Source organism: Chrysemys picta, chromosome 6, assembly GCF_011386835.1.
Source record: "Chrysemys picta bellii isolate R12L10 chromosome 6, ASM1138683v2, whole genome shotgun sequence".
NCBI classification, from domain to species: domain Eukaryota; kingdom Metazoa; phylum Chordata; order Testudines; family Emydidae; genus Chrysemys; species Chrysemys picta.
In genome coordinates, this window is record NC_088796.1 from 117285207 (window position 1) to 117357295 (window position 72089).

At 43.7% G+C, this 72089-nt stretch overlaps 2 protein-coding genes across 2 annotated transcripts; one reads left to right on the forward strand and one right to left on the reverse strand.

Moving 5' to 3' along the window:
* Positions 1-8489: 8489 nt before the first annotated feature.
* Positions 8490-18227, forward strand: TMEM215 (transmembrane protein 215). The gene has a single exon (XM_005294768.3). It carries the CDS (start codon positions 9779-9781, stop codon positions 10484-10486), a length of 708 nt encoding a protein of 235 aa, XP_005294825.1. The 5' UTR covers positions 8490-9778; the 3' UTR covers positions 10487-18227.
* An 8013-nt stretch (positions 18228-26240) lies between these two features.
* LOC101939273 (atrial natriuretic peptide receptor 1-like) lies at positions 26241-55457 on the reverse strand. Its single transcript, XM_065550577.1, has 18 exons — positions 55326-55457; positions 52819-52923; positions 52051-52153; positions 50372-50517; positions 47140-47212; positions 44685-44832; positions 42807-42893; positions 42402-42545; positions 41313-41434; positions 40019-40160; positions 35695-35743; positions 34446-34547; positions 32724-32843; positions 31715-31808; positions 30638-30725; positions 29519-29658; positions 28199-28351; positions 26241-26383 (listed from the first exon to the last, which is right to left on the reverse strand). The coding sequence occupies exons 1-18, from the start codon at positions 55455-55457 to the stop codon at positions 26241-26243; spliced, it is 2091 nt and encodes a 696-aa protein (XP_065406649.1).
* Positions 55458-72089: the final 16632 nt, after the last annotated feature.

Here is a 72089-nt window from a genome sequence, read left to right on the forward strand (position 1 = left end):
CACTAGCCCTTTCTGAAAACTTAGACCAAGGCATCTTGAGCTGGGCTCCCAAACACTAACATTAGTGACCATTTTTGAAAGTTTCAGCCTAAATTTGTAAAACTCTTTGGGATGAAATGTACTATGTAAATGTCAGATACCGCTTAATGATTCATTATTATTCTATCATAGACCTTGCATGTTCTTTCTATATAATTGCTATATTTTTGTATGAATAATGCTATACAAAAATTGCCTTTTCTGTTACCTGCGGTGTATGAAGGGCCAGGTGCAGACTCCTAGGGAGAAATCCTGCTCTTATTGAAGTCCAACGCAGCCAGGATTGAGATGGGAGTGCAAGTTTAAGGCCAGATTCTGACACAACTCATTTGGGTAGTATCTTCTCCACAAGTAGCTCCACTGAAATCAATGAAGTCACTTGAAGAGTAAAGTATCACTCAATATCAGGGTATCAGAATCTGGTTCCAGTAGTGGACAACCTATTGTTAAACTTGTTCTGCAGAACCTGTAAGCTGAGCAGGATTCAGTTGTGTACATTTTATCATTAGTTTGTTACAAGGATTTTCATCAGAAAATTACTTTAATCAGCAACGCTTCGTCATGTCCTACCCCAAGGCCACTGTGCCAGCAAACAGCTGTCACGCTCAGTTGATTTGTGGTGAAGATTCAGACTGAAGGGAGCTATTAAACTGTAAAGCCCTGAACATTTCTCCCCAGGTTTAACTCATGAAGTGTCAGACTCAGATGAAGTCTTCAGAGGCATGCCCAGGTCTCTTGAAAGAGCATAGGTGGAGTTGCAAAGCCTCAGAATCAGGCTAGAAGTCAAAAACAATGCAGGTATGGGCATTTCTATGCCCCAGAACATCAGCTGAATGGGTCACTGCTTTTCCAAATGGAGAACGAGCTAGATAGACTGAAGAACGTAAGGATGGAAGCTGTGTCTTTGCAATACATCAAGGGACACCCGTGATTGCTTTCCTTTTTAGCCATGGCTGAGAAACCATGAAATAAGAGTGAATTGGAAGATGGATGCTGCAGTCTGCATTCGCCTCCAGGGATGAGATGGAGGCTACGAAGAAAAACTTTCTGAGACCAATCTTCAGCTGGTGTAAACTGGCATAGTTCCGCTGACTTCCGCTGTGCTAATCTGCGTTTGACAAAATCATCAGCCCACATACCAAATCTAGGAATAGCTTGCAACCTAGACGTCCCAACCCACAGAGAGCGCTGCAAGATCAGCCAACATGCTAAACTTCCAGATTGGACAAAGAAATGGAATTTCACCAGCATAAGGCCTATGCACCACTTAAGTCCTATCTTAAGGGCTGAAATGTGAGTTTGCTAGGATACATTTCACTCAGACCAAACTGAGTGATAAGACCTGTCAAATTGTATTGATTTTGCTGACCTCAGCTGGGTACCTTTAGAAGTTGGAAAGGCATATTCAGTGTTACCCCTGCTAACTTTGATGAGTACTGTGAATTTGGCTTATGGAGTCTTGGTACTTGTGGGGGCAGTGTGAGATGCTGTATCTGGGCCCACTGCCAATTGCAACAGAATAGCTTAAAACTTCATCTATTATAACTGCTTCTCATCAGGGACTTGTGGAAACACATTAAGCTGAGGACAGTTGGTTTACACGGTTTTGCCAAGTCAGCGGTATATGCGGGTTATTAATTCCATTTTCATAATATTCTAATGAGACTCAGTAGTGGCTACAATTGAAATCAGATCTGTGAAACAAAGGTTAAGATGAGGAAAAAGCATGCAGGAGGAGATAGGAAAATGTAAATAAATCCTTCACTCAACCAATATCCCTTTTCATTACATCTACTTCTTTTTCCCTGTGTACCATGAACCCAGCATACTAGTGCAGTCAAAGATATGAGCAGTGCAACATTTATAAAAAGAATATTGGTGTTTCCTGTAGACAGCTTGAATCAAATAATTAAGAAGCAGTTTGCCATTTGGTCCAGTGCACAAGTTAAAATTGAAACAGTAATGATTTGGAGTTGATTACTCTGTTCAGTTCCTCAGTTTTTCAGGAGGATTATAGTTTACCAGAAAATGTACTTTTGATAAAATGTATGTTTATTCATCTGCCAACAGTGCACTGTACATTATATAAGAGTATGTGGTCCCTGCCTCAAAGATCTTATATCGAGGTTAAAAAAAAAAAAAAAAGGCAAATCAAACACAAATTATTCTGGTCCAGGCTCTCAGTACCTCAGAGGATTGTAAGGTCCTTGTCATCCTCAGATCGGTGTCCAAAAGCTTTTATTTTAGGTGGGTCAACGTTGGTAGACCAAAGTAGTATCCCAAGATGGAATTTACTCAGAACACAAAAGCTAATATCCCTACCAGAGCAAAACATCTATGGGGTCTTTAATGATCACAAGTGTCAAGACCTTAGTTTTACTTCTCCAAAAGCAATTTTCTCCTCATGGCATACTGGGGCATTGCCGCACTGAACCACCAATACCACTTCCTGCAGAACCGTGGGTTTTCTTTGGACATCTGTCTTCCAAGCACAGACCCAGTCCAACCCTCCTTAGTCTGGAAGAGCTGACAAGATCACAGTTTGAAGTATGAACTTTTATTTCTGTAATGTCCAATTTCCATTTTTTTCCTGTGGCTTCCTCTAATAATAAGCAACAATCAATTATTTGTATTGCAGGCCAACAAGCCCCTGCAATGGTATGGGACCCTAATGTGCTAGGATTTGCACAAAAAACTAACAAAAGGACAGTCCCTACCCCAAAGAGCTTACTTTTCTTCTTAGGTGTAACCTCAAGAGTAATTTAATAAACAATCTCAGTTGCTGTCACTTGTGTGAAAGATCAATGACTCCCTTCCCCCTCCCCACAATTTCTAGGTTAAAAATTCTTGGATAAATTTAGCAATTTGATCAGGGGTGGTTTCTGAACAGTCTTTTGGGTTTCCCTCTCTACCCCATCTGGGAAATCTGTGATGTTTATACTGTTGTCCCTTCTTTGAACTGTTTTCTGAATTAAATTTGTCCTGCTTAGTTCCATCTTTGTTCTGACACTTTCTATAAACATGTTTCTGCTAAAAGCATCCTTGTCCTCTAAAGTGGCTATTCTCTTTTCCATCTCAGTAACCCTGTCCCTCAAATTTGAAGGGTCAGTTTTGCTTGTTTCATCTCCTGACATCCTCTGCAGTTCTTGCAGTATTCTGATAACATTTTTTTCTGCTGAGATCACTAATAGTGTCTAGATTTCTGCAGTCTTCTGCTCCTTTGATGCAGTTTTCCAGTTTTCCCTTTTTAAGAATCCCAGCCAAGTGGGTAGATAGGATAGGATCATGGCCAAGTTGTCATTCAGAGAGAGTTTTGTTTTTCTTTGTTTTAGTATTTTCTACATTAGGTGCTTTCAGCTCTGACGACTAATAACCATGAAATCATAACAGCCATTCAATATATATATTGTATATAATACTGGGCCACATTCCCAACAACTGTATTTGGGTACAGCTCCATGCATAATGCATTGGCTTCAAGTCAGTTGGACTGCTTACATGCTAAAAGGTAACCATGGGCTTGTTTTTTATGTCTCTCTATTGGTTTTAATGATGAAGTAGAAGTTCAGTGTAAGAATACTATGGGATACAAACAAGTAACAAATACGTGCTTCGCAAAAGTGTGAGCAAAGGGATTGGGCTCTTGTTTACAGTGCCAGAGGGTCAAATCCTGTGAAATTCCTGGTAGCAGAAGTGAAAATTAACTTACCTTGGTACATGGTGGATTCTCCATCATTCAAAGTCTATGAATGAAGACTGATGTAGTCCTAAAAGTTATGCTCTAGCTCAGCCAGAAGTTACCAACTAGCTGTAAGAACTACTCAGTGAGATTCCATGGCCTATGTTATGCAGGTCAGACTAGATGTTCATAATGGTCCATTCTGGATTTACAATCTTTGAAAAACAAAGTCCTGAATCACTGCATGAGTTTACCACTGCAACGCCTCCTTAGAGATCTCATGAACCTCTCACTTGTACATCCATGTTTCCTTTAGATAAGAGAAAAGTTCTTCCCATGTCAAGTGAAATTCTTCTGTTTCATCAACTTTATTCAGAAGCTATACACATGAAGCAATGGCTGTGATATCAATACATTAGTCTTTTAAAAAGGGGACACAAAACCTTTCCAACCTCCTAAGGATTCAATCTCTTTGCACAGCCAATGACAAATTGAAGTCTATTTTTAAAAAGATTTTGTAGTTCCATGTACTGAAGAAAAATCATGTAGCAAATATAGCCCTGGCTCAGCTGGTAGTTTATGAGTCAGTCCATGATAATTCTATAATATTTGACCCAGAATTTGCAACATTAAGACCTTGCCAAACAATATGCACTGAATTCTTACCCTCATTCCCACTCTATCAGCACACATCAATCTCAAGTGAGCACAGAAAATTATTCCTATGGTTTAAAATTGTTGGAATTTTATTTTAGAGTTTGATAGATCAGAAGCACTCTTAAAAAAAAAAAGACTCAGTTGTCCTGACTCTTCATTTCACTGGTGGTGCCCCAATCTTATGTACCTGTGGATGCTCTCATTATCTATACAAATATCTAATCTTCTGCTAAATTCTTGGCTTCAGCAGCACCTTGTGGCAATGAGTTCCATGGGTTAAGGGTGCATTGTATACAAAAAGCATTTCCTTTTCTCGGTTTTAAATGTGTTGCTCTTTAATTTAATTGAATATCCCCTTATTTTTGTATTTTGAGAAAGGGCAAATAGGAATGCATGATATACCTTCTCTGTTCCATTTATTACTTTGAAATAAGTGTTGATGTAAGTTGTGGAAAACTTTATATCATTTACAGAAAACCCCCTCTCCCACACCTGCCCCGCCGTAATTTTAAGCTTCTTCCTCTGTTAATTTTGGATACCCCTAGTTTGGATCTTTTTCACACATCAACAAAATCTAGGGTCACACTTTTGGGTGCTGGATTTGTTGAGAGCTATGGCTGCTTGACCTACTCTCATTGAAGTGTACAGCAACGATCCCAGTTAGTTGTATGGGAGCAGGATTGGGCCCTGATCAAGTCAGGTATAATAATGAACTACTTTGATGGGTGCAAACCATGTGGGAGAATTTTGTAATTAATGTATGTTTCACACAAGCCTATAATCTCAGTTTTGTCTACACTATATCATAGAAGATTAGGGTTGAAAGAGACCTCAGACAGTCATCTAGTCCAGCCCCCTGCTCAAAGCAGGACCAACACCAACTAAATCATCCCAGCCAGGGCTTTGTCAAGCCGGGCCTTAAAAACCTCTAAGGATGGAGATTCCACCACCTCCCTGGGTAACTCATTCCAGTGCTTCACCACCCTCCTAGTGAAATAGTGTTTCCTAATATCCAACCTAGATTTCCCCCATGGCAACTTGAGACCATTGCTCCTTGCTCTGTCATCTGCCACCACTGAGAACAGCCGAACTCCATCTTCTTTGGAACCCCCCTTCAGGTAGTGGAAGGCTGCTATCAAATCCCCTCCCTTACTCTTCTCGTCTGCAGACTAAATAAGCTCAGTTCCCTCAGCCTCTCCTTGTAAGTCATGTGCCCCAGCCCCCCAATCATTTTCGTTGCCGTCCGCTGGATTCTCTCCAATTTGTCCACATCCTTTCTGTAGTGGGGGGGCCCAAAACTGGATGCAGTACTCCAGGTGTGGCCTCACCAGTGCCAAATAGAGGGGAATAATCACTTCCCTTGATCTGCTGGCAATGCTCTTACTAATGCAGCCCAATATGCCGTTAGCCTTCTTGGCAACAAGGGCACACTGCTGACTCATATCCAGGTAGTGTCTAAATTTTGCTTCTTCATGCACATCTCCAAGAGCCTCCCTTTCAGCTCTACCCACACTGCATAAGTCCTAATCATCTTACACTTTGAATACCTTGATATCCTCCTGCCTGACCTCGATACCTGAAAATCTGCCCCCGTCAATTGCATTCCAAATGCTGCTGCCACTATCATCTTCCACCCTGGCTATGTTAACCCCTCTTCAAGTCTTTCCACTGACTCCGCCTCTTCTAATGCACCACACACAAACTTCTTGTCCTAGCCTTGAAAGACTTCCACAGTTTAGGCCTGTCCTATCAATCCTATTAGCTTAGCACTGCCAACCTTTGCTCTGCCAGTGATACCACCCCAATCCCGCATTTGTCCACATTTCTCACAAGCACTTTCACGCTTTCTCCCATGCTGCCCCTTACACACCAGACAAACTCCTAGTCACTTCTTACCAAGCTACTACTTCCTTTATGGCTCTCCTTAAACCTTACCTGTGTCACAGTACATAGAGAAGACTGCCATTTGATAACGGCTGGGCAGGTGGTGAGTTGTGATTCCTACTACAGCCTGGCTAAGGACAACAGCCATAAGCTTGTCCGGGCCAAAACAGCCTTTTATCTTGTTTTATCCTGTCCTGTCCTCCCCATCCCCACCTGCTTGTTTGTCTCATCCACCTAGGGTTGCCAGGTGTCTGGTTTTCAACTGGAACACCCGGTCGAAAAGGGACTCTCACCAGCCCGGTGAAAATGAGTGAGTGAGGGTGGGGGAGAGCGAGCGACAAATAATCATAATGCTGGGTGGGCTTTTCAAAAGCCTTCAGCCTTGACCCAGTGTCTGCTCCGATTGAAATCCATGGCAAGATTTGCACTGACTGTCATGGGATCAGCGTTCAGTCAGTGCTGTGTGCTTTTGCAAAATCACAGCAGGCGTTTGCAGGGAAGGAGGTTTGCCCAGCCACGAGGGTGAAGGGAAGGAGGTACACCCAGCCATTGTGGCACCAGCCTGGAAGCTGAGATGGTGCATCTATGCAGCAAAGTCAGGCTGGCCTCACAGTGATCCCCACATTGTATGGGGGGTGGAGGGGTCACTATCAAACAATATTAATGCCAATCTAGTTCTAGCGGCGCAAGAAGGCACAACTGTTGCCAAAGCCAGTGCATTAAAGGCCATGGAGGTCCAGGGCTGTTGTTCTCAAGTAAAGACTGCACGGTTGGATCCCACCAGCCCCATGAATTCCTCACGGGGCTCCCTGGACAGAAGTGGATCAGCATCGAGGGAGGGGAGATCCCACAGCCAGGCTGTATCAGGAGCTCATTGGCATCACTGCCCATTGCACTGGCAGCTCCCCCGGCCCCACGTGGCAGTTCTGCAGAGATCTGAGCCGCCCGCCAAAGCAGGCAGGAGCCAGCCCCCCACAGGCAAGCAGGACGCACCCAGGGAAAGCGACTAAGGGTGCCCCTGGGACTAGACCCTCCATTGTCTGTCCTAGAGGGGAGAGCTGGCAGACCTGAAGAGCTCTGTGGGGCTGGAAAGCTTCTCTCCCTCTCTCACCATCCAATTGGTCTGAGGGAAGATACCACCACACCCCCCTTGTCTCTCTCATACCTCTTGGCACAGGCCTGAAGCAAATGCCCCTCCCCTGTTTTCTTTATGGGGGGTTCATGCTGCAGAGGAGAGCAAATGCCCCTCCCCCATTTTCTTTGGGGGGGTTCATGCTACAGAGGGGAGCAAATGCCCCCCCGTTTTCTTTGTGAGGGGGTTCATGCTACAAAGGGGAGAAAATGCCCCTCCCCTCTTTTCTTTACGGGGGTTCATGCTGCAGAGGAGAGCAAATGCCCCTCCCCATTTTCTTTGGGGGGGTTCATGCTACAGAGGGGAGAAAATGTCCCTCCCCCGTTTTCTTTGTTGGAGGGGTTCATGCTACACAGGAGAGCAAATGCCCCTCCCCCATTTTCTTTGGGGGGGTTCATGCTATAGAGGGGAGCAAATCCCCCCCCCGTTTTCTTTGTGAGGGGGTTTATGCTACAAAGGGGAGAAAATGCCCCTCCCCTCTTTTCTTTATGGGGGTTCATGCTGCAGAGGAGAGCAAATGCCCCTCCCCATTTTCTTTGGGGGGGTTCATGCTACAGAAGGCAGCAAATGCCCCTTCCCCGTTTCTTTGTGGGGGGATTCATGCTACACAGGAGCCTGAGGAAGGAATTGGTGGTGGTGGGGGGGTACTACAGCGGCGTTGCAGCAAATACCTTCCCCCCGCAGGCAGCCAGCGCTGAGCGCAGCACCAGTGCTCTGCTCTGCCATGGCCCGGGGCACTCGGCGGAGGTGACCCCTGCACGAGCTGCCCGGGGCAGGCACGCGCCTTGTCACTGACACCTGTTCTAGGGTTCGGGGCTGCACCCCGCGCCCCTGCCTTGCAGCGGAGCTTGTCTCGCGGCGGTGGGGGGATGGGGTGGGGGCAGCGCCCCGGGCCGCCCCGCTGGCTTGGCAGGCGGGAAACGGGAGGGTTGCTATTCGTGGCGTCACACCGGCTGCATTTCGGGTCGCTGAGCTGGGGCTCCCACCCCAGCAGTGCCACGAGGCAGCGCTTCCCAGGGAGCGAGGTGTGCGGGGCGGGCTGTCCTTCGTCTCCCACTCCCTCCCTCCCTCCGGCGCGTCTGCCTGAGCCCGCGGGCTTTCCTCCGGCTGCGGGCGGTCAGCACCTCGCCTCTGGGTGGGGGCGAGGGGGACACGTGGGGTGCAGCTGAGCGACCCCTTGGCTCCTGCCGTCGCTCTCTGCTCATCGGTTTGAAAACTAACCAGCTTGTTAGTTAGGGGGGGAGGGAAGGTCTCGGATCTGAGCGGCACTTAAAGAAACAGGGGGTGGGAGGGGGGAATCCTATTCAAGCATAACTCCCAGAGTCTAGTGGGAATTTGCAGGGACACACACACACCCCTCTAGTGGGAATTTGCAGGGTGTCTCTCTCTCACACACACACACGTGGGAATTTGCAGGAACAGCCCCCGTGAGAATTTGCAGGGACCCCCCCCCCCCCGTGAGAATTTGCAGGGACCCCCCCCCCGTGGGAATTTGCAGGGACACGCGCGCGAGCTCAGGGCGCCCAGGGCGCCGCGCGGCTAGCAAGCTGCGAAGGTCACATGTCCAGCCGCTGCCCCGCTGTGGGTGCGTTGGCTCGGAAAGGGCGGCGATCACTCTCTCTAGCAACGGGATCGTGGCACCAGCAGACACCCCCTTCTCCCCCTTTTGGAAAAGCAAAGCTCTGGGAGGCATTCGCAGTGTTTTCCTGGCCGATGAGCACCTGCTCACTTCGGCACAACTCAGCTGAGTTATGAACTCCCCTGAGGGGCTAGTAAGCCCCCTCCCATACCCATGTGATGGAAGCTCCTGGGGCACTTCTATTCCCTGACCCATTTCTCCCAGTCCTTAGCCCGTTCCTGGGCTTTTCTTTCATCGGCTGTAACACTAGAAGCTTGGAGTCTCTGACTCTTTCCAGGATCTAAGTCCATCCCCCTCTGTCTCTGACATGCACGCACATATGCCCTATAACTCACTGCTTCCGTGTTTTATGCACTACAATTGCTCTTAATGCATCTCCTCTTGGCTGATCTGGCCTAGGATCCAAAACAGAGTCTCAGAGGCCCTGGGGGCTGTCCGTGTAAGATTACAAGGAGCTCTTTTAGCCTGGTGCAGCATCCTCCGGGGAAGCCTGCTCTGGCTGGCAGAAGCGCTGGGATATTTTTAGGGGGACTGCATGGGATTTCCCCATTGACCCATTTCTCCCTGGAAGACGGTGGCGAGAGAAACAGGATCTGCTTTTGGTTTTTTTATGGAAACTTTTTAATTGTGTGTTTATTGCAGCAAATCCCTCCAGAGGAAAGCTCTCAAAGGCAGGCTTATAAGCCTCCTCAGCTTTGCACTGCCTTTGAAGGAGAGCGGTCGGATGATCTGCATGGTGTGAGGAGCCATGAGACCAGACGACATTAACCCTAGGACGGGACTAGTGGTGGCTTTGGTCAGCGTCTTCCTTGTTTTTGGCTTCATGTTTACCGTTTCTGGGATGAAAGGGGAGACCCTGGGAGACATCCCCCTCCTGGCAATAGGACCTGCTATTTGCTTGCCGGGCATAGCTGCCATTGCACTAACGAGGAAAACAGATGGCTGCACCAAATGGCCTGACAACAAGCGTCCCTGCAGCAAAAAGGCGAAAGACAAGGAAGTGGTGGAGCTGCTGAGAACGCCCTCGGATCTGGAATCGGGCAAAGGCAGCTGCGATGAGCTAGCCAAGAAGGCATACCTGCAGGACAGGAAAGTGCTGAAGGGAGAGGACTCTGTGTCCATCTGCACCACCACCACAACCACCACCACCATGGGAGAATGCAAGAGTCTGATCAAAAGGGTGGACCAGGAGGAGATGCTGAGATACCTGGAGACCTGCTACCCGGAGATGCCAGGGAACGTGCTCGTGGGAGAGGGTCCCACTTACAGTGCCTTGGAGAAGAAGAGTTCTCCTCCCTGGGACAGTGCTGCCTGCCCTGACACAGAGGACAACATTTTTGTGGCTCCAAAAGACAGTATAATTGTTTGTTCCTACAAGGAGAATAGCCCTTACGACAGATATTGTTGTTACATAAACCCTACTGGAGTCAGCTCGGACCATGAGACTATAGTTTGAATGATGCACATTTTATATATCTCTATGTATTTTTACAGACTCTACATCTTTCAGCTCTTAATAGGGGAAAGTAGCTGATTGCACTGCATGGAACACTCCTCATACTATTACAAATTTAACCTGGTATGTGACTGATGCTCAAACCTTTTGTGCCTGAAATACTTTCTGTAAGTAAATAAGCATGTTTAAGGCTCAGAACTCCTTCTTCTTTGTGAAAATCAATTTTAATTATTTAAAAAAATGTCAGTGCTGAATATTTTGTCCAGACACCCCCGCTCCCAAGACCTGAGCTCCTAGACAAGTTGGCAAGGTGAAGGCATTGACTGTCAGCTAAAATCAAGGCAAGAGTCAAAAGTCTGGAGCTCGCTATGTAAAATAACATGCAATAAGGATGAGTGGATCTTAGGAATAGTGTCGCTTCCTTTATTTCTGAAGGAATTGATAGAAGTCAATGTGCAGTTGAATTAGTTGGCTGCCTGATGTTAAGCTGTTAGAAAAGCTTTTCAGTTCAATCAGTCTTAGACTCAGGCAGGCAAAATCAGGGAGCCAATGTCTGACTTCAGTTTTCTGCTCTTATTAGATTTTACATGACCTTGTTTTAGGAAATCAAAGAGCAACATTGTAGGCTATTACCCTGCCAGCCTCCTGAGTCAAGGAAGGGGACTAGGATAGAGAGAATTTTTGAAGGCAAATCTATCAGCAATCATATTAAAGGTACAAGTGTTAGGCTATTTTGCTTCATTCTTATTTGTTAATGAATCCACCAAAGTCTTTCAAATATGTTTGGCACTTACCGCTGTACTTTATAGCAAGAGATTGATAAAATCATTGCAGAGACTTAGCAGTAGGGGGTCACTGGATTTGGAAGATATATATATTGGAGATTTAGGGCCTGATCCAACTCCCACTGAAGTCAACAGACTCCTATTGGCTGTAACAGAAGCTGGATCAGGCTCTTAGAGAAGTGTCATCTTCACATACCTCTTCAAAAACTCCAGATGTTTATCCATGGATCTTGAATAATGATATTTTATTCAATATTATGAAAGCCATTTTTAAGGTGGGGGAGACTAGAGAAATATGGTTGGCACGATTTTTCCACAACCATGCTGTATGTTTTGTTAACGAGTTCACTGATCACAGATGCATAATACTGGAACCATGACCTGAGTGATACGAAAGCATAGTGGTTAACCCTTCAGATCCTGCAAACTGCATACACATATATAATACAAATTACATAAACGTACTACAGATTACACATAATCTAACATATATATTACCATATGAGATAGTATAGATACAATATAATATATATGTAATCTATACAGCCAATCTAAGGGTTAAACTATTAGAAAAAATGTTTGCTAAAGCATAAAATAATGTTAGCATTTCACAGACAAAGCCTTGATTTCCATAACACAATGCTCAACACAGCTCTGAAAAGTCTCTCCGTGTTGGAAGTCTTAATAACAGTTCTTGCTTTAGTTATTTTTAATAAACCATAATTTGTACCAGACAGACTTATTGAACTACCAGTGTAAAAAGAAGCCACCCCTGGCTAACAGGAGCCTGGGAATATTCTGCAGAAACTGCTCTGGAATTTTCCACTGAGAGATTGAAAGCTGGACAACTCCTCATTATGTCTGTGCAATTATTTGGAAAATAAAAGGAAACCTCAGGCATCCTGAGGGTCCATCCATTTGGAAACTGCTCTCAAATTGTTACAGACAGTCAGCTCAAAGGAGATTGCCAAAGGGAGGTTTGGGAAGATTTCCCAGCGTGGGCTTTCTCTGCTTCTCTCTGGTGCACTAAACGTAACATTGTTTATTTTATTTACGCATTTATGTACTGATTTTTCACGCAGTGCCCATTGCTGTGGCATCAGGGTGCTATTCAGACAAATAAAACAAATGCAGGTTAGTCTCAGTCAGGGACAGCCAGTTAATATTAACACACCACAGGTCTTGCTGCTGGGGGATGTAGTTCAGGGACTCGTATTTGCAAAACTTGAGCTTTTGTCAGACTAAATGAGTCCCACAGAGAGAGACCCCCCAATTGAAAATGTTCAGCTTCCAGCCCTGGACAGAGACACCCCAGGGATTGTCTCCAAGAATAGCTCAAGAGATCGTAATCACCATAACAGAATATAGGGCCGGATCCTGCAAGGTGCTGAGCAGCTCCGGGATGGTGCTGAAAGCCAGATCCTGCTCCCATTTAAGTCAATAGCTAAAATCCAACGGACTCCCATGGTGCAGAATAAGGCCTTCTGCATGCCTTCAGCCCCCATAAGTGGGAGTTGAGGCTTAGCACCACTTGAGATCAGGCCCATCGGCAGAAAGGCAACCTCTCCGATTACATTGTAGTCTCTACAGTTCAGGACTCAGTTAACAACCCCTTGCATTGTGTTTGGTAGCAAATAAGTAGCCCATGCAGAGCACAGATTAGGACAGTTCTGCAAATAGGTATGAGGAAGAGGTTGAACGATTTTTTCGCTTAGTTTTAAATGCTGTCTGCCAAACCACACATTTGAAATGTAGTAGAAAGGTCTTTCATAAGGTTAGGCAATAAATTCTAGTGGTAAATGGCATGACAAAGATATAATATGCAATCAAGCAACTGTGAGTCATGCACTCTATTCCATTCTTACTGTTAGACCTTAGGGTTTTGCTTTTTTTATTAATGAAAGCAGATTTTTATGGCAGTGAAAGTTACGCATAATTTAAAAAAAATGAATGTTACAAATAGTGAAGATTATGGGTGGAATCCTGGCTCCAATGAAGTCAATGGGTCCAGGATTTTACATGCTAAGTTTAAAGAGTATTTATAGGTAATTTAACATCAGCACAAATAGGAATTTGAAACCAGAGGAATATGGACAAACCTTTTCTGAAATCTCTCTACTTGAGAATCTTTCCTTTTCCCATGTTCAGTATTACCCTTAATTAACGGAACAGAGTGAAATCTGGGATGAATCTGGCCATTTAAAAAAAAAGTGTCTCTAGGGTCTAATCCAAAACCCATTGGATTGACTGTGACCCTTTCCACTGACTTTGGTGAGCTTTGGTTCAAGCCCTTAGTGTCCATGAAAAGTGCCAAATTGATAATCCTGGAGATTAAAGCCCTCTGTTTACACGCAAGACAAGCAGAGCATAGGCAGCAGCAAGACTGTCAATGCGCCTCCCTCCCTGGTCTACACTGTCTCTCTTAAACCAGAGAGATGTTCTTGCCTCTCTTGCTGGTGAGTGTATTTTAAACCTGGACATTTATCTCTCAAGCAGTCATATTATGGTTACATCCTGTATGATCAGCCTTGATTTTGGTGGACGGAGGAGCAATTCCATTGATTTTAATGGCGCTGTTCCTGCTCATCTCAGAGCTGAATTTGTCTCATGGTCATTACAAATCTGGGTGTGATTCAAACTCGTGACTTGGAGGTGAGTCTCTTTATGTCATTGCCAGCTCAATAAAACACCCACACCCCCTGGGTTAAAATTTCACTTCATCCTTGATTTTTTAAGTGTCAAAGCAGTGAACATAACTGCAATGTTCTTCATCTCTTAGAGCTTAAGCCTGCATCTACTGATGTCAACAGCAAAACTTTCATTGATTCAGTGATGCAAGATCAGGATATTAAATTGTCTTTGTAGAGATCAGGTGATAAAGCACTTAAGACAAATTTCTAAGATTTATACAATATAATTTTTATGGTAGCATTTATTGTAACTTCTGCACTGATGGGTATTATTTTTTTTCTGAAGTAATGTAAAAGTGATGCACAGCTCAACTGTGTTCATTATATAGTTTGAAGTGTTGCATTATTTTATTTCATTTTGTTTGTTTGTAGCATTTTTATCCACACAGATTACATTACAAAACACCAGGCAGTTTCTTTAACAGAAAACCAGGAAACCTTTTCAGCAGCCATAATCCTCTATTACTTTTCTAGTCTATGCTCAAGTGTAATTGTATCTTCACCTCATCGTTGTCTAGAGAGCAAACAAAGGAAACAAAAACACAATGTGTGGCCTGATCCTAACAAGTGCTGAGTGCCCTCCACTCCTAGTTGACGTCAGTGGTGACAGTGCTGAGTCGTGCTCAGGATTGGGTCCATACAACTGATCTGAGTTTTATAGAAATATTGTTGTCCCAATGGCACTTTTCCCTTTCCCCTGGTGATTTTTGTGTTTGTTTGTTAATGTAATTTCTTCTCCTTCCCTCATCCCATGCCTTTGTTTTGAGCAGTCTAATTTGGCTTATTACATTAAGGGCCAGTTTCTGACACTCATGTTGAACGGCACCTTAGTTAGTGAACAGTCCCACTGATTTCTAGCTGACTACTCATAGAATAAGGGACTACTCAATGTCAGGGTGGCAGAATCTGTCCCAACATCATAAGCCTAGTTGAGACGGTGATATAAAATCATCACACTGGTTGAGACTGTCACTTCTTGGAGCATGGGCTATGTATTTTCCATGTGTGTGAAGCATCGTTCACAGCAATGCTCCTATGGACATTTTAATCACTAATAATAACTAGCAATCAAAATAAATAGATAAATGATGATCAGTAATTAAGTCACTTTCGGTCTCATTTTCAAAATGGTCATAACCACGCCTCATCAGGGGCTGGATTTTATGAGGTACTGAGTACCATTTGTTAGAGTTGAGCACCTTCAGTAATCCCTGAAGTCGCCTCCACACCTTGTTAATAAGCTTCAGCCACATCGTGTTGATAGAAACCATTGGTCTGAAATGATCCAGCTTTGTCCTCCCAGCTGTAAAGGTTTCTGCAAGTTGCTAACATCAGTGCTATTTAAAGAAGTGTTTTCTATCCAATGTAATAGGACTTTTTTTTTAGAAAGTATTGTGTCAACTCCCTGTGTGGGGCTTTCGCCGCATGCCTCATATTTTTAATCTGATTCTAATTTGCAGACACTGTACATGGGGACAGGTATATGTTGTGTGGATGTTTGTTACTTGTCTTTCCCATGAGATTATGAGACCAGAGGCTCTTGCATTCTGCATCCATTTTCAACGAGTGCAAAAATCCAGTCCAGGGTTTATTTATGATATTCAGAGGCGATGTTTTTTCTAGTGATGCCTGAGGTTACCCTGAGTCTGTCAGCCCCATAGAATGCAGAGGAGACAGAACTACATTTCCTTTACCAGCCAAGTGGATTCTAGCTCCCTTTGTTTTTAAAAGCATGGAAGGTAACACACTAAGGAGCAAGATCTGAAGCTTATGGGTATTGACCTGATTCTGCTGTCAGATGCACTCACAGACCTTTATGCAAGATTTGGGGAAGTTTAAATCCACATCCAGAATTCATCTCAACACTCCTGGTGCTTTAAAATCCCACCTGTCATTTAGGAAAGGAGAATCTCCTTGTAGGAATTCAAATGTTATTCAACAGCATACGCCTTGTCAGGCAGAATATCTCCTGCAGGACATGTGGAATTTAAAGGCTGCAGGACTGTACTGTACCAGTGATGAAATACTGGCCTCATTAAAGCCAATGGCAAAATTCCTGTTTTCTTCAATGGGGCCAAGATTTCACTCAAGATTTTCTAAAGTGCTTAGCGCCCAGCAATTCCCCTGAAAGCCAATCCCCACACTGTTCCATTGAAAACACTGGGAGCTGCTGAAGGTTTTGGCCACTTGCTCTAGGGGCCTGAATGGGAACTGAACTCTTTGAAAACCTGGCCTTTAATGTACTGTCCAGGTCGGCCAAAACCTGGAGCAAGTATAAATAAGGGGCAACATCCATCCACTAAGTGAGAGAAAGGGATACGTGGCTTCATCATTTTTTCTATTTTCATTGTGTCGGTTTCATCGTGTTCCACTCCAGTCAGTGGATTTTTGTGTATATGTTCCTTCTCTTTGCCAGATTCAGCAGCATCTGTATGCTTTTCTGGGCCGGGGCAAGGCCTTTCTTCTCGCCCTTAGGTGGAATTGGCTGGGGCAGGCCCCATTTTTCATCTAGTCCCAGGGTGACAGAAAGGGTTAATCCATCACAGATTGAATGTAAAATATGCATCTGATCCGCAGAGAGTGTGCCTCTTCCTTACTCCCATTTAAGTAAACTGAAATTGGGGGTTCTCAGCACCTCTCAGTCTCTAAGCCAACAACTGGTGCATCATAAAGCACCTGATGCAATAACACACAAGAAACAAAATTCTTTTTAAAATTCAGGGATGAAGGTATTTTGTTTTTCAGAACTCATAAATATGGCAAATGTCATCCTATGCTTTAATTCAGTGTCAAAATGTAATCTGTAAAAAAAAAAAAAAAAAAAACCTTGATAGCTCAGTGCTTTGAGCATTGGCCTGCTAAACCCAGCGTTGTGAGTTCAGTCCTTGAGGGTTCCATTTAGGGAATTGGGGTGGGAAAAAAAAAATCTGTCTGGGGATTTATCCTGCTTTGAGCAGGGGGTTGGACTAGATGACCTCCTGAGGTCCCTTCCAACCGTGGTATTCTATGATATGTGTATGGAGCAGCCCGCACTGATAGTCCTTCTACTAGAGCTTTGTGGCTTTACAAAGGACTTTGCTGCTCAGGCCTTTCAAGCCAACAGCTTCTACAAACACCAAACTCACAGAGCTGTTTTGAATGTGAAAAGGATTGATTTATAACTCTGAGGAGGAAAAGTGCTTTTGAATATTTGTTTTAAATCTAGGGATCAAAGCTCATGCCAGGGGTGTCAGTATGGGCCAGTTGCTCAGGGAGAAGAAAGGGAAAATACAGGAGGTAAGCGTACTTGGCTAGGACCAGGAAATTATTGGGGAGGGAGAGAGTGAGTGACCTGCGTGGCACCACAGGTCTGACCTTCTGGCTATCCATGTATAGAAAGCCCACTGACTCCTGCCTCAGGAGTTATCCACACAGAAATGGGGCTCCGTCCTGCATGACTGAAGCCAGTGGAGTATTACCATGGAATTGTATGAGAGCAGGATCAGACTTGTGCTGCATAGTCAGGTTCAGTCTGGCTCTGTAAAGTTTCCCAGAATGGTTGGAAGGCTCTTGACATTGGGTCCCTTCCTTTGGAGCGACTGCTTCATCCTCCTTATTTGGAGAGCTGCAGATCTGTTAGGGAGGCACTCTAGGCTAGGTCAACCTCCATATCCCAGAAGCTAAACTTTGCTTTTATAGTACCTATAGAAAATATCAACATGACATTTAAATGTTATGTAGTTGCTACCACGTCTTCAGTAGAAGCTAGGTGCTCTGTTTGAAGAAAGAAAGAAAGTTTTCCCAATGTTAAGTTTGACTGAATAAACTCTGGGAACTTCTAAACCTGGAAAATTGACTTACCAATAAAATTACAACATTGGTGATTATTTTATAATTTGACTGTTCCATCTACTCTTCAGCATTCACACAGGTTAGTTAAATATTACATCATTTTGTAATTCTTTTTCTGCTTTGTATCATGCTATTTATTTCCAATGCCTGTGTGCATCATTACCTGTACATAGCCTGTATTGAGATGAAATTGTAATAAATAGTCATCAGAATATATAATATATATATAAAATCAACACGTCATAAAAACAGAGTGGTATTCTTGTTGTCCGCATGTGCTGTTTTCCTATGACTGCAAACACGGAGGGCCCAATCCTGTGATGGGCTGAGAGCCCCCAGTAACAATGGAGCACCTTCACCTCCCACTTGGGAGAGAGTGTTGAGGGTGCCCAGCACCTCACAAGGGGTACTCCACACCTCTCAGGATCAGGCCCTATCACTGGAAATGCTCAGTATCCATCTACTTTCAAATTTAAACATGCAATAGATATTTTAAGAAAGAGGAGGAAAATATCACCGACCTATATAAGTGTAACATCTATTGTGTCCCCTTTCTACACAAAAACTTCAGCACAAGCTGATTGGTCACAGATCTGTGTCATAGGAGAGCACTTAGCTCTTCAGAGATTTACAGAGTCTCATATCAGGGCACTTGGTTGGTAATTTGACTTCTGACTGGTCACCCTGGACCGAGGGCCTTCGAGAGAAATTTGGGGCCCTGGTACATCACGTTCACTAGGGCCCCACCCCTCCCATTTCACCTCAGTTACAGATGTTTTGAGGACCTCCCTGAGATTGGGGCCTGGTACAATTGTCCTCCCCTTGTCCCCCTCTCATCAGCCCTGCTTGCACCACTACAGCCAGTGGGACATTAGCCATTGACTTCAGTGGGAGCCGGATCAAGCCCTATGGCTATACTTTCTGGTGGTGTGATGTTATGTGGGTTATCTGTTTGGTGGAAGATATAATAGAATTACCCTGAGTTTTTCTTGCAGTAACTACTCATGTGTACAGCTCCATTTAACTCAATGAACATAGAGCTAGGTTTGTGTGGTTGCAATGAAAAAGTGACTTTTGAAGCAATACAAAACCTTTTCTTTTTGTTTAATGTTTGTGTGTGGAAAATTTTCATTGTTACAACCAATCCTAAATAGAACTACTTCATGTGTTTGTGAATCTACCCAAATTTATAAGCGTTTGCAGGATTGGGGCCCTATGAGTTTGCAATATGATTTTCAGCAACTTTGTAAAATGCTGAATGTAACATTTTCAACCAGATCGTCCCTAAGCATGATAGATCCCATAAGGCATCATGCGGCTACCTAATTCATTTTTAATTGGCTTGAGGGCTCAGCAGCTCCATTAATTGCTCAGCATCCTGCAGGACTGGGTCCTATGTAACTTCCAATACAAATGTGGCGCTCATATAACATTGAATGTCTCGGCAGGGTCATGGGCAGCCAGGCCTAGTAGTCGGAGGCAGAGTCCGCAGTCATGAGACAGGAGTCAAGAGTCAGGATATCAGAAGATCAAAAGCAAGAGACAAACTGGAGATCAGAACCACGTGTCGGGAACCGGAGACAGGACAGCTCAGGATATCAGGGGGTCAGAGGCAGGCGACAAACTGGAGGTCAGGAACCACAAGTCAAGCCGGGTCTGGGTGCCAGGAAATCGAGTAGCAAGAGCAGGAAGTGTGGGGGTGAGGCGAACCCAGTTGTTCAGACAGTTGCCTGTTCCTGCTGCTGCTGGCTCCAGGACTCCACCAATTGGGCCTCAGGGGCAGAGCCTTACACTGGGGTGAGGCTTCATGGGTCCCAGGTAAGTCATTGTTAGCAGGCTACCAGGGGAGGGTTGGAGTGCGGTTGTTTCCATGAACTCTGTGAATGTGGGTTTGAGACCTATCAGTCATGATAATAAAACAGACCTTTTTGGGGGTGAGGGGAGATAGGTGGCAATGCAGTTTTGGGCAGATCCATTAAACATTATTATCAAAGTATGTCTGTAAATCCCGAGTACCTGCCAAATCATCTGAGAACACTGCAACTTGTATTTCACATTGTACTGTTCATCCATTTCCTAGTAGACAAATACCCACATCACAAGAACCGTTTGCATAAATGACACTAATCAAGATGCCATCAGCACAACTGACACTAATCAAAGCCTTTCTAGAAGTCTTACCAGACATTCAATGAGCTATGGAAAACGATCACTGCAGAGGTGGTCCATCCAAGATAGGGGCGAGAGCTATTGACAAAGCAACAGAGGGATGCTTACAATGGTGTTGTCCATGATCATCTTCTTCTGCAAGTAAACAGCCCAATCCAAAGCCCTCTGAAGTCACCAGGAGTCTTCCCATTAACTTCATTAGCCTTTGGACCAAACCCAAAGATATGTCCTCAATGGCCACAGCTGTCAGTCCAACAATTTTCCTAAGCACTGTCACACAAACATTGTACAAACTCAAATGATCATACAACTGACTTGTATTTAGAATAACCTGGACTCAGAAAATGTTCATTATAATGTCCTTTAATCCTAGCAGTCTACATTAGTATAACATAGATGAGTAGCAATTGCAACTTTTCTGCAAATGAATATGCAATAGATAGAGTGAATGGTAACAAATTCACATTTCCTAAAAGGCCTGTGATCAGTCCCTTTCTATCATTTCTAATTTTTAACATGTTAATTCAGTGAAAGTGTAATGCCAAATATAGAATGCATGATGCAATGGCGTAGATCGAAGTGTTTCAGGAACATACACGGTATTCAGATCAATGGGGCTTTGGCGGAACAGCAGAGGAACTCAATGTGTTAAAGGATGTTACAATGCTGTGGTTGACTTGGAGTTTGAGTTTATTGGTGGTTATGTTATAAAATTTGGAACGTCTGCAAATTTAACATTTAACGTTTAGATAAATGGAAAAATACTTTAAAAAAGAATTAAGTCAGACTGTCTATTGTAATCTCACTCAATAAAGTCAGTTGCTATTACTACTGCGTGTGCTTTCCAATTAAATAAGAAATTTCAGTATCAGCACTACCTTTTAATTTTAATCTCAGTGATCACACAGGACATATTTAATATCAAAATATGCTAATTACATGGGGCATGAGCCAGTTAATTACCCAGTTAATTTAAATTGATTTACACTGGTTTAAGTACACTTACTTTTAGGGTTTTGCACTGGTGTATCCAGAGTGATTTGGAATAAATTTAGTTAAGCTGGTGAAACTTTTTAAGGTAGAGTAGCCCTGACTGAGAGAAAATCTGCTGCCATTTAAAATAAATCTGTAGTCTGGAAAAAAGAAACCGCAGAGTCCCAAACGCATACAGCACGCATTGTACAGCGTACTTCGCGTTCAGAGAAAATAACCTCTGACAGAGCTTGAATGAGAAGCCGCTAGCGCAAACCCATCTCCATCAGCAAACATGGAGATTTATAGAGAGTTTTCTCTTAGGGCTTGTCTACACTTACAGCGCTGCCGTGACGCAGTTGTGCCGCTGTAAGGCTTAGTGAAGACACAACCTACGACAATGGGAAAGCTTCTCCCATTGGCTTAGGTACTCCACCTCCCCGAGAGGTGGTATCTATGTCTGATGGGAGAAGCCCTCCTGTCAACATAGCACTGTCTACACCGGGGGTTAGGTCGGTATAACTATGTCACTCGGGGTGTGGATTTTGACCCAAGCGTGTCAGACCAAGTCACTCCAATGGCTAATGACAGAAGCCAGACACCCTGAGTTCTTTTAGTCCAATGCTTTATCCACTAGGCCAGATTGTTCCCTCCTACTGTACCTGGCCTTCAATTCTAGCAAAATCCACATTTCAATCCCTCCTTTCAAAACATTAAACAAATTAATCCCATGAGGCTTATCACAACCCTGGCACTAAATAGCACAGCCTCCCCTTTCTCCTTCTCACCACGAGAGGAGTTAATATTCTGGCATCTCCAGCCTGCTGCTTGTGCCAAGTCTAATAATGGGGGCTGTTTGCAGGGCTTTCCCCCCCAAAACCAAGCGACAGCTGAACAGATCTGATCCCGGTCTCTGGATAGCTGGTGACACAGAAGAATCCATTTAATTCCTTAATTATCCACACATTTGTCGTCACCAGTGATTTGTTTTACTTCTTTATTTTTGTTCCCGTCAGACTAAGGGAGAGAGCTTTGATTAATGACTGTCCATACATCCGGAGAGGCTGAGGGGGAGCAGCATCTATTTTCTTGCTTTGCCTCTAGGTGTGGCATGGCAATGGAAGCTTTCAAATATCTCAGGCCCTCCTGGATCACAGGAGAAGTTTGCCAGGTAGATCTAAAAGACTGAAAACAAGGAGAAACTGGAACAACTAGACATCTACCCATGCCCTTTAAGCTGGGCTGGAGAGAGGATCACTGGGCAAGACTCCTGGAATCAAACTGAAAGTAGTTCCATCAGGGTCTTGAGAGGTTGTGGTAGTGATGGGTGCTCTCTTCTGGATGGCAATATTCTGCTTTCCTTCTAGCCAGTATGTCACCATGTCTCCTTTCCCCTATGGAGGAAAATAAATCAAGGTGTAATAATAATACCACCTAGTTCTTATATAGTGCTTTTCATTAGTAGATCTCAATGTGCTTTATAAAGGTGGTCAGTATCATTACTCCATTGTACAGAAAGGGAAACTGAGGCCTGGAGAGACAAAATGACTTGCCAAGATCCCCCAGTGGGCCTGTGGCAGAGCTGGAAATAGAACTCAGATCCCCTGAGTGCTCTAGCCATTACTACTGCGTCTATTAATGATGGAAAAAACACTTCATCTCTGAGAAAGTTTCACTAATTTTAATTATGGGTCTGTCAACACTACAAATGCAAATATAAATGAATCAGGGGATGCCATTATCACAGTCTTTTCTTCTCATCCACTTACAAGACAATGAAAATCTGTAGTGTGGGTTGGATCTGATTGTGTTTTTACCATATCCCATTACTGAGGTCAAAGCCTTAGCTAAAGTCTTGAGGCCAGGCCAGACCTTTAGCCTAGTTGTGAGACATGGTTGCAACATGGTTAGGTCCTACTTGCAGTACAAACCGTAATTATGTTGTCATTGGGTCAGTGGGAAATTGTGTGGTAACTGGGTCCAGGATTCAGTTGTCCATGTGGTGTAGATAGGCCTGGGCCTGTTTCAGAGCGAGGCCATGGAAATGAATTGTTTTCGCAAAGCAAAACTGTGGGACACTTAGACATTTATCGGCATGCTTTGCATGGCAGGATAATTAGCCAGACAGATATGGACCCAAAATGGAAAAAAATGGGTTCTAGATTTCACACCTTTCAAAGTCCAGGGCCAAGGGTTTTCTATCAGCCCCTTACAGAGCGAGAGAAGCTGCCTACAGTGTTCAGTTTTGGATCTGGCTTCAGATTCCTCCCAAAGGTTGTGATTATTCAAGGTCCATTTTCACCACAAAGAGAAAATCCCACGGAGAATGAAATTACTTCCCAAAATGGGGGCCGTTAGGATTGACAGGTTCCAAACACAAAGTTTGTGTTCGTTTATTGTTTATCGCTATTTTCAAGTCTCGTGTTTGATTTGAAGCAGGCAGGCAGGGCGGCTTGGCAAGCCGTGAATCTGAGTGTGGAGCCCATGTTTGGGCCCTCGCTCCCAGAGTTGGCTGGGCCTGGGAGCAGCTTATGTCACCCTTGAGCAAACTCCGCTGAGTGATCCTTCCACGGAACTCCATCCAGGCCTCTTCAGCTGGAGGCACCGCTCAGATTCAGAAAAAGCCCTTCTCTGAGCGAGGAGGGTATGAAGGATTAAAACAACGGCATTCCAGAAGACTGTTCACACTTCCCCCCTCTGAAAAGCTGAGCACAAATGCTGTATATTTACCTTGACTTGCAAATTCCCACGACACACTAATATGTACTCTCCAATCTGCTCCAACAGTTGGTACGTATTTGAACTGCATTGTATTTTAAGAGCTGGAAGGGGGGGAAATTGCCATATTATTGTAACCATTTATCCACTGAAGACTTAGCCAGCAATGAATAGCGACTAAACTTCCATCTGCCCCCCCAGGCTGCGTCATTATTATTGAATGACACCTAGCTCTTTTCATTTCTTGGCTGGCACTACCATGTTATTTGAAATGCTCACAGATGAACTGAAAGGTCCTTGGTCTCTTTGTAAGTCATCTCAGGACACATACGTGACTGTCAACAAACACTTCACATCACATCCTGTATCCGATATTATTTTTCAGCTCTTTATAGCTGCCTGGCTGGAGTTGCTTGACAAGTGACCCTTTCATCTCACAGGGAAGAAATCCATATGGAGTTTTAGCCAGTGGCCACTGAACAGCCATAGCCTTTTCTGTGTACTCACTTTTGAACAAAGACTAAAGCTAAGAGAAATTTCCACCCACCCACTGCTTCCAAGCCTATAAATAAATAAAAAGAGGGGGAGGTGCCATCTCCTGTAACTGTATAAATACTTCTACTGAATTATTCTGGCAACATGATCTTTTCTTTAACCAAGGAAGCATGTATACTCATGCAAAAGGCTTATTGTGTCATCCATTGCAGGAGACAGGGAACCAGGACTCCTGGGTTCTATTCCCACTTCTGCAACAAATTCTCTGTGTGACATGGGACCAGACACTTAATTTACCTATTTGTAAAAATGGCGATGATTCGTGAGCTGGGGGTGGGAGGATTTTTCCACCGAAATGATTTTTTGACAGAAAAAAACAGTTTCCCTAAAATCAAAATTTTCCACAGCAGTTTGGTTCAGAAATCTCAGAACATTTCATTTAGACTGAAAAATGCTGAAATAAAATGTTTCCATAATTTCCAATTGAAAACTTTCCTGAACTATTTGCCCCACAAAAAGTTTTGATATTTTGATATTTCATCCCGATTTGGGACAGAAACAAATGTTATGTCCACACAGGATGGAAATTGTGGATTTCACGGAAGTTAATACTTCTAAGCTATCACTGTGAGGTCCGCTGGGTTAGTTACCTACAGTGTGTAAAGCTATTTGAAATCCTCAGATGACTATCCTGAAAGAAGCATGGAAAGAGGAGAGGATTAAGGTCATAAAATGATAAGCTTTTTCTTAGCACACTGTGTTAGAGGTGCTGATAAGACATACAGAAGAAAAGGTGAGAGAGAGGTAGAGATACATGACTGAAGAGAAGATGAAATGTGACGGATAGAGGAAAAGATTTGGGAGTCATCAGCATAAAAGTGGTAGCTGAGCCTATGGTATCAAATGAGTTCACTCCAGGAGAGTGCAAAGGAAGAAGAGGAAGGGAGCAGACTGGGAGATCGACAGAAGGCTAATGAGGTTGCACACATAACTGAGAGCATGAGTTGAAGACAATGGGGGGTGAACAGATGTCACTGAGGGCATAATTTGTTCTGCAGAATCTTCATACTAGTGATGATGAGTGAGAAGGAAAGAACCCAGCTTGACTCTCAGATCCATGGGTCGAGTTTGCAAGGCTAGGAGTTAGGATCGGGAGGAAACACACTTTCAATTTGTAAACTGGGCAAATTTGATATGGAATCAGTAAGGCACAATGGACATATTAAATCCCATCATGACAATTTTGAGAGTCACTTTTTGGAGTGGAACAGCCCTTTAAAATATATTGAAAAATTGACCTGTTTTAATACATTTGAAAAACATTGTAACCCCATCCAACAAAACTATGTAACCTTCTTTCTCTCATGGATTAGAGGAACAAATATGTCTTAAAAAAAAAAAGCCCGGCTTTGGCTCATTCAGCTTTTTCTGGCCCCTGGAGCTCAGATCAAATCAGATTTCAGCTCGGCTAAAGATAAAGCTTGCTAACCAAACTCGGGACTTTGCCAGTCCCTGGGAGGAACTGAAGAAGAAGAACTCTGTCCGCAGATTTTCTCATGGAGATTTCTTCCTGATCATTCTGCTGGACAACAAGGTTTGCTTCCCCATGCAACAGACTCCCCCCACCTCCACTGACTGAGGGTGCAGTTCCAATGGAGCCAGGTTGTCAAACTTTCTGTAGTCACTAGCAGTCCCCATTTAAAGGGAAGCTACACTGAGGAGGGTGGACCATTGAACATATTATTGTTCTGCGATGAGCTCCGCTGAGAGCAGGGAAGGAGGATGAACAATGAACATTCCCTGCTAATCCTATGCATCTCCAGGGCCTGATTGCAGCCTGCCCCATCTCCTGCAAGGAGCTCTGGACCCTTTGAGACCCCTCTCTTGGGCCTGGAGGAAGAGGGGAGGCTGTCACAAGGCAGTGGAGCCCCCTTTTTCACAAGAGGGGAAAGCCATGCATGTAGGTTCCCCTCTGTCTGTGGATCTTGGCTGCACAGTTGAGCCCTCAAGTCAAAAGCCTCCTGAGGTTGGGAGTTGCACCCTCTTAAGCCAGGGCTGGACTCAGAACTCAGCCCTTTGTTTCTCCACAACTCATTAAAATGTGCTAAGCATTGCCCCAGCATTTGGCTTTTCTTTACCCTCGCTGGTGGACTCCATCCTGGAAGCTGTGTTGACAGTGTCTCCAAACAAGCAGTACCGGGGCATTTTGGTTCCAACGACTCCAGCTACAACTGGCCCTATTGAAGGAAAGAAAGCCAAATATTCTGGGAGATGTTTTTAACTCACACTCAGAATGGACCTTAGGCTCATGTAACCTCAGTGGTTGCACAGGGCCCAGTGCCACACACAGCTCTGGTCCAGTGTCCCCAGTTCCCCATTTGTGGTCCAGTCTGGTTGCATTGCACCATAACAAGGTATAAATGCTGATACTGTCCTAATCATCCCCTGCATTTGACAAGTTGTGCTTCACCTCCACTACTGACTTCCAGGTCCATGTAGGTGAGTCACTAGAAGCCCAAGAGCCTCATGAGCAGGGGAGGGCTGGGATGGAGGGATCACAGTCAGGCAGGAGTTGCTATGGGTACACAGAAGGGTCTGGGGAGGAGGGCCTGGTCATAGATGAGCAGAGAGCTAGATGGGTCTGTGATGGGGTGTCTGCCCTACACTGGCATGTAAGGGGTTAAAAGAGGCCTAAGGAGGCTGTGTGAGGAAGTGGCCAATAGGAGGGAGGCTGTGAGAAGCAGCCAATCCGGGCCCAGCAGGCCTATATAAGAAGGGCCGCAGAGCAGAGCAGGGTGAGTAACTGTCTGGAGCTCAAGGAGGGAAGAGTGTGTTCCTAGCTAGAGGAAGGAGTGCTAGTACCGTGGACAGAGGAGTGCCTGAAGGCTCTGAGGTGAGGGCAGAGCAGGTGCTGGGGGCCCGGGAAGGGGCCCAGGAAAGCATAGCAGTCATAAGGGAGTTGAGGAGATGCAGCACGTGGTTGCCATTGACAGGGTCCCTGGGCTGGGACCCGGAGTAGTGGGTGGGCCTGGGACCCCCCATTCGCCACTGGGGAAGTGGCTGGACTACTGACAGAGATACTTCCCCCCTGGACAGGGGAAAGATGGATATGGTGACATGGCCAGAGGGCCAAGTCATGAAGAGGGCGCTGTGGTACTTGGATTGCGGCGGATCTGCAGGCTGAGACAACGATGGGAGAGACACCATCAGGAGAGTGCATACTGGCTGGTGGAGCTAATCCCTGTAAAGAGGCACCACCGTGGTAAGTGGACCCCTGACAGGGTCTCCATGGGAGCTGTTCACACTAGGCCCCACAAAAAATACCTTAGGCTGGCCCTGCACGCACTAAGCATCTGGAAAAGCAAGAGCAGGAACCAAGCTCATATATTGCTGACAATAGCAGAGGAGCTTTCTATTCCTAGGTATTCCTCTACTGAATCTTAGCTTTGGTTCTGTGATGTCAGCCCATTCTGCTTTAAATTGAGAAGGGTTTGCTCTGTTGTTGCGATAACGAGGGGTAATAGTCTTGTTGGGGCCGCATTCCAAAGTGCTGAGCATCACAGCATGTGTGCTGGTCTAATCCAGACTCCGTATTGCCAACCAGGCATGCAGATGAGTGGGAAAATCAGATGGTGACCCAGATCAGGAAGCAGAGAAAGCATAAGTGTGGGCGCTGAGTCAAGGATGTGAGAAAAAACTCTTTTGGGATCACGAACAAACTAACTGGGACTAGCAATGGCAACAAAATTACCATCCCTGGCCTGTATTAGCATCAGCTTTCTCTCTCCTTCTGTGAGGCACAAGTGGGCTCTGCTCCTCCCAGTCTGGCTGGTGGGGCGCTCTTTGCAAAAGCATCCACGTCAGAGGGATGGTGAGGGCCATTTAAAACTCAACAGTTACCACTCAGCAGTAACTGCCTTGTCACAGGATCTTGGATTCTAAGGATAAGGTGATCTACCTGGGGCTCAGGCCATGGCTGAAAATTCCCCTCTATCTTTACATAGACGAGACGCTATTACAAACATTTGCCAGATGGCAGCCTAGCCACGTACCTGAGTGGATTCCTGCTCGTATCTTTAGCTGGGTGTTGGGTTTGTGCGGAATCCTAAATGTCTTGCACACGGCCACCAGGTCTAGCGCCATACTTGCTATTTCACTGGCATGACGAATACCGTTCTCTTTGGGTACCCCCGACACTACCATGTCTCAAAACAAAAATACAGCCTCATCAGCCTTCAACACGAGTCATTTTAAACAGGCATTTGCTAGAAGGATGCTGGCCTTAGCTAAAAAATCCTATTTCCCTTTCACACACTGGGTTAGCTCTAAGTTTAGGGCAAAAACTCCAGAAACAAATCCAGGAGAGAAAACACAGTATAATATTTTGAGTGATTAATTTCTAGAGCTGTGCAAAACTTTGGACTTCCCTCTTACCCCTCCCGACATTCAAGGACTCTGGAGAAGGGGCACAGGGCCTCACAGAGGGTATCAGCTCTTCTAGCTTTGGGTGGGGGCCACCAGGAAATGGCAAGAAACCCCAAATCCCTCAGGAGTCCTCTCCCATTCCTTCTAAAACTGGCTCCTACACTGAGCAGCAAGGGCAGAGATAGTCACTAGCTCTGTGGCTAAGGAATCCATTTGAGTAACCAAATGCTAGCTAAGATGTTCGGGATCCCTAATGTGTGCAACAGCTGCTGCAGCAAGAGGTGTTTCATCACTACCATTAACATTTAAGGGTTCAGAGTCCATTGCCCGCAAGATCCTGGAAGATTTGGTGCAAGAGTAGTCTTTAAGTGGCAGCCACCCCTTGCAAACCTACAATATGGGGGAAAGAATGAGTGGTGTCTTTTCTAAAGAACCCAGAGAGAGAGCCTCCAGCTCCATACAGAGTAGGAAGGAGGATAAGGCTACCACACCCTGCTTGAGAAGACAGCAATGATAACATTTGGGAGAAGGAGTCTTGGGCAGAAGGTGTGGGGTGGGAATGGGTTGTTGGCATTGGTTCATATGAGAGTCACACATTTCTGTAAAGCACAAGCCATCAAGTGAACCAGCCACGATTGATCTGTTGTCAGCATCTAAGAGTGGACCCTGCAAGTCACAAAAATCAAACACAGAAGGATTTGTTCATCTCCACCCACTTCTCTCCTTTCATCAGGTTTAATGGAATACTATGGACATGTAGGGGGGAAAATGAACCTTCATCGTTAGGGTGGTGTTAGAACTCTCCCCTCTCAAAATGTAATTATTCTGGTCCTTAATGTGGCAATGAGCTATTCAGATCCCCTGGACTGGTTATTCTTATGCTTTGAGCCCTTCTTCTCCTAAGCCTCTTATGAAATCCCCACTTGCCCACAGCACAGGGAACTTACAGGCATCTCCTATCGTCTCCACCTTGTAGACATCATAGTTGTCTATGATTTCGTCAAAGGTAGTGTAGAGTTTGTTTAAGAAGTCCACCACTTGGTAAGGTGTGCTGGTGCTGGATAGCTGAGTGAAGCCAACAATGTCACTGGTAAGGCACAACAAGAGAACATACACTGTCCAGTGAGGTGTTTGGCTAAACACCATCCAGTCAGGTGTTCTGGTTAAACATGAGCACATCTTCCCATGCAGTACTATTTTCTCAGCTGAAGGTATTGACCCCCCCACCCCCAACATCCAGCCCTGAATTTGTGTTTTCATTCTGTTTTGAAGTCTCTCTTTCTGGCTGGGGATATTCCTCTTTAAAACATTTGCTTAGGCAAGAAAAGATTCCAACAGTACCAAAGACCGGACAGAACTAAGTCAGCTTCACTTTCCAACGGAGTAGACAATTTTTCACCTACAACCAGACTTTGTGGATAAAAGGTCCTTGGTTTTAGCCTATGCACACAAGAAAAAGTGGACATAATATCCTACCTCTGTCATGGACTGAGCCGCTGGCTCTTTAAATTATTGGACAGCGACTCACCACTGTACCTTTTACCATGCTGTTCAATGCCGAAAGCCAAATAAAGTCTGTGAAAACATGTTTGAGGTATGTATTGTTTTTCCTCCCATAGGGACCGATCCTGATGTCTTTACTTAGTCCAAACTTGGGCAATAAATATTTCTTTTAACTGCTAGAGGTGATGGATTACCAAGTGCTAGACTTGCAGCCATGTGATAGTCTCACTTTCCACTTCATTCATTTTAACATAAAAAATGGCAATTTTGTGACCTTTCACAGAAATTCACAAATTTGCCCGGAGGAAAATGTTGCCATTTTCCCACCAGCGATCACAGCTCTGATAGAAATTATGTGCCTGGAACGAAGGTTTCATCCATTGCATTTTAACAGCACTCCTTTCCCAGGTGGAAATTTGCAAACCTTCTTAATGGTCTCACTCAAATAAAAAGTTTAATGTTTGTGTTTCATGGACATTATTTGCTTCCTCTCTACAAGTGACGTGACCACAATTGTTTTGTGCAAGTAAATTATAGTCCTAAATCCACCCATTCCCACTTACCTGAAAAAGATAGTGGCAATTACGTAACTTTGGGCTTGTGAAGGTTTTCCTTGCCTCAGATCATCTGCTACTTGCTTGGGTAACATACCTATTTTAGAGCATAAAGCGAGATTGTCAACTATTATTGTAGGGTGAGAAATACATGAAAAGGATAAACTTAGCTTAATCTGATTTTTCCCCATTCAGATATAGAAAGCAAAAGAAATGTTTATGAATGTAAAATGCTTTGACATTGGAAAAAACATAGGGATAAAATCTGCCCTCACAGCCTGCTAAATCCAGAGTAACTCTGTGGAAATCAATGAAGTTACAGCAGTTTGACACCAGCGTAACTGACGTCGGAACTTCCCAATATGTGCTGCTTGTTGTGAATTCTAATTATTACTATTACAACAAGTGTTACTATTAGAGAGAGGCTTGAATTGGAATCAAACATCCTTTCTGAATCCTAGTCTAGTTGCCCCCTGGATCTATTCAGGGCTAGAAGAAAGCTTGGGAGCTAAACCTTCCAAAGTCAGGGGAAGTCTAGATGTAACCAGGCCCATCGCTGATTCTATCTTTCTTTACCTCTCTTTTGTTTTCCTCTGTCTCTTCTTTCCTGCCTTCTGTCTCCTCTTCTCCTGTGTATTTCATCTCTGGTATTTTCTCTCTCCCTCATTTCTCTCTCCTTTTTCCCATCTCTCCTTCCTGATTTCTCTCCCTTGTTGTCTCTGTCTGTCCTCTCATTCCCATCTTCTTGTGAATTCTATAGTGCACAATCTATGAAAGAACCCAACCCCTCTATGCACCAGGATCCTCCAGCATGCCTGGAACTGCACAGGCTGACATTCTCAGCAAGAGAAGAGGGTCTCAGAATGTTGAGGAAGCTGGAATATTAACTAGTCAATGTAAAAGTATTTATGTGGGTGGGGGAACTATGAAGAAATGATAAATATCTATTGAATCTTGCATGGAGGAACTCTATTAAAGGATTACCTATTAAAAAGTAGTTTCTTCCATTGCTTGCCACAAGGAAAGCTAAATTTCAATTATTACTGCTCAGAATACCCTATATTTTCTGTACTATGATTGACTTACTATATAATAAACGATCAGTCTTCTGCTTTTCATGCATTAAGTCCTGGGTTCGTTCTGCAACTACTACTTCCAGGTGTTTGCTGTATTTCTCCATCTAAGCATGACAAACAGATTCCATAATATAATCCATTCACTAAGATGTTCATGTCTATAAACGGCAGGCAGTTCAGCATTTGACTGGTTCTGGTTTGGTAACATTTAGATGGGCACAGGTCAAAAGTTGGTCTAGATTATTTTTTTCTAGACCAAATTCTGTCCTTAGGTACATTCATGGCTCCCACGGGAAATCAGTAAGATCACATTCTTCTGAAGGCAGAATTTGCCCCATTGCTTTCAAATTCTACATAATTATTGGGAGCCAAGTCCTGGATATCAGTGCACAGTACCAGTTGCAGAGACGTGCACTGAGACCCTCTGCAGGGACCACATAAGAACCTAAGTCACAAGCCCCCACCAACTGATCACAGAGCTGCATTAGGCCATGCTGTGGCTTATGCACCCCTACTCTGAGTGGCAATCGATGGTGGAGCCACTAGCCCCATTCCCACCACCAAAGCCTTGTGCAATAGCACTCAAGATGCTTCTGGAGAGCTGTGCTCTTGATATATAGTAAACTGGGCTTCAACTGCTGCTGCAGCTGGGAAGTTCTGCACTTGAGGAGGGAGGACAGGATTTCCAGACCTGCATTTTTAAGAATCAATGTTGTCACATTATTATTTTTTAATTCAGCCCCAAACAAAATTGAGAACTGAACTGAAGGAAAGGGGCTAGAATGGAACCTGGGCTGGAACTCAGAGTTAACTGTAGCTTCCACAATAGCTCAAGCTACAGCTAATTCTACTAGAGGTCAATGAGTGATTGTTATTCTTCTTTGCAAACAAGGGGCATGACATCAAAGGACAAGACCATTCCAAGTGATTAGAAGGGAGAGCTGGCAGCAGTTTCAGGTGGGTATGTTAACTCCTGCCTGGGTTGTTTTCTGGTTTGGTTAAGACTCTATTAAGCTTACCAGAGTCATCATCATGTCAACTGGACTAACTTTGTTAGGATTCATCTTGTACAATAACTTCTTGACTTGCTCAAATGTAGGCCTTTGGGTTGGGTTGGTTTTCCTGCACCTCCTGATTAGCTGAAACAGGAAAAGGGAGAGAGAAATCAAATGACCCTTTAAAGTTCAAGGTACAGATAGGTTTTCCTTCGAGCACTATAGCTTGGACCATTTTTGAACTCAGGGCCAGATCATGAACTGGCATAAAATGGCATAGCTACATTGAAGTCTCTGGAGCTACATTGATATACACTGACTGATAATCTGGCCTCTGTAATTCAATAGCATTAGTAAATAAATGTGCTACTGGGAGAAACACTGCCATGTTCAAAAGCCATGCTTGGTTTCCTCAGTGCAAATAAGATTTATAAGTATTTGACAAAGAACACTTTACACTGCCAGAGTGTTGGAAAGTGGCTTTGGGGCTTATCTATTCACAGAAGTTGTACTAGTTTAACTTAACTCAGTTTAAAAACTGATTTTGTTAAATCAATGTGAAACCCAGTGTAGACAGTCTTATTTCAGTTTAAGGGTAGGTTGGTTTCATTTAAGTTGACAAGCTAAGCTATGACACTCTTAAAGTGAACTAAGGGTGTCTACACTATCCACCGGATTGGCGGGCAGCGATCGATCCAGGGGGGGTCGATTTATCGTGTCTAGTCTAGACGCAATAAATCGATCCCCGAGCGCTCTCCTATTGACTCCTGTACTCCACCGCCACGAGAGGCGCAGGCGGAGTCGACGGGGGATCAGCAGCAGTTGACTCACCGCGGTGAAGACACCATGGTAAGTCGATCTAAGTATGTCGACTTCAGCTACGTTATTCACATAGCTAAAGTTGCATAACTTAGATCGATTTCCCCCCGCCCCCAGTGTAGACCAGGCCTGAGAGTACCTACACACAAACTTGCTCCAGTTTAACTAAATTGGTTTAAAGACACACTTTAGTAAACCAGTGCAATTGTGTGTGCAGACCAGCACTTAGTGTCAATGAGAATCAGACTTTTAATCTCCAGACACATATTATAACTGACTAACAACTGACTTTCAAATGCTAACAATACAGCTTCACTGATATGAAATATGTAGATGGACTTGACACTTGATAACAAAAGTAAAAGCCATACAATTCCAACGACTGAATATTGAAAACATTACTGCTCTGAAACTTTTGGGGGACAAACTGAAATTTTCCATTTGGCAGAATAATGGCTCTTTCATCGGGCTGGTCACACTGAAAGCTTACATCAGCATAGCTACATTTCTCAGGGGTGTGAAAAATACACACCTTTGAGAGATGTAACTATGCCGACCTAACCCCTGGTGGAGACAGTGCTAGGTTGATGAAAGAATTATTCCATCGAGCTAGCTACCACCTATCGGGGAGATGGATTAACTACAGTGATGGGAGAACCTCTCCCGTTACTGCCGTGAGTGTGTACACCGAAGCACTGCAGCATTGTAGTGTAGACATACCTGTAGTGGATATTAAAGCTAAAGAGCATTTTATGGTGCCTTCCTTCAAAAGTACAATCTTAACTCTGCATTTCCTGGATTTCTAACTTAAAAATAATGTTTACATTCCTCAAAGGAATATTGCACTGAAACCATTGTCATGTGCCTGCAATCTGAAGTTCACCGCAATAAAGAGTTTTGTGTGAGAGACTAAATAACCTTATTTACCTCCACATAGTCTGTAGGGCATGGGCAGGAATTCTCAGACTTTCCTGAAATTAATTCTGTCAGAGGGAGGCACGAGGAATATTCCGCTGAATGAGAATCATCCTTGAGAAAACAATGTTGGAAGAAGAGGACAGGAATGGGGACAGCAATGAAAAGAAATCAATAATAATGATGTAAAGCACTGAATACACCAATCAAGGAAAGAGAGAATAGCTGGTAGGTTTCTCATCCACCATGTTGAAAATACACCCCTATTGTCATATGTTGGGGACATATTCTTGCCTATCACTTCCTCCTTCCTTTTTTCTCTCCACTGGAAATGTTCCCGAGCAAGGCTTTCATGTCTGAGTACAGAAGTGGCCTACATCTCTCACTCTGCCACAGATGGCTGTCTCCAAACTCTCACTCAGCTGACAAGATCTGAGCTCAGCCTATATTGAAGGGGAGCAGCTCTTGAAATGATTGAAAACATCAGACACAGTGAGATCCACAGCCCCTTATGAAGCTGGAAGGACCACACTGGGCCACTGGCATGAACAGTTAACAGTAGGAGAACCATAATCATAAGTGCAGGTCACTAGAGTTATTTTTAAGCAAAATTGTTTTATAGAGCCAGAATTGTTATGCAGGTTTTTTTCAGGGCACCTTACGTTGATTTTGATGCAAATCCTTTATGTAAACAGTTTGGCATTGATAATTTGCCCTGAATCCATGTACAGACAACACCTTCCCCATGGATAGGGGGTCAGCAGCTACCCCAGCACTGTCCCCCAAGCTTGGGATCCTGTCAAGGTGCTTTGTGGGTCTGGGGCTGTATTGTGGGAGGACTGGAAACTGAGCAGGCCAAAGGAGGGGTGGGCAGGTCAAGGGTAAGGCTAGGAGTGACATACCTCATCCCCACTCCAGCCCCACAGAGCATACCCAGAAAAAAAGAATAGAACAGAAGCTGTATTCTCTTTTCCACCGCATTTCTCTCAAGGATCCCAGGGGCTGGTGGGGCCAGGAGGAATCTTACACTGGTTGCATGGCTCCACTGGAACTGGATTTAAACCCATGTAACCAAAATAAAGCTCCAGCCCTGAGTAAGCACTGAAGATTTTGATCCATGACGGGAATATATACCGTTGTGAACACGGTACGGTGAGCCAAATCCGGCTCCCACTGAAGTCAACTGGAGTTTTGAGAATAACTTCAATGGCAGCAGGATCAAAATTAGGAGGACGTTCGCAAATAGCTCTTCAACTCTTACCTGCACAGGGTCACTTCTTGTTGCGATCTCTAATAAAATGATGGAATAACTGCAATATTACAGACAAATAATTGTAGTGAATATATCGCAAACAGAGCCATTTGAAGAACAGGATGACATTTTTGCACATTTTCTCTCTCACTTCCTGCTTTTTTCTTTTTCTTTTTCCTGTCACTAATCTATCCGTATTTGGGCCAAATTCTCATGAAAGTCAATGGACCTTTTGGATGCCTATGGACTGCAAGATTGAGCCCATGGCGTTTTGGCCAGCAATACACATGCTCACATGTTGAGATGGCTTAGCACCTGCTTATAGTGTCAAACACCTAGTTGCCAAGAACTAGTGAACCCGGGTTAGATGGACAGCCCTTGTATTACTACACGTGTCATCTCTTTTGCAGGAACTCTCCTGCTGGATTGCTTGGGAACTCAGGTGCTACGTACCTCTATCTGATTTCACCTGTTGCCATTTATTTGCCAAGTTAGGATTATTTGCCATGTTAGGCAAAGACAGACTTTATAGGCCCTTGGGGTTGACAGGTTGTACTGTAACAGGAATCTCAGTAACCTTTTTAAGTTCACTGGAGTGTTCAGTTGCCTAAGACATGAACAATGTACCTATTGACACTCTGCTTTAAGGAAAGGTCTTGGCAAGATGTGACTCCAAGAGGCAAGCTCGGCCACAAATTTACAGCTCAGTAGCCTAGAACTGCACACTTGGCCCCCGCAGCGGGCAGCAATCTGAAAGCATGTACAGCTAAGTCGGCATTACTGGGAAACGTGATGCTTTTTGGATGTGAGGCAGTGACAAAACAAAATGCATGAGACACTCCTGCAAAACAACTGCTTCCAAGGAGCGCCATAACTCAAGGAGCACTAGAGGGTCCTGTGGCACCTTTGAGACTAACAGAAGTATTGGGAGCATAAGCTTTCGTGGGTAAGAACCTCACTTCTTCAGATGCACAAATCTTGTTGTTTTCAAGGAGCACTGAAGCTCAAGCACTCAATCACTCTGTAGTCAGGCCAAGCACAGAAATAGAACAGCATAGCTGGGTGCAGTCATTAGAAGGCCAAGCCATTTTGGGCCAGATTTGTAAAGGTATTTAGGCACTTAAAAATGAAGAGAGGCAGCTAGTGGGGTTTTCAAAAGCACCTAACTCCCACTGAAGTTAAAAATCTGGCTTGAAATGGCTAATGGTCATTAGCAGAGTGCTGGCAGATCTCAGCATAATACAGGTATGATTCTGCATAAGGCAGTAATACACATGAATCCAAGACATAGACTAACAAGCTTCTCTGCAGAATATTTCCTTTTTAGTGGGTGTTTAGTGATAACAGGGGGAAGAATTAACTGAAATCATTTTATGTTAGTGTGCTTCCCCACACTGGCCCTGCAAGAGCTGAGTTAGGCCAGCTGGGCCCAATCAGCTAATTAGGTTACAAACGGGAGCTTGAGCTGGAGGCAGCTAATTAGAGAGAAGCTCACCTGTGAGGGACAGGTGGGGCTTCTACAAAAGACAGGAAATTGGAAGCAGAGGAGATAGCAGGGAGAAGTCTATAGCTACTCCCTGGGAGAAAGGGTTGGAGGCTGTAGGGACAAGTTGCCTACAATTACTCCCTGGGAGGAGGGAGTGAAGAGACTTGCAAACCCAGAAGAGTGGGGAAGGCTAGTAGGTGTGGAAGTGGCTCAGGGAAAGCAGCAAGTGCAGGGAACAGACCTTGGTTGCTGTGTAGAGGATGCCTGAGCTGCAACCTGGAGTAGAGGGTGGGCCCGGGTTCTCCTGCTAGCTGCTGTGGGAGTGGCACTGTGATGCAGTGAAGCAGAAGACTAGTCTGGAGAGCAGGAATCTTGATGCACCTTCCTCCCCCCTTCCCAATCCCCTGGAATGGGAAACCACAATAGTGACCTGGCTGGAGGGCTGAGTCACGAAAAGGAGCTATGGTTCCTATAGCGAGAGAGGGGCTGCAGAGCAGAAACTGTTTGGGTGTAACTGCTGGAAGGGGAGTAGGCCTGACGGAGCTAATCCCCAAAACCACCAAGAAGCAGCATCCTCCAGTGGTGAGTAGAGCAAGCCTGTCACAGTTAGCAATGAATTCATAAAAATGTCTCCAAACAGCCATCAGAAGGTATCACAAGGTATTTACGTGCCAGATATGCTAACCATTCGTATGCCCCTTCATGCTTCGGCCACCATTCCAGAGGACATGCTTCCATGCTGATGACGCTTGTTTAAAAAAAATGCATTAATTTAATTTGTGACTGAACTCCTTGGGGGAGAATTGTATGTCTCCTGCTCTGTTTTACCCACATTCTGCCATATATTTCATGTTATAGCAGTGTCGGATGATGACCCAGAACATCTTTTTCATTTTAAGAACACTTTCACTGCAGATTTCACAAAACGCAAAGAGTAAGATTTCTAAAGATAGCTACAGCACTCAGCCCAAGGTTTGGGAATCTGAAGTGCCTTCCAAAATCTGAGAGGCACGAGGTGTGGAGCATGCTTTCAGAAGTCTTAAAAGAGCAACATTCTGATGCGGAAACTACAGAATTCGAACCATCAAAGAAGAAAATCAACCTTCTGCTGGTGGGATCTGACTCAGATGATGAAAATGAACATGCATCGGTCCATGCTGCTTTGGATTGTTAGCGAGCAGAACCTGTCATCAGCATGGACACATGTCCCCTGGAATGGTGGTTGAAGCATGAAGGGACATTAGAATCTTTAGTGCATCTGGCATGCAAACATCTTGTGATGCTGGCTATAACAGTGGCATGCGAACACCTGTTCTCACTTTCAGGTGACATTGCAAACAAGAAGCAGGCAGCATTATCTCCTGCAAATGTAAACAAACTTGTTTGTCTGAGCAATTGGCTGAACAAGAAGTAGGACTGAGGGGACTGGTAGATTCTAAAATTTTACATTGTTTTGTTTTTGAGTGCAGTTATGTAACAAAAAAATCTACATTTGTAAATTGCCTTTTCATGATAAAGCAACTGAACTACAGTACTTGTATGTGGTGAATTAAAAAAATACTATTTTTATAGTGCAAATACTTGTAATCAAAAATAAATATAATCACTGTACACTTCGCATTCTGTGTTGTAATTGATATCAATATATTTGAAAATGTGGAAAACATCCAAACATATTTAAATAAATGGTATTCTGTTGTTTAACAGTGCGGTTAATGTTTTTAATCGCATAATAGTGTGGATAGCTTTCTTCCACAGGAGGAGTGCATTTGGCTGTTTAGTCTTTGTTGCTCATATGCTCTGGCTGGGGCAGAAGAGATGGAAATACAAAAGCAGATCTCCGCACACTGAAGGCACCACAGCCTTTATTCCTTCACTACCCCTAATTATTCATTATTTGTATTCCAGTAGCCCCTATAAGGCCCAACCAAGATCAGGGCCCCATTGTGCTAAGCACTGTACAAAGACTAGGTAAGAGAATCTCTGCCACAGAGCTCTCACAGTCCAAAAAGACTAAATATTATTGTCCCACAATGGGATACAGAGGGAATAAATGACTTGCTCAAGGCTACACAGGAATTCTGTGATAGAACAAGGCAGTAAACCTAGGTTTCCAGATTCCTAATCCAGTGCCTTAACCACAGGACCATTCTTCTCCTTGCAACCCTCCTAGTAAACTCCTGTACATGTTTGAATAGGAGGAGGGGCAGACTAGAACCTGGCATGACAGGATCCCCTGGGCAGATGAGCGATTATGAAGTATTGCCCTCTGGTTTCTCTCAGAAAGAAAGGCACGGAGTCACTCAAGAGTGCATTCTTTTCCTCTAGGTAGCTGTTTTTTTTTCTCTCCATACAAAATATAGCCATCCAGTGTATTCAGCAAAAACACTCTGTTCTCATTGCATATGGAAATATACGATGGATGAGGTTTTGCTGACACATTGGAAAACTGCTCCTATTTTAACTCTTAGTATATTGCCATTAGCTAAGTAATAACTTTTTTTTTCAACAGGGAAAACACAAGGGAGGAAGTGATTTAAAAAAAAAAAAAACAGACCCAGGGCTAGTTTTTTTTTTTTTGTTATATCCATTTACCCAGATTCAAATCCAGAATAGCTCCATAAAAACAAATGGAGTTGCTCTGGATTTATACCACCCTTACTGAGCTGAGATTTTTGGCTTCCTATCTTGGAAAGGTAGATCCTGGCATCTAAATTATTCTCTAAATAAGGATCAATTTTTAATCACAATCCTCCAAATTCACCCTGGTATAGCTTTGGAATTTAGCTAAATTATTACAAAAGACTCTTTGATCACAGAGAGAAAGACAGGAACGTTTACCATCACCTGTACACATCTGCCGTGGAAGTGGGGACAAAGTCTGACAACGAATGGGCCTCAGGAGCCAAGTAAATCTGCATCAAACGCTGCTGATAGGCACTGGCACCCTCATAATGATCCTCTTTTCTGTAGGCCTGCAATCCATAGTCTTTCATGGAAGAAAGTAGGAAACAAGTACTCAGTAAGGGTCATGTTCCATTATTAAGTAGCAATATTAGTGGTTTAAAGGCGTTTGCTCTGTATGGGGAGATGAGACTTGGTTTAAAAAAATAGCACGATGTTGCTCTGATTTGTACCCAAATATAGTTGTGAATACTGGAACTGCAGCTTGAATACTGGGAGAGATTGTCTGGTGAGGTATGAGTGCTTCTTGCTAACCCTGTGGTGGTGTTTCTGGCCCAACGTATCCAGCCATGGTAGGATCATTGCCGTGCAAGCCAGAGTCAGCATACCTGCTTCTTTTCTGCACCTCCTTGCTGCCAGTTTAGGGGTGTGCCCAAAGAAAAGGGGGTGTGGTTGGGACATCCCTCAGCTGTGATGATCTCCAGCTGTGGTTTCAGTGTCTTGGACTACATAGATGCCAGGGTAAGTCAGAGCAGCTCTCAGACTCTTCCAATGCATGCTGGGGCCTGGACCTACACACAGAGGCCACAGCATCGGGGGACTGTAAAGGGGAAATTTCCACCAGCTTTGTACCCCATCTTCCAACCTGCTTTGTATGAAGCTCGTCTGGACCCCAGGATCTGACCCAAGGTCTGGGTGCTGAGCTGTGTTCAGAGAACAGAATGATAAAAATTCTGACTTCTATTTCCTAGATCCAGACAGCACTGAAATTTGGTACGTGGAGGCAGGGGTTCAGGTTGGTGGTTTTGGTTCAGACCAGTATCTAATTGGGACACTCCAAGGATCCCATTCTTTAGACTGGAAGCCCAGCTTCTCACCTAGCTGTGAAAGGGCACTGTGTTTATTGTCTGAAAGGAGGATTTGCCTTATGTCAAAGAATGGCATCAGGCAAAGAATTCATAGAGAATGACATGGATATACTGCTAGGTCTGATGACTGACTCCATCATTTGTGTCATATAATTGGTGCAATGGTGACATGTTAAATTGTAGGCTAGACAGAATAATGTAAAGGGTTGTTTGCTCTGGCATAGTTTACTTTTAATGAAGGCTGCTGCAGTTAGCATTTCCACCTGGAACGTTGGCTCACAATCCTGCTGGAGCAGTGAAGGCTGTGAAATCAACCTGCATTAGTAGGTTAGTTGGCCATGTTTCAAATTTTCATCTCTCTTCATTACCTGAAATTTTACAGACCCAGCGGTCGTCTATCACACAGTTATTAGACTTTAAGCATCCGTGATAGATTTTATGCTGGTGAAGATAAGCCATTCCTTGGGCAATGTCTCCAGCAAAGGAAAACCTGAAAGGCACAAAATCATTATTAACATGTTAGTATTCCACTGAACCAGACACTCAGGAAGGGATTAATCCAAAGACTATTGAAATGAGTGGAAAGACTCCCACTGACTTAAATGGCCTTTGGATCAGTCCCCAGGGACTAGATCCTGCAAAGTGCTGAGGACTCCCATGAGTTGCTGAATGCCCTCAGTTCCCATACAGTTGAATGGGAGTGGAGGGTTCTGGGTCCCTTGTAGGAATGCACAGATTCTTGTGGAAGTTCTCAGCAGTTTGCGGGATCGAATCATGTGCGCAGATATCTACTAGCTGAGCAAAGTACTCAACTTTTAGTTTGTATGGCGTGTCGACTCGGACCATTTTTCTTCTTTGCTGTTGCATTGTAGCAAGGCAAACATAAGGCAGAGGTAGAAGGGATAAGGGACAATTTGCAATTATATGTGATGAAGTAGTTCATAGGGGAGTTCCTTTGAAATCCTGAGCCAGTTTTGTGTACATCTGTTTTTATGGGTAACGCTAATGTTGCACTTTTAGTTGTACTAATCTGTTCACGGTTGGACTATCATGAATGTGGCTGTGCTGTTCTTTTACTCATCTTAAGCCAGAACATCAAAGTGTACTAAGTACAGATGGCAGCGGTGGGGAAAAGAGGCTATATGGGAACCAAGGTTTAAAATGGTGTTGCAGCATACTAGAGATGGGATGAAAAGGTTTGGGCGTGACATGGGTAGTGCTAAATTCAGGGGTGTCAGGATGTCCACGGGACAGGTCAAATCAGAAACTTGGATTATCTCTTAACCAATAGGTCTCTCTCTTTCTCCTTGCATCTCAGAAGCATGGTATCCTCTGATATACATCACAGCACTGTTGTGTCTACCAGTGACTTTATCTATAATTAATGTCCCTCTTCAAGTGTCACCTGGTGATGCTATGTGTATCTTATTTCACAAGTTTTTGTTTTTTTTTTTTACCTGAAGCCCCAGTTGAGAGGAATGTCTTCATTGAGCAGCACGTCACTCAGGCTACCTTTTGGACAGTATTCTGTCACGATGGCAACATTTGGCACCTCTGTACAACCGCCAATGAATTTGCAGAGGTTGGGATGATCAAGTTCTCTGTGAAAATGAACCGGAATCACACCCTTTCTAAGCCTCCCCTCTACACCTTTTGGAACTGAAAAGTTAGGGCTTTTGCCACTGGATTTAGAGGAAACGCTAAATATGCATAGCAATATGTTCAACCAGGTTCAAATAAATGTTTTCAACACTGTTTGGGAGAGAAAAACATGAAAACAAGTAACGATGGGGCAGGTTCTGATCTCCATTACACTGGTGTAAATGTGGAATGGCCCCCAATGTGCAGGTTTCATTGTTTACCTCACTTGCTTTACTTCCTTGCGTATGGATTTGGACAAGGTGAATGTCTTCTTCCTTATTTTCTTGATGGCAACTGTTCTACCATCACTGCAACAAGAAAAAGACTTTTCTAAGTGCTGGATTCCCACATGGTGAGAATGCAGTATTCTTTATATTGGAGCTTTGGCTCTCTCCGGAAGGTACGCGGAGGTGGATTTTGTCAAAATCTGGATGGGAGCCTGGGTCTGAATTTCATGATTAGGGCCTCTTACTGTTATAGGCTGAGCTAGAACTCTATGTTAAAGCAGCCTGGAACTGTGGGCATGTAGGGAATAAAAACCCAAAGATCCCTACAAATTTTGCAGCTCAGGTCAATTTATCTCTGTGTATATTAGTGAGTGCCACATGGAAGCACATCAATCAAAGAAGTGAAGTCTTCTGTTTTCTGCAGGGGAGCACCAGAGTAGTATGGAGTAGATGGGAGTGGTGAGGGCAGGGGGAAGAACCAGTGGGGGCAGAGAAAGCTGCAAACCCCCAATAAAAGGGTGGGACAAAGTAGCAGGTGATTCCTTGGAGCCCTCCCTTTCCCTCCCTCCACCTGTAGCAACTTTGAATGCAGTCAGCTGGGGAGTAGCTCATGTTTACAGGGCTGCAGTTTTAAGGCAGCAGCCTGCCAGTCCAAGGTCTCCTCTGTGCTTCCATGTGGCACTCAGCTAAGTTGTATAACCACAACAGTGTAGCCACACAAAGCCAGTGGTGATTCTTGCCTCCAGCCAGAACAGAGCCTTCCAGTGAGTGAGAGTACTGGGGAAGGGGAGCCACTGTGGAAAGGGGATGACCCACCTAGGTAGGAGGAGCACAAAACAAGAAGGAAAGTAAAAGGCAATAAGGAGAGAGAACAAAAGAAGAATGGGTGGGGCAAGAAAGGAGACAGAGAAACTCTGCTGGACAAAGGAGAGATGGCAGCAACCAGGGCCGGCTCCAGGCACCAGCCTACCAAGCATGTGCTTGGGGCGGCACCTGGAGGGGGGCGGTGCTCACTCGGGGAGAGCGGAGCTGCAGCGGGCCCTCCTCCTGGCGCTCCGGCCGGTCGGGGAGAGCAGGGCCACGGCCGGGCTCTCTGCCCTCCTCCCGGCGCTACGGCCGGTTTGGGAGAGCGGGGCCCCGGTTGGGCCCTCCGCGCGGCGCTCCCCGCTGGAGGGCAGCGGAAGGCTTTTTTGCCTGGGGCGGCAAAAAAGCCAGAGCCGGCCCTCGCAGCAACCTTCCTGGGACATGAGGGGACTTTGTGGCGGTTGCAGTGTCCACCAATCTCTTGGAAGCTGGTGCTCCTACAAAAGACGTTTAGGAGCCCTGGATACATCTACCATCTGTGTGTACAGGTAGGTCACCACCAGCTAGTGGTGTATTCCAAACCAGTGAGCTAGAGAGGAAATGCGCCATTCCCAGTCTTGCGAGCTGGTTTAAGGCCATAGATTATAATGAGCTGTAGTACAGTACATAATTTTCTGTGCCAAATTGCTTACTTGTATTTTACTTAAATATTAGAGACGGGCCTGACTCAAAACCTTCGCTCCCAATAAACTTGAATGCTGTGGATGTTCAGAAGCAGAGTCAAGTTTGCAGCTCAGTCCCATGAGCATTGAAATCTCAGCAGGAGAAGGAAAAGGGGCATCCAAAAATAGAAAACATCAATGTGCGTCTGAGAATATCCTTCAGCCTGAATGTGCTAGGAAGGCCAAGTTAGTCCCCTAGCGTTCCTGGCCCTGGCCCAAGCAGAGGAAAATTAGCCCTGACATTATTTCCAGGTGATAATACAGCAAGAACTGAAAGTCTCCCTCTTGCATGGGTGTAACTACAATACACAACATAACACAAAGACTGACTGACATATAAGCCTACTATATCCCTGTCTGGGTGAAGTGCTGTTTCCTGGATGCGTTGACATCTGCTGTGCAAGAACTCAGGGCCGTGATACAGCTGGCGTTGGAGTTGCTGGGTGCATGGGCTGCACTAATGATGCTGCCCATTGCCGTCCGTAGCATGCGATCTAAATAAAAAAAGCCATTGAGATGCACATTATATGCAGGTGCACCTGCAGAAGACTCCTGAATCATAAAAACCCAGGAAACTCTGCTGCCCATGGCACCAGAGAGCAGGCTCATTTATGCTTGCAGTAGGAATGCTTTAATTTAGGATTTGACTGTTAACATGTAACAGGGTGACTGTGGCTGACAGCCATAGCCAGTGGCCTCTCCCACTAATATCAGTAGCTGAAGGCAGTTTCTCTGCCTTCAAAACTATCAGCCCTCAATGGAACAATTTCAAACTCAGTGAGTGTCATTTTATGCAAGGCACAAAGCAATAAAGGAAGAGACAGTACAAAAAACCCCAAACTCCAAAACCTATGATGTTACAAATCTATTTAGAACTCTTTGAAGAATTTAAAATTATTATCATGGGAAGTGATTCTGACATTAAAGGGAGTTCAAAACAAAGCAACAATCCAACTGGTTGAAAAAACTAGAATATCAACATTTTTCACGTCTTTCTTTTGGGGTGGCAGGGGGAGGAAGGTGATGCTTTGAGCTGGACAAAAAGTAACAAAACTACATAGGGAGCAGATTAGACAGACTCATGAAAAAATGTGCACAGATTGGATCCTATGTTGATGAGAGCTGTAGAGATAGTTAAAGAGAGGGATTATAAGTACATATGAATTCTGCCCTACAATACCTGAACTAAACACGGAAGAGACCTGTTAGGTTTCCAGTTAATTTGCATGCCAATGCAGAAATGTTCTCTAGTGTTTCTTTACTAGCATTCTGTCAAGTTTCATTTTAAATGTGCCCGTGTGATGTATATTCCCTTCCTTGATTTCATTCCGTTACTGTAACAGACTAACATTTTCTTGACGTGATGTTTGCACTCCAAGTATGTCTGTTAGACATATGGCATCATATTAGACGTCATTCAGCCTTTCTCTGGATATATCTTCAACTCTTCAAATTTCCAAAAAAAGTCAGTCTATCCTGCCACCTAGTCGCTTTTGTTTATCTTCTCTGAACTCCATCTAGTGCTAATTGTGCTGGTCAAGGGTTACATAGAAATGAACTCAGTATCCCAGTTGAGGTCACCTCAGAGCTAGAGAGAGAGACTATTATGCAGAGGCATAATGCCATGGAACAGGGACATATCAACTCAGCACTGCATTGGCATTTTCTTACACACACACACACACACACACACACACACACACACACACACACACACACAATCTTGGCTGCTTTTAGTAAATTAGACTCCTTATTAACCTGATATCTGTTCCTTAAGACCATGAAGGTATCTCATTACACTACTTAGAAATGAACATACAGCTCCAAGTAACAGTACTAAATTAATGCAATAAAGTCTTATCCCATTGACTTGTACTGAACATATTATCTATTTAAAGCAGATGGGACCTTTTCAGCAATACTTGTGGAGGCAGGACTACAATTAGAGTTAGATCCTCAGCTAGTGTAAATCAATGTAGTTCCAATGACTTCAATGAAGCTACATGAATCGATACCAGCCGAGGATCTGGCCCATCTGATAGCAATAAATGACATGGTGAATTATAGGCTGTACAGCGAATGTACAGCCTGTATGACAAACTGTACAATAATGCTCCGACGTTAAAAAATGTCCAAGTGGAAAACAAATCTAATTATGATTTTATACATTAGATAAATTGAAGAAAACTCAAGTGATGATGAATTACTTCAGCTACGGATAACACACAGTGGGACAAATTAAGCACTTGGTTACATCTGTGCAAATCCAACATCGCTCCACTGAAGTCACTTAAAAAGAGCATGTTTGATCATAAAGCAACCGCCATCTGTTGTGCCCATTTTCACATATTTCCAGAGGGGATTTATGTATTTTTGATCTATTCCTTTGTCTTTTATTTGTAAATCACCATAAATTACAGGAAAAAAGTCCACAAACCATATGTGAAAAAAAAAACCTGATCTTTACGCTATGTCTACACTACCACTTATGCTGGTATAACTTATGTCGCTCTGTCTCCTGTCCGCTTAGAGCAGCTATGCTAGAAGCGCTGTAAGAGTTAGTGCAGCTGCAAGCTCTCTAGGGGAGCCATAGCCAAAGTGTTCAAGTTAAAATAACATCCTTAGAGGAAAACTCCAGTGATCAGCTCACAGATGCTGTGGTGACCGGCTCCTATCAAAGATAGATCCTCCTCCTTTAGGTCAGACCCTTATGGAATATGGGTATATTTCCCTGTGAGCTTTATTTACACAACAGGATGTGCATTGATGATAAGAGCATCAAAATGACAGACTTTACAAACCTTGTTTGATGCGGGAGAAGTCTATAATCCAGCTTTCATCCCAAAACATCTTTTGCTTCTGATATTGAAACCACTGCAGAAAGCATAACAGGCCAAATTCATTCCTGGGGCAACTCTATTGGCTTCAGTGGAGTTGCACTAGGGATGAGCGTAGCCAATAAATGATTAGTTGTATGGATATTTTCAAATATAAAATCCTCCAGGTGTCTGAACAAGCATCACCATTTTAGCCTCCATCCTCTCTCAACGTCTTACTGACTTACATAGAAGTAACAGATCTGGATCTAACACCAAAATACAAAATCTGTAATTCTGAAGACTAAACAACATGACATTTTGTAGTGGACAGTCTGATACTTTCTGTCCATGTTTGCATTTTTGTGCACTGCACTTAGGACCCAGCTCTTACCCCAGCGATGTGGTGAACATCATTTCACATCTTGGAAATGTCCAATGTGTAAACAAATGTCATTTCCCCCCAGATAAGCAGCATTTACTGGTCATATAGGATGTGGCAATCAAAATCAGGCCCCAGAGCAGCAAATTAGATGGTACATTATTACACAAAGTACTGTAGCTTGCATAACATTAGATGGGACACTGTCACCATTTTGTAAATAAGATGTATGTCTAATAACTGACGTACCAAAAAGTTGTCAAGTACAATAAACCCATTTTATACAAGCACATACTTGTCTGTAGATCAGAGTTGCAGGTTAGCTATGATAAACAGAAGACAATTTAAACACAAATATTTGATGGTCAGCATTTTGCCATCTATCTAATATTACCTTCAACAGCACGCATTGGATGGATGACAAGTAACAAAAACCCAATTTACACAAGAGTTCTTGTGACATCTTGGGAAGTGGTGGCAGAATTTGGGGAGAGCTTTGGGCCTGATTCCAGGCCCAGAAAATCAATGGGCGTCTTTCCCCTGATTTCAATCGGCCTGTGCTTTCAGGAAAAGGAGATGTATTTTAGTGTGCAAGGACCATAATCAAACAAAGATGATGGGACTGATTCAATACCCACTGAATTAAATGGAATCCTTTCATTGACTTTAATGGGGGCTGGATCAGACCATATGAGAGGGAGGATCATTGGAGCATTGTGCTCTTGCTGTATACTGAAAACTGGATACAAGTGACCTTTTCAGCTCTGTTTGTAAAAACAAGTTTATACATTGACTAAGCAACAAGCAGCAGAGAATGCTGAGTAGCATGTACCTACAGAAGCTAGGTAGATGATACTTAGCATGCCCTCCAGCATAAGAGGAAAAACAACAGAGTCCCTGCAAAACAAAGAATATCTGAGACAATAGGTAAATTAGATTTATTCTGGAGGACTCACATAAGTGAGAAGGGGGCTAACTGTTTCCCTAACTCGTATGATGACTTTAAAGTTATCCACTGAAATCTGGTTGTAGGGGCTTGATTGAACTCCAGCCTGTCTTGCAAAGAAGTGGGAAATGGAAGGTGAAGTGGTCTGATGTGTATTATGTTGGAAGATCCTCAATAAAAATGTTTGAGTAACAAACCGACATTGAATCAACATATGGGGTCAGATCCTTCTGTTGGACCTGAGCAGTGCCTATTTGTACCACCAAGAGAACTGGCCCACTGTAATGGGCTTAGGAAACCTCAAGTTGCTCATCCAGTTGCAATAGTTCAAGGGTCCAATGCTGTAGTCCACATACTGACCCTCTCACTGTGATAAGAGTGGATAAGGAAGGCATGCAGGATCGAGTCTACGTTATGTTAATACATTTGATACTGAAACATATAAAAAGGCTTAACAGCTGTATAACTGATACTTTTCTATGATTTAATTAATTCATTACATTGGCGTGTTTTCTCTTAGAATGTAAAATATTCCGGTGCCCACCAGAGACTCTGGACACATTTACACGGAACAACCATTTCCTTCCATGAAAATGCCCTTCAGAAAAGTAGTCACAGCTCTCCAGTTCCCATTTAGAGTCTCTCAATGCTCTTCCCAGCAATTTCTCTCTTACCCCTAGAAAAAGCTGGCAAGAACAAAGAGGTCTTGCATTGTAACCTGAAAGGTAACAGATCTGGGCTGTGGCAATCTAAAGCAGGAAGCTAATTCCACAGTTTTATCTAATTATATGGCCTTCAGCATGGTAGTATCTAAGTGTCTCCCAGGGCTGTGACTTTAGATTTATTCTCACAAGAGCTCTGTGAAGTAGGTACCTATTATCCCTATTTTACAAGTTGGGAACTGAGGCACACAGAGATTGTGACTTGCCCAAGTTCGCATAGGAAGTATATGATAGAATGAGGAACTGAATCCCAACCCAGTGCCTTAACCGTACGATCATCTTTCTTCCCCTGAGCAAGAGCATCCTGCCTTCATTCCCTTGCAATCAACCAGGGGGTGTTAGATTGAGCGCTCCGCTCCAGATGTCTCAGCCACAGCAGTGTGACATAGGAGGGAAGTGATCCCTGCCATAACAAAGAGCCAATGCACTTATAGGTTTATAGGTTAAAACCAAGCAAGTTATCCATAATGCACACAATCAATACCATGACTATACATCTGAAAATATTTCCCTGGCAACAGCTTTCCATAACGTTCAGAAATTAATTTATGTACCTTCAGATACAGAGGAATCTATAGGAATGCAAAAAATGGAAGGGCCTATTCTGCAGAAATATAGTAAAAGAATAAGTAAAAATGATATATCATCTTATATTTATCCAGCACTTTTCATCCCAAAGGATCACAAAGCATTTTCTTTATATTGATCTATCCTTTTATACACACACACCCCTTTCTGTATTCCCCCCAGTGAGTCTGTTATAATAATGAACTGCTACTACGAAACAAAACCCAAGGATTGGACACTGACCGGATCTCCTAAATTGAGGAGAGGTTCCAGCTGGTGTTAGGATGCACAGTCAGACACGCCAGGATCATTACAGAGAAGGCGTAATCCTAGGTGTCAGCCCCTTGTGAGCCATTCTCCAGCAACGTGGGGCTGCTCTAAACTATCCCCGGGGGGGGGCTGGTGTAGAATGGGCCCCAGAATCAAGAAGCAACTTTTCCTCCCATTTCTCTTCTTCCCCCTTGGATCTCCCCGGGGGATTCTGTGTGTAGCAGAGAACCTGTTCTGATGCTTGTAAAGAGTTGTGTTGTAAACAATAAAATAATGGAGACACCATGATGGAAATAAAAGAAGAGAAAGGAGATTTCATTTGACACTTACCACTATTGTCAGAATGAAGCCAGCACAGACTAAACATATTGGTAAGGCAATTGCTATCCTGGCATCAGCTGTCAGTGGGCATTCCCCGCAGTCAGCTGGACATGTGGAACAGCTTTCATCTTCTTCACAAACACCATCTCCGCAGACTGGGCAAAAAGGGATGTAGAGAGCAAAATGCTTGAAAATAGCTCTTTCCACTCTTAGGACTCAAGTCAGTAACAAATACATAGGGCTCCTGGGCTGGGGATCCCCAGAAGTGGCCACAGAATATCTGAAAGAACAGGTTTTGAGGGATTCTAGGAGCTTTGTCCAGCAGTTGAAAGCTGCGGATTTTAAATGTAATCTAAGGACCCTTAAAATACACTGACCTTAGACTAAGGGTGGACATCAGTGCTTTTGACATGTTGTTCCAGATGTGTTGCTTGGTTGTTACCTTTTGTCTGTTTATTTCTCGTCGCCTGTCTTGCCTGTTTAGACTGTATGCTCTTGAAAACAGGGACTGTCCCTTACTCTGTATACTCAGCCCAGCCCTTGGGAGACCCAGGGGTCAGGAGAACAGAAAGCCATCTTTGTCCCCTTTCCTTTCAATCAGCAGGACTGGTATTCAGTAGTATGAATAACTTCAGGCAAAATGAACAAAGCAACCCATGCTAGGAGGTGTTTCAAACGAAAGCTCATGAAAATTAGAACCAATATCAGATGTAATGTAATTTAAATGGAAGTTTCAACATCAGCCCAACATCAGCAAATGATCACAAAGTTGAAAAGTGTCCCTGAAAGACATGATCTTTACAGCTGAGATGTTCAAAAAGCTGTCTGTTTGGTTTTGTAGGCAATAAGGTCAATGGCAAATGGTAACTTCATTAAATAATCACTGTTTTCTCATTTCATTTACTAAAACATAATCCCAGTGGGAATTTCTTTAGATACTTTAGAGTGAAAGTCAATGGCAAAACTCCCATTAATTCTAATGGGGCCTGTATTTCACCCACAGATCTTCACTACTAGAATGCTGTACCTCAGATTCTCAAGCAAGAGAAGACTTGTGCCACTGTGAAAGCACAGATCTCCTAACTATCAAAATGTTTTGGAAAACAATTGGTAATAATTCTGCCTGCTTCAGTTCTATTCCATTGTAATCTGCGTTCCAGTACTATGGCCATCACAAAGGTCTCTCAATGCCTAACAATTATATTTATTAAAATTAACACAAGAGCACTGCATTGGGCAGTGTTTCTGAGGTTTATATGAACAATAGCACCAGGCTCAAGAATCACTTGTGTTTGCTCGTTAGTTGTCATGCCTCAGGCTAGCCTGCTTCCTGTCTGATGACGAGTGTCCATATACTGGAAAGAGACCATGTGGTAGAACTGTTTCGCATCCCTATGACATCCCAACAAGCCTTGTAGTGCCTGAAGCTGCTGGTTCTGGTATTTGATTTCAGCTGTTTGACCAAGTGCAGCCTTTTACGGGGTTCTCATGTCCTACACAGGCAACGAGAAGCTGGAAAAACTTTAGAGATTTCAAGTGGTTTGAAAAAGAATTGTAGAAACATTTGATGGGATACATTCACTTGTGAAGGGGCTATGTGGGCTTTTGTTCTTCTTGCCTATCAGTAGAATTGGAAGAGCTGTGTAATTCCTGTTTAACATACGAGAAGTCTTTATTTCATACCATACCTACTGCAGGTAGCACCGTGGTTTTGGCTTCCAGAGCAACTTGCATTTTCCCAACCCTGATGTGTGCGATGAGAGAGGTCACCCCCACATGAACCAAAACAACCTGCCAAACAAACAGCCATTGCTTTAAATTTCATACATTGGCCTTTTTCAACACCAATAATCTAATCTCCTTTCTCTAGATCTATTATTTCACCTTCTTCCTATTTGCAGGCAATGGAGGTCTCATCATCTTCCCATCAGCCCATGTGGCAACATGATCAATTGTCTCCAAACCTCATTAGATATTGTTACCAGAATGGAAGCTAAATGGTCACTCAAGACCTCTGTCTCTCCACAAGGGAGTCGGTAACTCCACCCAACCATACTGCTGCACGTGCAGTTCTGTTGAATAGGTCATCCTCTGGGAGAGGCAAAGTCTATGTTCTTCCAAGACTTTTGGGGCCCAGATAGCCTCAGCTGTTTCCATGAATGTTTTTGAGACATATTGGCAACCCTCACGGAGCTGCCATGAAGTGAGGGAAGTGAGACAAGCAGAAGTAGAATCCAGTCCTCTGGAAACAAGATGCTAGGTGCACTCAGTTCCCAGTAAAGTCAGTTGGAAGCTGAAAGCACTCAGCACCTCGCAGTATCAGGACTTTATCCTGCGGCCTTTATATGCATATAACTCCAAATGAAATAAGTGGACGGATTTCCTACCTAAGGACTGCGGGATCTGGCCTGCTAGTAAAAAGGTCTAGAGCATTGTATGCCGTAAATGTACTATACCTTGGCAGTCCAGTTTGTCTGACTCATTTTGCCAGCTGTAGATAAAGTGTGAGTAAATATCTGGCCATCATCCGGAATCCACGGGCCACATATTCCACCTTTCCCCTTTACCAAAAAAGAGCAGTTATATCAATAGATAATAAAACAAGGAAAATTCCAGACCTTAATACTCTTAAATTTAGTACTCTTTGGGGGCCTTGTGCTTTATTCCAATAACTAGCAATGTATTATTCATTATGACAATGCTCAATCATAAATGACACCATTGTGTGCTAAAATAAAACACAAACAAATGGAAAGGAGCACATGGATTGATAGTCCAGTTTAAAATTCCACAAAATTCTCACTCACTCAAAGTCCATGAGCCATTTTCTGTCCTCATCTCATTTAGGCACCTAAATCTGGAGTAACTTTATTGAAGTTAATGGAGTTATTCTGTATTTACTTCACTAAAAGTAGAATTTTGTCCACAATTTTTTATTCTCTACATGGTAGATTGTAGCTCTACTTTTTTTTTTTTTGACAACTATGGGATATGGTGTTTCTTTCATGAAAGTTCCTATTTCCAGAGCATTTCTCATTAAGATTGCATCAACTTTAATTTCCCAGCAGCCGCAGCCATTGAGAATTATAATGGCTGTCTGAGGATCATGGGTTTTTAAATGGCTTAATCCTTCTTGCTAAATTTCAGATATGTATTCAGGCTTTTCTGTTCATGCACTTTAAAATACAGTATGCAAAAAAGAAATGGATTGCTCATGCTAGCTGAGGTAAAACCAGGAGTAATGGTCTCAAGTTGCACTGGGGGGAGGTTTAGGTTGGATATTAGGAAAAACTTTTTCACTAGCAGGGTGGTGAAGCACTGGAATGGGTTACCTAGGGAGGTGGTGGAATCTCCTTCCTTAGAGGTTTTTAAGGTCAGGCTTGACAAAGCCCTGGCTGGGATGATATAGTTGGGGTTGGTCCTGCTTTGAGCAGGGGGTTGGACTAGATGACCTCCTGAGGTCCCTTCCAACCCTGAGATTCTATGATTCTATGATTCTTCCTGAAAAGATGACACCGTATTGAAAGCCCCTGCTTAATGGAAAGAGCTTTATTTGTAACTATCCATTTACTAGCACAAGCCCACTTTCCTACAGCAGTTTTGCTCTATGGGGGCTATTTTATTGATGCTTGCCTTGTCTAAGCAGGAAAGCTCAAAAATATTTCAAACTTTAAAAGCAAGAGGCTGGGTGGTACCTTTGTGCTAGAATCACTCACAGATCACACCCTCCCCACAAGGATTTGGGGGTAGAACACCTCCACAACAGTGCACCCTCTCTCTTCCCACAGAGGGTGGTGTGTGGACACGGGAGTGATCCTGAGGGAGGTGGCAGCCAGTGGGCAGACTGAGGGAGGACTGGGCATGCTGACAGGATGCATATTGTGCTGTGCAGTGCCAGTGGAGATTCCAGCCAAAAAATGACACCACCACAGGCTGGATGATATTTCTGTAGCCCCCTTCCTTCAAGGGGAAGTTCTGAGGTCAGCTGGGGAATCCCTAACAGAGTGGCTCCAATAGAGCTGTGCTGGCAAGGAGCAGGGCCACAGCTGCTGTGGAGGCACAGGGGCCTTGGTGCAGCTGGGTGAGATGAACATGATTTATGGGCTAGACACGTGCACTGGAATGGGTTGCCTAGGGAGGTGGTGGAATCTCCTTCCTTAAAGGTTTTTAAGGTCAGGCTTGACAAAGCCCTGGCTGGGATGATTTAGTTGGAAATTGGTCCTGCTTTGAGCAGGGGGTTGGACTAGATGACCTCTTGAGGTCCCTTCTATGATTCTATGATTTCCCCTGTGAAGCCTTCTCTCTTTAAATACATTTAAAACATAATGAGTGGAATCTTGCAGAACTTCCTCTCCTTTCTGGTCCTATGGGTACTATCTGTCCCTCCATAAATACAAATAAACTAAACTGTTCTAACACATCATTCTGGAGCCCCCATTTTAAATATGGTAAGTACACAAAGTGAAGAGGAACAGACTGTCCCCCCCTGCAATTTAGCACAAACACCTGCCTTGACTTCCGTGAGCCTGGATTTCACCCGGTATGTTTGAGTACAAGTGCCCTAACAGACTCCGGAAGAAATGGATAGATTCTTCTCGCAGTGCAAAGCCAGCCATTAGAAGCTTATTGTCTGGCCTTTGAATGCTTTTCTACCTTGATGAAATATGATAAAACCAGTTCATATAGGGTCCAACCCTGCAAGTCACTGAGCAACTCCCATTGATTTTAATGGAAACTGCTGGATGTTCAGAACTTCTGAAAATCAGGCTGTTTCAGTCTCTCGCAGCCTGCTCCAAAGCCTGCTGAAATCAATGGCAGTCCTTCTGTTGGCTTTAATGAACTTTGGATCAGGCCCTAATATGGACTTAGGGGCCTAATTTTAGGCCCTCATTTTTCATTATGTTGACCTGGCTATTAAAGTGTCTCATCTAGCATGCAGAACAGACCCACCCATTGTACTAACCATGAAGGCCAAAGGGCAGGAGTGGATGTTGGCGTGATGGACACAGCAGTTTTCTCCATTTGCATCTTTCCAGTTGGAAGGGCACTCTTGTTCTTCACAGAACTTCTTGGCTGCCGCAGCATTGCTAACCATTTTTTTTTAATACAAAGAGAGGATTTTATATTCATTTCTCATTCCTAAAAATTTTTTAACAGGCATGTAATGAAGTCCTGTTCTTTACACTGCACAGATATACACAGCAGGAGACACACTGCTATTTCTTTATATTGTTTTGCTGTGTGTGGAAATAGCCCCACAGCGATGGATCTCTGCTATCAACTGGGGCACCATCTGGTCCTAGGCAGAAAAGGTCTGGCAGCTGTCAATCCTCCGGCAGCTGCCAACTCCTCAACCTGGCCCTCCACCCTGACAACACCACCAGATGGGGAATCTTGGCCACGCAACCCCTGACTCAGATCCTCATGCCACTTCTGATGATGTCCATCTCAAATGAGTGATTGTCTCTCTGAACTTCAGGACATTCCATTGTAAACATTCTTTACTTCAAAACAAAGTAACTGATTTTTTTTCAAGTATGGCTTACTTTGTAGATATGACTGAGACTTAAAATCTAAAAACTTTATCTAGTGTACTGTTACTGGATTCAAAGCTCTATGAAAAAAACAACAGTTTTTATCCTATTGCAAATTGTATTAACTGACAAGTAATTTGTAGTGTTATAAAAGGAGAATACATTTTAAGGGAACAGAGTTAAGGTTCACCTAGGGTAAATTTTTCAAGAGTGTCTTGAGGGCAGATTTACAAAGGGGTTTAGGTGCCTAAAGATGCAGTTAGGTGGCTAGTAGGATTCATAAAAGTGCTGAAGCGGGAAAGGCACCTAACTCACATTGACTTCTTCTTGCTCCTAACTTGGAGTTAGGCACCTGACCTGCTTAGCACTTTTGAAAATCCCACTAGCCACCTAGCTGCGTCTTCAGGCACCTAAATACCTTTGAAAATCTGGTCCTTGGGCACTTTGTAACATTTTACTCCTAAACTCTAAGATCTCCATTCAGTGAAGCGCTTAAGTACTTGCCTCATTTTGGGCCCAATCCAAAACCCCAGGAAGTCGATAGAATGATTTCTGTCCACTCCAATGGCCTTGGGATCAGGTAGTTAAAGCAAGGCAGCATCCCATTGGTACTAATGGGACTTACGTCCCTTCTTAAAGAGAGGCACATACTTAAGCATCTTGTTGAACTGGGTCCTAAGGGTCCTGTCTTTGAGTGTTTGATACCTGTGTGTATTATTAATGCATTCAGAGTGAGATTTTCAAGCGTTCCTAAATCATTTATGAGCACAAGTCCCATTGGAAAGACTGTAGCAATAATCCTACTTCCAGCTATTGGAGAAAGTTTACTTTATGGCTATGTCATCACAATGCTATAATTTACTGCTATGACATTATAGCTATAAATATTTTTGGGAAAATGTAAAAAAAGTTTTACCATTACTATTACAGATCATTACTAAAGTTTGTCCAAAATCCCTCAGTACCCAAATGAATGAAATACAACTTCATGATTAAAGCCACCTACACTGTCAAAATTCCCCCCCCCAACAATCTTGAATATCAGCTTTAAATATTAAAGAACATGTAAAAAAAATTCTCTCTGAAGAACTACTCTCACAAATTGAATCTTGTAAAAATGAACACATAGGAGGGCACGGGAACATTTTCTGTGTAATCTGATTTTTTTCATTTACCATCTTTTTTAACCCACCAAATACATAAAAAGAACATAGAAAATGGTGAAATGAGGTTAAGGCCCCAGTCCTACATTGCTCTGCATGGATCACAGTACATGACTGGGGCCTAAATATGCATCTCAGTGATCCTATGTCACAAGCTGCTCAGCTTTTACACTTGTCATTACAACGGCATCATGTTAATCCCTCGATTTTGCCTTATTATACACCGTTATGTTTGTATACGTTACAGTCTGTAAGTGTGTTGATATAGCTACAGTAGGAAAATTCTGGCCCCATTGAAGTCAATCAGAAATTTGTCATTGACTTCAACAGTCACAGGCTATACTGTAGTTAATGTGTGTGTTGTACATTAAAAATTATTAGTAGTATTATTATTCCTATTGAGACCTACAGGCCACAACCAAGTTGGGTTCCAGTGTGCTAGACACTGAACAAACATATCCTGGCCGCAGCGATCTCAGAATGTAAAAGGTAAGACATAACAGTGAGATGAAACAAGCAGGCTGGGTTGAGGATGGGAAAGATGAATAACAACTATAATAGCATGTGCACCACCCAATTGTTCAGCAGCAGTGATTATTATTATTAATACAAATTATTATTTGTAATATCATAGTATGTTTGAGCCCCAGTCATGGACCGAGCCCCATTGTGATAGGCACTTTACAAACACAGAACAAAAAGGTGGTCCCTGCTCCAGAGAACTTACAATATAAATACAAGACAAGAAACAACAGATGGACACAGAGAGCACAAAGGGGGAGTACAAGTAAACAATGAGACAATATTGGTCAACAAGATCGGCAGTGATCTCAGTACACCAGTGATCTACCCATTCCCAGGAGCTTAATCCATTGACACCTTGTCTACACACAAACCTGCACCAGGAGGTGGTACCTGTGAGAAAGGATTCCGTTTTGCACAGCATAGTGGTAAAAGTGATCTGAAGCAAAGACTGCATACGTTACATTGAAGAACTCCCCACTCACAGCCTTTTCTGGAGGTCTCTGGACCCAGGCCATCTCAAGACCTAGAAATAACACACAGTTATGGGTCAACATGTTTGGTTTAACCTACTACAACTATGTGCAACTGGACAAATTGTTCTGGAGCAGAAATCCAATTGAAATGTAAATGTTTTCACAAATATTCTTCCTGTCATTACTGCTGGCCAAAGGTCTTCCCCATGTATAGTGTACAGGTAGTTCCAAAATAACATCTATTGGAGAAGAAGTGTTTTTAGATTTTATTCCCCTACAGTGTGCAAGCTAACTAATCAGAGCACTTGGAAACTTAGGACCAAACCCTACTCACTTTGCTCAGGTGGGCCTGATCCTCTTCTGACTTGTATCGATTTCACTCCAGTGTAACTCAGCTGACTTCAGTGCAGTTATTTCTGATTTACACTGTTTTCCTGCTAGTAACGGTTAAGAACATAAGAACGGCCATACTGGGTCAGATCAAAGATCCATCTAGCCCAGTATCCTGTCTTCCGACAGTGGCCAATGCCAGGTGCCCATCCCCTGTCGCCCATTCCCAGCTTCTGGCAAACAGAGGCTAGAGAAACCATCCCTGACCATCCTGGCTGATAGCCATTGATGGACCTATCCTCCATGAATTTATCTAGTTCTTTTTTGAACCCTGTTATAGTCTTGGCCATCACAACATCCTCTGGCAAGCAATTCCACAGGCTGGCTGTGTGTTGTGTGAAAAAATACTTTCTTTTGTTTGTTTTAAACCTGCTGCCCTTTAGTTTCATTTGGTGACCCCTAGTTCTTGTGTTATGAGAAGGAGTAAATAACACTTCCTTATTTACTTTCTCCACACCAGTCATGATTTTATAGACCTCTATCCTATCTCCCCTTAGTCTCTTTTCCAAGCTGAAAAATCCCAGTTTTATTAATCTCTTGGCTCCATCAAGCCATAAATACAGCCCTTCTTTCTCAGAGGGTATATTACTGAACAAAGTAGTAGGAATCATTAGTACACACAGAGCCAATTCCTGAAAACCCTTACTCACATGAATAGTCCTTACTTAAGCAAGTAATCTTCTTAAACAGGACTACTCATGTGAGTAAGGGTTACTATTCTGTAGTGATTTCCTTTTCCTTATAATTAAATGTGATTAGAACTTACTACACTGGAGTTTTCCTTTATCACAATATTCTTCACTTGCATACCGCTTGGTGATCTAAACGATTTGTTTCTGCACATAGTTCCCTTTTCAGATATAAAAGGGTTAATTATAAAAGAAACAATCCTTTTGGGTCAACAGCAGTAGAGGAACAATCATAACAAATCATTAATAATGAATATAATAGAAGAGACAAAAGAAAGCTCACTTTATATATTATTCTAGCCAGATTTTCACAAATTATTAAAAGGTAAAATAATTGTTTAGGTTGAGAGTACTTCATGGCAGCTAGGTGAGAGGTCAAAATAAATTTCTTAGGGCAAAAGGCTTTTTTCTCCTTGAAAAGGATTCACAACAGCAGCAAATCCCTTTATTTAATTCTATTCACACATAGATACATATGCACACCAAAGACTAATGTTTAATTTATAGCAATAAGAGCCATAATATGTGTCTCTAGCTCAGTTTTCATCTGCGTCTAGACAGTGGTTCTCAAACTTTTGTACGGTGATCCCTTTAACACAACAAGCCTCTGAGTGCAACCCCCCTTATAAATTTAAAAAAAAAAATATATATATATATATATATATTTAACACCATTATAAATGCTGGATGCAAAGCCGGGTTTGGGGTGGAGGCTGACAGCTCGCCACCCCCCCCCCCCAATAACCTCGTGACCCCCTGAGGGTCCCGACCCCCAGTTTGAGAACCCCTGATCTAGGAGCTGGTAAAGGTATTTTAAATAAACTGTACAAAGCTTAAAGATCATTCTAAAATTGGTTACAAAGGGCACATATTAGTGTAATCGCATTATTCATCAGGGTTGGGAAAACAAAACTCTAGCAACCCTCCCCTCCCCTTACTTCTCTTTGTTTTCTATTGCATTCATTTTGCATTTTGGTTCACTGATAACTTTGTTTCAAGAAAGTCGATTGCATTAGCAAACAGCTGGATAACAGAGATGCTAAATACGCCAGGGTAGAGAATGTCCAGTTTATAGTCAATATTCTTTGAACTTCACCATTTAATCTGAACTTTGAGACAATATTAACACTATTATGTTACATTCTGAGCCTGAGCCTACAGTCTGTCTACAGACTTCAGTGGGAGTTTTACCAGTTTATAGCTTGTAGGATTGGATCCTGTTATTTCGCTTTGCAGCAGTACGTCAAAAGTTGTTGCATTGCATCCTAACCTTTTCCAGCATTTATATAACTGTTTATTTGCATTAATTATTTAGCTTCTTATTTCTGATTACTCCTAAACTCTTTAAAAAAAAACACTTTGAGTTTCAAATATCAACCAAAAAGCAACAGAGGGTCCTGTGGCACCTTTGAGACTAACAGAAGTACTGGGAGCATAAGCTTTCATGGGTAAGAACCTCACTTCTTCAGATGCAAGTCCAACTTGCAAATATCAACCAAGTAGCCTTTACATTTCTGATTCTTTTACACTAGAAACTCATCTTTCAAAGTATTATACGTAGGTGTATAAAGATCTGAGAGTCGTTATTTGTTTCTATTGAATAGAAGTTGGGGGCGGGGAAATCAAAGCATGAAAATACATATGGAGAGACTCCACTTTTTGGCTTAGTGTTTAAATGAATCCCATCCAATCTGGAACTGGCAGGGTATAATTGAACCAAGTACTGAATACAATCTGGCTGCAATGCAGGGCTGTTCGTTTGCTTTGTTTTGTTTAGGCTGCTTTAGTTTTTTCTAATGTCAAACAAAATTCCTTGCTTGAAGACAATGATTTCCTTCTTTTTTAATCATCCTAATTATGTTCCCTTTGGAACAGATATGCTCCAGACAAATATTTATTCTGAAGTGTATGTGTGCTGGCCACTTTCCTTGACTTAATTCATCTGGAAAGAGACGTTGCTGCTGACTGAAATATTTTCCACTAGGTTTGAGACCTGAGATGTATTAGGAATTATTCTGATTACTTAAATTTTCACATTCTCATCCATTTTCCTAGCAGGCAGAGATGATCTTCCCTGAGCAACTGTGGGACCCACTCACCTCCACAGTCCAGCATGTTATACTCATCTGGTTTTTCCAGGGGCCAGCAATCATAGTCGCTGTTATCCAGGTCGTGCCACCCGTCCACTAATATCACCTGCCATGGAAAAAACATACCAAATAATCCCATAAAACAGAGGAATTTTTGTCTACAAAATCTGTTCTCTTAATATAAAAAGTCTCTCCAACTTTCTAGAACAAAGATCACAGCCAGGAATAATCTAAATGCTCAGAAACTAGATTACAGGTTCATTATATTCCCACATGCCCCCCCCACCCCCCGAAATGATTTCTAAAACAATAAGAGAAACTCAGCTAATCCAGTTGTGCTTTGGGTTTAAACAGAGCTCAGCGTGTGTGCTTTTTAAATGTCACACTCCAGCCAAATCTTCTCTTCCTTTTCTTTTTAATTTTAAATAATTTGTATATAAAATACGCTTAAGAAAATAAATATAAACAGGTTTTATAACATATAAAAGTTATACTGAATTTTTTTTAGAATCTATTTTTTCTTAGTAGTATTTTATTAATGCATACTATGTTCTATTAATAAAAGTAGAATATATTAATCATAACTGATGGGACTCAAAGTATATAGCAGAAAAACAGCAGGATATATTATGAGATATATTTCACTTTATATACTAGAATAGAATAGAGTAATATAGTCTGTGGTTTTTCTTGGTATTAGTAAAAGAATATGATAGAACATGTTCTTCTAATGTATTCTGCTATTCTATATATTGGAAGAATAGAATAAAATACAATATGATATATTCTTCTCAGGTATTCTATTATATTCTGCATATTAGTAAAACAGTAAATAGAATAGAATATAGTCTTCAAATGTATTCTCTAATTATTGTTCCATACATTTAGTAGAATAGAATGCAACATATTCTCCTAATTATCTTCCTATCTATTATCAGAATAGAATATTTTCTTCTGATAGATTCTGCCATTAGTCTTTTGCATAGAAGTGGAAGAGAGTAGAACCAATTGTTTCTATCTATCTTAGTGAAATAGAATATATTAGGAACAATCCGTAATTAAGAAGTATTAATAGCAACCACTGCAATAAAATATTATTAATTTCTTGACTATGCACCATATAGGAGCAGGAGCTATGCAGTTTACCTACCAGTAAACTGAGGAGGCTTCGGAGCCCAGGGACAGGTGGTTTGGCAGCTCCCATGGTCCCAAATAGGCATAAAGCCCAGTTAGCTTCAGGGCTGCTGCTGTTGCAGCTCGGCTGGGTTCTTCCCTCCCTACAGGTTTCAGCCAGCCAGGGGTTTATCACTGCTCTAGCTGCTGCAGTTATTTGTCTTCCCTCCTTTCCCCTTCCCTTTGTGGAGTGGGAATCTCCCCCCTATCCCTAGCAAAGCACCTGTGAGGAGGCAGCAGATTGTCATCTCAGCCACAGAGCAGCTCCCCTCCAAATGTCCAGGCGCTGAGGGAAGGGTTTTCCCTCCCCTCAGCACCCGGAAGGAACAGGAGTGTGAGGACTTTAGCCCCTTGCCCATGTTGCTTCTGACTCTCGGGTCTTCTCTGTTCCCTGTTGGGAAATTTCCCTGGAGGGCAGATAAGACAGTTGCAGAAAAATACAGGCTGGGTCTGGGGTAAGATGGATTCATAGATTCCAAGCACAGAAGGGACCAATCTGATCTAGTCTGACCTCCTGCATAACCCCAGTCATAGAATTCCACCCAGTTACCCCTGCATTCAGCCCGATAACTTGTGTTTGATTGCTAACACACTGCCTCTGCAAATGCAGTATGCTATCTATTGGTTTGGTAGGACTAGGGCTATATTAAAGCTCACTTCTGCTGCACTCAGTTTCATTCTGTGTTTCACTTTAAATTCTGATTGCAAGCCCAATAGCTCAGAATGAAATGTGGTCATCTAAGTGTTGGAAATTTTTAAGAGAAAGTTTGTGTGGGCCATCTCAGAATTCAAATTCATACTTGACGGTGAAAAGAAAAAAGGGCCTTGAGAGAAATCTCAACAACATACTTCACACATAGTTCTATTTATCTTTAAAAAAAATAGAGAGACTTGTATATAGTAGGGTTGTTTATCCAATGTATTTTGCTCCTTATTCTGGTTGTAAATTATCTGTAAAGAGACTGATTTTTATTATCTTGTTTAAGTCGTTTCTCACTCAAAGCTGTTTGATTATCTTTAGCAGAGCCAGCTCCTCTGCTGGTGTGAATCAGCAGAGAACCATTGACTTCATATAGTGACACCAGTCACTACAATACTGTAATGTAGTCATTCAGATCGGTCCCTTTAAAGGGCCTCTGAATGATTCAATGGAAAAAGAAACTTATAGTGACTTCAAAGGAATTACACTGATTCACACCAGCTGACCTCTATGCTGACATATTTATGTCTATGGGTTGTTTGCAAACTGTTTGCTATGTCTTTGGGTATTAACTATTCATTATTTGTGGTGCGCAGCTGGTCACTTAGGTCACATGGCACTGCTTCAGTTTCCTAATTGGATGGTGTAACGGGGTGGTCACCCGCTTCTGCCCTGAAGGGCTTGAAAGCAGCCCTGGAGAGGGCTACAGCTCTAAAAGCTGATTGGGGAAGTGGCTGCAGCTGGGCCACACCCCAATCAGGGCCCAGCTGTCCCCTATAAAAGGCAGTGAGCCAGGAGCCCAGTCACTCTCTCTCTGCGTTCAGAGAGAGAAGGGCCTGGCTGCAGGAGCTTAACTAGGTACCTGGAGGGGAGCAGGGGTGGGGACAGGCCAAGGGAGCCGGGGAGCACCGGCCTAGGAAAGCCCCAGGCTGCAGGCCTGGTAAGGCCTATTAGGTACTGGGTTGCAGGGGGCAGCCCATGCGTAGGCAGAAGCAGCAGGTCTGAACCCCTTTGCCTGTGATGAGTGGCTGATACTGCAGTCTGCCCCAGTGAACGCGAGCTAGATAGAGACTGGGCAGTAGCCAAGACTGAAGTGAAGTGGGGATAGTGGGTGGCAGCTCCCCTGAGAGGGGGAGACCCAGAACTGTGGGGGGATACTGCCAGGGAGCAACACCCCAGACAGCAGGGCACTGGGGTCCTGGGAGGGACACGGGGCCAGCGACAAGTGGAACACCGGCCTGCAGAGGGCGCTCTGGAGGCCAGAGAGCTAATTCCCGAGACGACCAGCAGGAGGCGCCGCAGGGGTGAGTCCGCAACTCTACAGATGGCTAACTTTTAGAATCAAACAGAAGGTAATTAAAGAGATTTCAAGATTGATGTTTGAGTAAGTCCCATGTAAATCTTTGTGTGGACACATTCACATCAGTATTCATGAGACTCTGAATAGACTTGTGACCAAAGCAACATGCATACATGTTTGCAAAAAAACGAAAAAGGGTTATAAATATTGCTGAAGGAAGTTTGTGATGTATTTTAACATACACATTGTGCTTCCTTAGAAGATTTATCTTAGAGGATTTAGTTGAAATATACCGGTAGATTCAAATTTTGGAATATTTATAATTTTACAGATATTGTCATTTAGTCTGCAGCTTGCAGTGTTGCAGTCACATGTAAAAGAAAGGGTAATTAATAGTGTTTGGCTTGTTCTGTTACTCCCGCCTAGTGGCTTTAGACCAGAACAACAGCACACAGAAAACTACAGTTTTACTTGGGAATAGTAGAGCTTCCTGCTGCTTCAAATGCTATCGCAAATGCAATGATTAGAACTTCAGCTGCAGGCAAGTGATACGCGCCATGCATCAGCTGGACTGCTGTGGATTCAGCAAGGCTGTGTTTAGGAGTTGTACAACATCCATTGGAGAGAGACAGTGTGGTCCAGCGCACAGGGCACTGGACTGGTATTAGGAGACCTAAGGTAACATTTTTGTCACCTAAGTGGTTTAGGAGCCTACAGTCCATTTCCCAGAGATTTAGATGCCTGTCTCATTGAAAGGCAATAGGACTTAGGGTCCTAGGTGCCTAAGTCCCTTTGGAAAAAGGGCTTGAGGGTCCTAAATCACTTAAGTGCTTTTGAAATTTGTGTCCCGGAACACTATTCCTGGCTCAGCCACTGGCCTTGTGCAAGTCAATCCAGCTTCTATTTCCCCTCCCACCCTTTATCTGTCTTGTCGATTTAGATTGCAGATTGCTCTGGTCAAGGACCTTCTCTCACTATGGGCAATGCCTGGCAGAATGGTATTCTGGGCTGGGACCTCTAGATGCAGTTGAAACACAAATAATAGTGACAGCTAGATTCACAAATGTGATTAGATTTCTTACATGTTTCTTGGCAGATACATATTTTAAAGACTTAATAGATTGGGGTAAATTGCATATTAAGTGGATGAATCGGGTCTTGATCCTGTGGGAGGGACATGGGGGGGTCAAGTGCTCCCCCCCGATTGGCCTGCCGGGGGTGGGGAGGGAAAGGGGTTCTACCTTCTATCCCTGTTTCTCCCCCCCCACACACACACCTTTGGCTAAATTGGCTGCTTTCCCTGGCAGGGAGCAGTACAGAGCCACATCTGCCTGAGAAAGCCTGGCTGGGAGGCAGTGGTGGCCGACTCCCTGCCGGGGCATGGCTGTGGGGAGCAGGGCCTGGGCGGAGGCAGCCTACTGCTGCCCCAACTGCCAGGGACAGGAGCCGAGAGAGCCAGAAACATGCTAGGGATGGGGAGAGGGGACTCTGGCTCGCTCACCCCTGTCCCTGGCAACTGGGGCGGCAGTGGGCCGCCCCCAATCTGGGTCCTGCTGCAGGGACAGGGTCAGAGCGAGCCGGGGCCCCACTCCCTCCCCCTAGCAGCTGAGCCCAGGCTGCCTACCAGCCAGGCTCTCTCATCTCAGTCTGCAGGAGGTACTGAACATCTCACAGGATTAGGTACCAAGAGCACTGGGGGATCACAGCCATGCTCATGAACCTCATAAAAGCACTGTTGGGCCCAGATCCATGAGAGGACTTTAATCCCCACTTTTAAGTCCAAAATTTAGGTGCAACTGAGATCATCCAAACACCTGTTCAGTTGCCATCTCACTCTGGAGGCACCTAAATTTTGCCATAAAGGTCCTCTCAGTGTCTGTATTTCCATTGCCAGGCATGCACACAACATCTCAGTCAAGGCCTTCATCTGCTTTGAGGAACGCACTACCCCATCTATCTCACCTGCAGGGCCTGACTGGCCGGCGTTCTCAAAACATGCCTAACTCCACACAAAGCAGCAGCAGCAGCTGCCCTCCCTTATAACCTTTAGCCCGACCATTAGCACACTCACCATGAATGTGGGAAACCCTGAGAATTCCTCCCTCTTCCTTACGGGGAGAAGGAATCTGAATATGGGTTTTCCACTTCTCAGGTGAGTGCCTGAACCACTGGACTACAAAGACATGCTCACTCTCTCTGCCGCACTCCATATTATTTCAGTATTTATAGACAGTGGAACAGCTTCGACACACGAGACTGCAAGAGGCCTATATCAGACTATCCCAGAGCAGTGGTTCAGGCACTCAGATGAGAGGTGGAAAACTCATGCTGAAATCTGTTCTCTTTAGGTAGAGGAGGGAAATGAACTGGGGTTTCCCACATCACTGGTGAGCAGGGCTGCCCAGAGGATTCAGGGGGCCTGGGGTCTTCAGTGGCAGGTCCCAGGGCGAGTGAAGGACCCGCCGCCAAATTGCCGCCGAAAACCCGGAGCAGAAGAAGCTCCGGATCTTCAGCAGTGGATCCTTCACTCGCGCCGGGTGTGTTCGGCGGCACTGAAGGACCTGCCGCCGAAGACCCGCCGAAAACTCTTGCGGCCCAGGGGCCCAGGGCCTGGGGCAAATTGCCCCACTTGCCCCCCCTCTGGGCAGCCCTGCCGGTGAGTGACCTAACCACTAGGCGAAAGTTATGAGGGAGAAGGAGGCATTTGTCACTACCTCTCCCCCATACCCTCTTATTTATTTTGTGCAGAGTTAGGCGTGAGCTGCCACCATTCATGCAAGAAACAGTCTGACTCCAGAAGAGCATTCCATGGATCCCAACCAGAGATAGGTGCTTCCCTCCCACCTGGACTCAGATGCCTAACTCCCTGAGAGGGGCAAGGTCTAGGGGACACCCTTCTCCTCAACCTCTGCTTTTGGCTAGGCTTAGACAGCTCCCCACCCAGCTCCCATTCTTTGGCCCTTATCTCTCTTCATGCATTGTATAGGGATCCTGGGCATCTAACTCAGGCGTTGTGGATTTGGCTGGGTGCCTAAAGGTTAGGCATTGGGATACTCCATCCTAAATCCGCCTAGGTGCTTGTGTGGATTTGGCTTTGAACACTTAAACTTGCAGCTTATTTATTTCTCTCTCTCAAATGTATGTGTATGGGGGTGGAGGGTTGCCCTGGGGAAGCTCAAAGGAAAGAAGCAACCATAGCTTTAGAATTAGAAATAAAAACAAACCCACAAAGACTCCCAGTTGTTCCAAGAGATCTGAAATCTTGGTTTTAGTTGATTAATGTTTGATGACAGTTTAACTCAACTGTAGCAGAAGGAACTGAGTACTTAATCAGGCTTGCAAATAGTACATGTTTTACACAGAGGAATAAAGCTGACAGGCAGTAAGCCAACATGACAGCTCAAAATAAGGGCTTGTGAAGAGATAATTAAGGAAATTCAAGATTGTGGAAAACCTGAACTAAGCAAAACAAAGCAAAGAAAGTAAATATACAATACTGGCACCCAGGATATCATGTACATAAATATAATGTGTAGTTATAGACTTCAGAACGATTCAGACTTTCACCTGCACTGGGTATGCTACGCCAACAATTAACAATAACAATAATAATATCTAGCTCTGATCCTGCACTTTTTTTGGCCATTGATCTCAAAGTGCTTCACAAAGAAGGTAAGTATCATTATCCCCATTTTACAGATGGAGAACAGAGACACAGAGAGGTGAAACAACTTGCCCAAGGTCACCCATAAATCCAGTAGCAGAGCTAGTCCTAACTCAGATTAGTGCCCCATTGTGCTAGGCACTGTACAATATATGGTAAGAGAGTCCCAGCCCTGAAAAGCTTACAGTCTAAATATACAAGACAAACTAAAGGGTAGGAGAACAAGATCCCACAGGGTGTCTGTGGCAGAGTCACAAATTGGAGCCCGGATCGTCCAAAACCCACCCAAGTGTCTTAAGCACCAGACTATTCTTCCTCTTCATCTCCTGTTTGGAGGATCAAATTCAGTCCTAGGTGGTGGTGGCTGGAGGGTATTTCAGTCTGGCAGCTCTTTGCTCCTGTACATATGTGACGCATGACCAGAAAGGGTTAAGCGTCCTGCAGGATGAATGACTCAAATTCAACCCTTAAGACATATGGGAAGATAATGTTTGTGGTTTTGTGTATTTACATATATATGGGTGGTGGTCAACAATGTAACCAACAGTCCCTGTCTGTGCTGTATTCTGTTAATTCAGAGATCAAAAGAACATCCTAGCATTTAAATGAACTGTAAACACGGGATATCGCTGTATTAATCTCTCTTTGAAATGTATAGCCAATCACCTGCCAATGGTGGAAAAACAGGCAATTGCCTTATGTTAATTTGTGTAGCTAATTACGGCTGATGGACCTACTTCAAAGTCACCCTGATTGCCCATTGTAAGCTGAGGGACTCTAGCCTGTCATCTTTTGGTCCTGATCCTGTCATCTCAGATCTGCTTGAGGCTTCATTCAGGGGAAGCTTAAGCCATAAGGCCTGAGATCCCAGTCCTAAACTGGAACGCCCTGAAATGATATTGGACATTGGACTATAACCTATGGACTAAATTCTAAAAGAACTCTTTGCAGCTACAAATCTCGCCATCTCTGCTATGAATCTGAACCTCAAGAATTGAACTCATGTCTATGTGTATATTGATCTTTTAACCATACTCTCTCTCTTTTCTTTTTAAATAATATTTAGTTTAGCTAATAAGAATTGGCTGTAAGTGTGTATTTAGGTAAGATCTGGAATATTTATTAACTTGGGAGGTAATGTGTCCAATCCTTTGGGATTAGTAGAACTTTTTTATATGGTGAATATGATTTTCAGTAATCTTCATCATACCTGACTTAGGTATCTGGGTGGAGGCCTGAGGCTGGACTACATTAAGGGAACTGTGTTGTAACCAGGGAGGTAATAAAGAAGCTGTTTTGTGCTGGCTTGGTAAATCTAAGGACATGGCTACACTTGCAGATGTAGAGCGCTGGGAGTTAAACCAGCCTTCGGAGACCGCAGCAGGGAAAACGCTGCCAAGTGTTTAGACTGTCAGTTGCAAGCACAGTGGCATGGCCGCATTAGCAGCTCTTGCAACGCTACAAAGAGCAGTGCATTGTAGCCATCCCAGTGTGCAAGTGGCTGCAACATGCTTTTCAAATGGGGGGGGGGGCGGTGGAGTGTGACAGGGAATGTATTTGTATGGGGGGGAGAGGCAGTGTGTTTTCAGGTGCTGAGAGTGTGTCAGCACGCTGTCTTGTAAGTTCAGACAGCAGCAACCCCCCCTTCCTCCCTCCTCGCCCCCCCCCCCCACACACACTCACAACAGCAGCATTCCACACTAATGGTTGCTTTGTCCCAGAGCAGATAAGCATGCCGGCTGCCAGAAACGGAGCTTTGAAAGGGGATATCTGCCTGCAGCTGAGTTCAAAACAATGACCAGAGTGGCCACTTGACTTCAAGGGATTATGGGTCATTTCCAGAGGCCAATCACAGAGGAATAATGCAACACCTCATTCACACTGACGCCCGGGCATTTCAGCTAGGGCGCAGCAAGCTTTATACTTCTTGTGGAGGTGGATTCCCAGGAGCGCTCCAGCCGCGGAGTCCAGGCGCTCTAAGTCCCTTGCCAGTGTGGATTCATCGGGAGTTAGGGCGCCCGGTGCTGCTTTAATGTGCTCTAACTTGCAAGTGTAGCCAAGCCCTAAGTATTGGAATATCCACCAGCTTTGGGGATTTGTCTGCCCCATTCTTTGCAGTTCACCCTAATTGAGTGACCTCAGCTGGCTCCCCTGGGAATCAGGTCACAACATAAAATAAATGTGTGACCTAAATCTATTTCCTCACCTACATCACAAAACTGTGACCACCGCTGGTACTATCTGTCATCCTTGTACTGAACTTGTACTTGTCTTAGCCATGTACTGAATTTGCCAAGGATACTGAACTACACTTCACTGTTATGGCTGATTTCTCATATTAGTGAGGCATTGTGTGGAAGTTGGTCCTGATACTACAGTAGAGGACTTTAGTCTCCAGGATGGTCTATCTATTCCTTTGACACAGTATTTAACTCACTAAAACAATTAGAAAAAAACCAACCAAACCCTGAATATTAATTTATCGTCTGAGATGCTGAGTAGGAAGAAGGAATGTCCTTAGGAAGAAACTTCTTCTGTAGGGAACACACATGAAATTCTCTGCCTGTGTAGGGATTACCAGATTAATTGCTGGCGTGGAAGGAATGGATTCCAGGATTTTCATGGTTTAACAGGAAATAGCTGTGATTTTTGTTATTTTGGGGATCTTTAGATGTTGGTAGTTGGAGTGATGGTAACCGTTAAGCTAATCTGACTGAGAATACTGACAGCGTACACCCGGGCTCCGTGGGAGGCTAATAGATAGCAAGACTGCTCATAATCAGGGGTGGCAGTGAGGCAGAAGGCATGGGGTGACATGAAAAGGGGAAAGGGACATTGTTCTTACTAATCTGGTTTAAGATGTGTCTGCACCATGGTGTTGGTGCTTCAGAGACTGAGGCAGAAAAGTAGGTGAATACTCACTGAGGGACCTGTACTAAGATGAGCTGCTGAGGACTTTCAGCTCCCATTGAGGCCAATGAACGCTTTATCTTTGACTTCAAAGGGAGCAGAGTGAGGCTTCTGAAAACCTTCAGTGGCTGTGGTACATTCTAGTAATAATCCAGTGTTGATTTTAAATCCACCTGCTTATCCAAATCCCTGATTTAAGAGCAGCCTCTAGGATCAAAGGTGTAACAGCTAATCATTGATTCAGCGGCTGTTTCTGGAATTTTATAGCATACGAAAAATTCCCAATAGAAAAATCAACAATCATTTGAATTAAAAATTGGAACCCAGATCCCTGAAAAGACTCTATGTTAAACAATTAACATTCCTTCTGCGTCTTTTTTGTACTAGCAATAACTGCCTAAATGATTAAACATGAACAGAAGAGTCCCACTGGGCTCTGGAAATCCCAATCCATTCACAGAGTCTATATGTGAAATACATCTAACCAGTATCTCACAACTAAGGCAGATCATTTGTTTTGGTAAATTGTAGGAAAATCACATAGTGAGTGTTAAGACTGATTCCCCACTCTGGCACTTTGAGTGCAGAAGGTGGGGGCCCGCAAAGATTCTAAAAATTACTACTGGCCAGTCCAGACTTGTATTAAACTCCCAAGGTTGCAGCTTTTCTCTGACCTTGGATGGGTAGAGGCTGCCACCACCCAAGTGCAAAACCCCTTTGAGAACTGAGGAAGGCACACTTGGGAATTCCTTCCTGTGGGGTACCCTCAAGCCCTTTCACACACACACACCGGGGAAGAGCTGAGAAACAAAAACAAAGGAAATCAGCTGTTGCCACCAGCTACTTAAACAACATGGGTACAAACCTCTTAGGACACAAAAACCCAATCCTGTTCTTAAAAAAGGTAAATTTTATTAAAAACAAAAAGAAAATACATCTGGAAACTTAGGTTATTGCTAGATTAAAAAAAAAACATTTACAAGGCTTAATTATCAAGAATAACTTTCTTGAGGTCTAGCTTAAAGGTTACAAGCAAAACAAAAGCATTTGGGGTTAGCACAGAGGAATCTACAAACCCCAAAAGTGGGTCGCGACCAGTGTTCCCTCTAATTTTTC

Coding starts and splice junctions, on each gene's coding strand:
- LOC101939273 (XM_065550577.1), bottom strand. CDS start 55,457: ATGGTTAGCAATGCTGCGGCAGCCAAGAAGTTCTGTGAAGAACAAGAG. Junction 44,833..47,139: donor CTTCTCCCGCATCAAACAAG/GTTTGTAAAGTC, acceptor TTTTTTATTTAG/ATCGCATGCTACGGACGGCA. Junction 41,435..42,401: donor CCTCTCAACTGGGGCTTCAG/GTAAAAAAAAAA, acceptor TGTGCCTTTCAG/GTTTTCCTTTGCTGGAGACA.
- TMEM215 (XM_005294768.3), top strand. CDS start 9,779: ATGAGACCAGACGACATTAACCCTAGGACGGGACTAGTGGTGGCTTTG.